Source organism: Oncorhynchus mykiss, chromosome 1, assembly GCF_013265735.2.
Source record: "Oncorhynchus mykiss isolate Arlee chromosome 1, USDA_OmykA_1.1, whole genome shotgun sequence".
Classification (NCBI taxonomy): domain Eukaryota; kingdom Metazoa; phylum Chordata; class Actinopteri; order Salmoniformes; family Salmonidae; genus Oncorhynchus; species Oncorhynchus mykiss.
The window spans coordinates 46,815,310-46,887,398 of NC_048565.1; the positions used below are offsets into that span (position 1 = coordinate 46,815,310).

The window sequence follows — 72,089 nt, forward strand, 5'->3', positions numbered from 1 at the left end:
AAATTTTTACAATTTTCTACATTGTAGGTACAGTAGTGAAGGCATCAAAACTATGAAATTACATACTCTCTTAACCAGCTTAATCTGGAATGCTTTTCTAGCAGTCTTGAAGGAGTTCTAACGTATGCTGAGTACTTGTTGGCTGCTTTTCCTTTTTATTAAATGTTTTACTGTCCCCAGCACTTGAGTAATGAGCATGCAGTTTAATCAGCTTCTTGATATGCCACACCTGTCAGGTGGATGGGTTATCTTGGCGAAGGAGAAATGGCATATTACATCATTATGCAGCAGCATACAATACATATTTGGACTCGCCTTGTTGTGCTTACTTGAACAGGATGGTAGCGCGGCGGACCTTCGTGGGCAAATTTTGTAATCAAAGTCTGGCATTCTCTGGATTTATGGTGCTATCAAGACAACTGAGAACTCTGGGGGGAGGTTGAATCATGATGACATCAGTGATTTCACAAGCCACAAGTAGCTCTAGAAAGAGGCCTGAGTTCCCGACTTACAATTCCCGAGATGGATGAGCATTCAAAACGTATTTTCCCAGTCGGAGCTAGTTTCCCCCCCGAGTTCCCAGTTGTCAGAATTCCCAGTTCAGAGTTAAGTTGTTTTGAGCGTGGGTCAAATCATCTTTATTTGACAGCATGGCCAATGTTGGATGTTTTTAATTTAAAGCTTGGAGAAGAGACCCTTAAACCCAGACTTGGGACCACACAGCCACTCCACTGAATAGCAGGCTAGTGATTGCTTTGCAATGCTTGGAGTTAGCCACTGATTCCTTCCATTCACTGAATTCACTGAATTTGTGATTTCCAACTTGTTGTGTAATGTTTTTATGTCCAATGACCGTTGAGTACCGATACGTTTTATCTATAATTTCTCTTCATATGACAAGGATTAAAAAGGATTTGCCAGTAGATTGTCGACTTGATTCATGATGTTGACTGCTAGCTAAGATTTTGAAAGTATGATGTTGACATGATCAGTCCAATCAAAGCTACTGTAGATATGTGATTTCATGTAATATTATCTGTGGCCAATGACCTTGAGACTTCTTGGATGGGCACTTCTAATGTAACTATATGGCAACACCCAAGGGGCTTGAATTTTCTAGCTCTCCCCACTGAGCCAATCACAGCGCAACGCTCCGTACACCACAGAAAGCATTTAGCTAGGCTGAAACACCTGCATTTTGGAGCTGCCTTACTCAAGAAAACAAAAAAGAGACCATGTTTATATTCCTTATATTAAGCAAGCCAGACTGCACAATTATTTTTATTTTTTATGTACCTATTGCCAGGGGCACACTCCAACACACTCAGACATAATTCACATTAAGCATTTGTGTTTAGTGAGCCCGCCAGATCAGAGGCAGTAGGGATGACCAGGGATGTTCTCTTAAGTGTGTGAATTGGACCAAAATGTAACTTTTGGAGGTCAGGGATAATGAATGAGTGAAAAGTACATTATTTTCTTTAGGAATGTAGTGGAGTAAAAATAGTCAAAAATATCTATAGTAAAGTACAGATACCCCCCAAAAAGGACTTAAGTAGTACTTTACAGTATTTTTACTTAAATAAACCAATACAATTGGCTAATAAAGAAGTTCACGTTTTGCACATATGTATTTTGTCTTCTATTATATTAAGAGTGTTGACAACTTCTTGTGATTGCCAGTCTCATATTTGACCAACTGTGTTTCAGGTGCATGTGTAACAGTTTGATTCTGTTTGTGTGAAATATTGTAAGTAACTCTTTATTGTCATATAAAAACATACATTTCCTCTATCGCATCATGTACAATACAGTTGAGTGACATTTTATGCTGCATTGAGAGGGTGAAAGTCTCCCAAATTTGTAATATTCGGCACATGATACTAGTTAACCTTTTTTGAAGTGATTTTTGTGGACCATCTCTACAGCAGTGATATAATGAGCACCTCGGAGGAGCATTCAAAATGGTGGAAGGGGCTCCGTAGCAAACCTCTCTTCACAAACTTGTATAATAAAAAAAAAACACCACCACCCTCAGACACAGTTACAACAGAGATACAGACCTCGAAAACAATGCATCAAAATGTATGGCTATCCTTTACATGTCTTTTTTACCTGACGTAATAATATCCCTCCTACCACTATGTACTGTATTTCAAATAGAAAGGCCACAATGACACCACGACCGGTGTGCTCTCGGATTTGGCTTTTAATCGGGCGTTGAGAGCTCTTGTGTTCGCACAGTTGGTAGTATTTCTTGAACAGGACACGAGAACTATGGTAGTGCATAAGCAGTGTCCCTCTGGATCCTATGTTCAACTACAAACAGGGTTTTTGTGGTAGGGATGAAGTTCCTACTTTATCAAACACCATATGGGAAAAAGGCATGCAGACCAAAGAAAACAAGAATCAATAGGGTAATGTTGATTTGCCTAGTGCGGTGCTGTTGGCTTGGCTTGATTTGGTGCGGCTTACACGGTACAGTCTCATTCATTTAGCTCGGTGTCTTATTCTCTCAGTAGCGGTAGCAGTACAGGATTTGGCTGTGGTCTAGAGCTGAAGTGGAGAGAGACCAGAGGTCACTCTAACCCTTTTCAACACTACTGTCACGACCCAAACCATACTGTGCTGCCACAGATACTTTTAACATTGACCTTTCCAACACTGTCCCAGCAGCTACTGTGTGGTAAATGTGTAACCAGGCAAGCGCAGTACAGCTCCGCCTGGCTCGGTAGTGTGAAAAGGGTCTCTTTGTGCTGTGGTCACTCGACCTGTGTGCCGCCGGCCTCGGTCTTCACAGCCTCCACCAGGAAGCTGAGCTCATTGCACAGGGTCTCGTGGCGGTAGGCCATGCGGATCTGAGCCACATTGGTCCGTCTAATGTCATTCCCGTCGGGCCCGTCCTGCAGGTAGTTGGCCCCCAGGAAGTGCTTCTTTTCCTGGCAGGAGAAAAGGGGGATACAGAATACGTGTCACTAAATGCGTGTCACTCCGGTGACACAGCACTGGGACACACTCAGGAGTTCCATGAGGAGGTGGTCGGGGATGGCTACTGAAATCACTTGTGAGGTGACGCCCCGGTGAGTTCTCCTAAGCTGTCGGCATGAGCTTATAGAGGATGAAAGCATCTGTCACTGTCAACAGGCACTACTCGTGCCGCAACGCTACAAATTTACCCAGCAGTTCTATTTACCAGGTATTCATTTACTGTACCTGATGAGACAGACCACTCTGCAGCACACTGTTCCTGGCGATTTCACATGTGTCACAGGTGCTTAGTTTCCACAGCTGGGCCGCGATGGCATATTCCTCCATCAAGGCCTCCTGCAGCATAGGACAAACAGACAGGGGGCTTCTTTGCTAACACGCTACTTTATTTCACGCACAGAAGACTAACCGTCAAACATTGATTTTACAATTGTTACTCTCTGGTAGGTGTGCAGCTGGGTTGTGTAGTTACAATTATTACGACGATGAGGTTCGTCTTGCCTTCTGGTAGGCTAGTTGTCATTTCTGCCACATTGCTTACACCAATCCAATCATTTCATATCTACAGAAGTGCCCAGTGGCTCTGACCTTGGTGTAGTGGAACTGCATGGGGTCGTCGGTGGACAGGGACACACACAGGCCCTTCTGGAGGAACTCCTTGAGAGGGTTCTTGGAGTACTCCAGGAACAGGCTGTTGTTGCTTAGAGGAGACATGGCGATGGGGACCTGGGCCAGGTAGTACAGGTACTGCAGCACAGGACTCTGAGGAGGGAGAGATGGAAAGATGTCAACACTCCCTTTGTCTTGGCTTTGAGCCATGGGTAGGGGGAAGGGTGGGGTTGTTTGGGCGGGTGTGACAGCTAGGAGGGGACTCAGGTGGGATCTGGGGAAAGGATGGTTGGGATGGGATGGGAGGGACAGCTGTATGGGGACCTGGGATCATGGGAGGAGGGAGACAAAGAGGTTCTTATGGTCTTCCACAACTTTCTACATTTTTCACAGATTGCCATGTTTAAATTGTACCATTTGCAACCTTAGAAAATGTTCCAAACTGTGCCATTGTATATTCTACTGCTGTTTCTCATGATTGGTATACACACAAAATGTAACACCAAGTTCCAGGGAAGCTTTCCCAATCTTCATTCTTTGATAGTGCAATTCTAGGTCTTTATTGTCTGATCCACCCTTAACATAACAGTGTGATAAAGACTTCAATAGATGTAACATGTCCAAGTTCAATCCGATTATTTCATGAGTTAGATAATCAATTTTGTCAAATACTCAATGTAGTCTATTCAAAGTTAGCAAAAACACTAAGATCTGTTTACAAAGGTAGACAGGTGGTTTTTACTGTATTCGTTTCCACTTAGCTAAAATAAGCTGCTGATTTGTCATGTATGTCAGCACGGTGCTTGTGAAGTGAACATGGTGGAGCTAAGTTGTGCAAATGAAAAGTGTCCTTTTGACACAAAGAAGCTGATGAAATGTGGAGTGATTCAGTTCTCAGTAAGTGGGCGCTCTTGACTTTTTTTTTTTTTTTTTTTTTTTTTACCCAAAAAAAGGTTTCTGTGGAAAGCAACCAAGGAGAGGAAATTTAGCAGTTTGAGATTTCAAATACACTATATATACACAAAAGTGTGTGGACACCCCTTCAAATTTGTGGATTCGGCTATTTCAGCCACACCCGTTGCTGACAGGTGTATAAAATTGAGCACACAGCCATGCAATCTCCATAGACAAACCATGGCAGTAGAATGGCCGTACTGAAGAGCTCCGTGACATTCAACTTGGCACCGTCATAGGATGCCACCTTTCCAACAAGTCATTTTGTCAAATTTCTGCCCTGCTAGAGCTGCCCCGGTCAACTGTAAGTGCTGTTATTTTGAAGTGGAAATGTCTAGGAGCAACAACGGCTCAGCCACGAAGTGGTATGCCACACAAGCTCTCAGAATCAGACAGCTGAAGTGTGTACTCGTAAAATCATCTGTCTTCAGTTGCAACACTCAATACTGAGTTCCAAACTGCCCCTGGAAGCAAGGTCAGCACAATAACTGTATGCCGGGCGGCCTCCCGGGTGGCGCAGTGGTTAAGGGCGCTGTACTGCAGCGCCAGCTGTGCCATCAGAGACTCTGGGTTCGCGCCCAGGCTCTGTTGTAACCGGCCGCGACGGGGAGGTCCGTGGGGCGACGCACAATTGGCCTAGCGTCGTCTGGGTTAGGGAGGTCTTGGCCGGTAGGGATGTCCTTGTCTCATCGCGCACCAGCGACTCCTGTGGCGGTCCGGGCGCAGTGCGCGCTAACCAAGGTTGCCAGGTGCATGGTGTTTCCTCCGACACATTGGTGCGGCTGACTTCCGGTTTTGATGCGCGCTGTGTTAAGAAGCAGTGCGGCTTGGTTGGGTTGTGTATCGGAGGACGCCTGACTTTCAACCTTCGTCTCTCCGGAGCCCGTACAGGAGTTGTAGCGATGAGACAAGATAGTAGCTACTAAAAGCAATTGGATACCACGAAATTGGGGAGAAAAAGGGGTTAAATTTCAAATGAAAAAAAACAACAAAAAACTGTATGCCGGGAGCTTCGTGAAATGGGTTTCCATGGCCGAGCAGCCGAACACAAGCCCAGATTACCATGCACAATGCCAAGCGTCGGCTGGAGTGGTGTAAAGCTCGCCGCCATTGGATTCCGGAGCAGTGGAAATTAGTTCTCTGGAGTGATGAATCACACTTTACCATCTGACAGTCCCACAGACTAATCTGGGTTTGGCGGATGCCAGGAGAACGCCACCTACCCCAATGCATAGTGCCAACTGTAAAGTTTGGTGGAGGAGGAATAATGGTCTGGGGCTGTTTTTCATTGTTCGGGCTAGGCCCCTTAGTTCCAGTGAAAGGAAATCTTAACGATACAGCATACAGTGACATTTAGACGATTCTTTGCTTCCAACTTTGTGGCAACAGTTTGAGGAAGGCTCTTTCCTGTTTCAGCATGACAATGACCCCGTGCACAAAGCGAAGTCCATACAGAAGTGGTTTGTCAAGATCGCCGTGGAAGAATTTGACTGGCCTGTACAGAGCCTTGACCTCAACCCCATCGGACACCTTTGGGGTGAATTGGAACGCCGACTGCGAGCCAGGCCTAATCACCCAAAATCAGTGCTCGACCTCACTAACGCTCTTGTGGACGAATGGAAGCAAGTCCCTGCAGCAAAGTTCCAACATCTAGTGGAAAGCCTTCCCAGAACAGTGGAGGGTGTTATCGCAGCGAAGGGGGTCCAACTCCATATTAATGCCCATGAGTTTGGAATGAGATATTCGACGAGCAGGTGTCCACATACTTTTGGTCGTGTAGATTAGACAGAAGGGAAACGCTTCCATTCCCATTGAAAGGTGATTTATGAGCTGTGTGGCTCAGCACAGCTTTAAAATATTATAATTCCTGTTACATGTAATTCTTTACTACCCAACCTTGGGCATGTCATAGGTAATGATTAGGGGTCAGTTGAGGTTTCGGACCTTCTTCAGGTTGAGACCGTGGGAGATGTTGTCGGCCGTGAGGAAGGCAGAGACCAGGTGGGTGATAGAGCCGGCCTCGCCACAGTGGGGCCGGAACTGGAAGGTGTTGAGGCCTCGTTCCCTGAGGGAAAACAAAGAATGACGCATTACATAAAGAAGAAGGAGACAAATGTCTGTAACAGTTGGACAAATAAAGTACAGTGGCAAGAAAAAGTATGTGAACCCTTTGGAATGACCTGTATTTCTGCACAAATTGGTCAAAACATTTGACCTGATCTTCATCTAAGTCACAACAATAGACAAACACAGTCTGCTTAAACGAATAACACAAACAATTATACATTTTCATGTCTTTATTGGACACACTGTGTAAACATTCACAATGGAGGGTGGAAAAGTATGATCCCTTGCGGATCAGACCTGCACATTCCTATTTCCAAAACTGTTTCAGTGCAGCAATATTCTTGGGATGTCTGGTGTGAACCGCTCTCTTGAGGTCATACCACAGCATCTCAATCGGGTTGAGGTCAGGACTCTGACTGGGCCACTCCAGAAGGCGTATTTTCTTCTGTTGAAGTCATTCTGTTGTTGATTTACCACTGTGTTTTGGGTCGCTGTCCTGTTGCATCTCCCAACTTCTGTTGAGCTTCAATTGGCGGACAGATAGCCTTACATTCTCCTGCAAAATGTCTTGATTGACTTGGGGATTAATATTTCCATCAATGATTGCAAGCTGTCCAGGCCCTGAGGCAGAAAAGCAGACCCTAACCATGATGCTCCCTTCACCATACTTTATAGTTGGGATGAGGTTTTGATGTTGATGTACTGTGCCTTTTTTTCTCCACACATAGTGTTGTGTGTTCCTTCCAAACAACTCAACTTTGGTTTCATTTGTCTACAGAATATTTTGCCAGTAGCGCTATGGAACATCCAGGTGCTCTTTTGCGAACTTCAGACGTGCAGCAATGTTGTTTTTTTTGGACAGAAGTGTCCTTTTGTGGTGTCCTCCCGTGACCACAATTCTTGTTTAGTGTTTTACGTATCATAGACTCGTCAACAGAGATGTTAGCATGTTCCTGAGATTTCTGCAAGTCCTTAGCTGAAACTAGGATTCTTCTTAACTGTCACGCCCTGATCTGTTTCACCTGTTCTTGTGCTTGTCTCCACCCCCCTTCAGATGTCACTGTTCTTCCCAATTATCCCCTGTGTATTTATATCTGTGTTCTCTGACTGTTTGTTGCCAGTTCGTCTTGTTATTTCAAGCTATCCAGCGTTTTTCCTGTCAGCGCCTATGTTTCCCAGCCTCTCTTTCCTCGTCCTCCTGGTTTTTTGACCTTTGCATGTCCTGACCCTGTACCCACCCACCTGACCTCTCTGCCTGACCCTGAGCCGGGCTGCCGTCCTGTACCGTTGCTCCACCTCTGGATTACTGAACTCTGCCTGTCCCTGACCCTGAGTCCACCTGCCATCCTGTGCATTTGCCTTACCGTGGATCTTCGACCCCTACCTGCCTTGACCTGCCTTGACCTGCCTTTGCTACAATAGACATTGTTACTTCGACAGTCTGCATATGGGTCTTAGCTTGATTCCTGATATTAATCTCATTAAGCATTCTGCGCTGTGTTCTTGCAGTCATCTTTGCAGGACGGCCACTCCTAGGGAGAGCAGCAACAGTGCTGAACTTTGTCCATTTATTGACAATTTGTCTTACCGTGGACTGATGAACATCAAGGCTTTTAGAGATACTTTTGTAACCCGTTTCAACTTCATACAAGTCAACAATTCTTAATCTTAGGTCTTCTGAGATCTCTTTTGTTCGAGGCATGGTTCACATCAGGCAATGCTTCTTGTGAATAGCAAACTCAAATTTTGAACCAACGTCTCCAATCCTGTCTCATTGATTGGACTCCAGGTTAATTGATTCCTGACCCCAATTAGCTTTTGGAGAAGCCCTTAGCCTAGGGGTTCACATACTTTTTCCAACCTACACTGTGAATGTTTAAATTATCTATTAAATATAGACAAGAAAAATAAAATAATTTGTGTATTATTACTTTAAGCACACTGTGTTTGTCTATTGTTGTGACTTAGATGAAGATCAGATCAAATTGTATGACCAATTTATGCAGAAATCCAGATAATTCCAAAAGGTTAACATACTTTTTCTTGCCACTGTATGTATTGTATATTGCGAGTCTACCTTTAATCATAGCAGTAGGCTACACATAGGAATAACATTAGTACAGTACATGTTTTCCTGACACCCTGGTCATGAGCAGTGACTTACTTCCTCAGGTTGTTGAGGACCATGATGTTGGCGTACATGTGGAAGAGGTAATAACTGTAGGGGGGGTTTTCGCCTGAGGTCCACTCCTCGGGTTTGGGGCTCTTGTAGGAGAACATGTGGTCACTGTGCTTGGACTCATCATCCACGCTGTCGAACCCGGTCACCTACAGGACAGGAGGTGACCTGAGCAGGTGCCATAGCTGAAGCACTGTAACCATTTTGGCACTAAATTGCTGCTACACATGATGCTTGACACCGGAGTGTGCTACACGATGGTGGTGGTAGAAGTCGTGAATTACTCTCATACAATGTAAAATGCTTTGAGACCCGAAGTACTACTGTATGAATGCAATCCAATACCAACATTTTATTATTAGGAGGAATATATATATATATATATATGTGTGTGTATGTGTATGTGTGTGTATGTATATACAGTTGAAGTCGGAAGTTTACATACATTAAGGTTGGAGTGCCTTTAAACAGCTTGGAAAATTCCAGAAAATGATGTCATGGCTTTTGAAGCTTCTGATAGGCTAATTGACATCATTTGAGTCAATTGGAGGTGTACCTGTGGATGTATATCAAGGCCTACCTTACAACTCAGTGCCTCTTTGCTTGACATCATGGGAAAATCAAAAGAAATCAGCCAAGACCTCAGAAAAAAAATTGTAGACCTCCACAAGTCTGGTTCAGCAATTTCCAAATGCCTGAAGGTACCACGTTCGTCTGTACATACAATAGTACGCAAGTATAAACACCATGGGACCACTCAGCCGTCATACCACTCAGGAAGGAGATGTGTTCTGTCTCTGAGAGATGAACGTACTTTGGTGTGAAAAGTACAAATCAATCCCAGAACAACAGCAAATGACCTTGTGAAGATGCTGGAGGAAACAGGCACAAAAGTATCTTTTGTCACAGTAAAGTGAGTCCTATATCGACATAACCTGAAATGCCACTCTGCAAGGAAGAAGCCACTGCTCCAAAACCGCCATATAAAAGCCAGACTATGGTTTGCAACTGCACATGGGGACAAAGATCGCACGTTTTGAGAGAAATGTCCTTTTTATCTGATGAAACAAAAATAGAACTGTTTGGCCATAATGACCATCGTTATGTTTGGAGGAAGAAGCGGGAGGCTTGCAAGCCGAAGAACACCATCCAAACCGTGAAGCACGGGGGTAGCAGCATCATGTTGTGGGGGTGCTTTGCTGCAGGAGGGACTGGTGCACTTCACAAAATAGATGGCATCATGAGGAGGAAAATTATGTGGATATACTGAAGCAACATCTCCAGACATCAGTCAGGAAGCTAAAGCTTGGTCGCAAATGGGTCTTTCAAATGGCCAATGACCCCAAGCATACTTCCAAAGTTGTGGTAATGGCTTAAGGACAGCAAAGTCAAGGTATTGGAGTGGCCATCACAAAGCCCTGACCTCAATCCTATAGAAAATGTGTGGGCAGTACTGAAAAAGCGTTTGTGAGTAAGGAGGCCTACAAACCTGACTAAGTTACACCAGTTCTGTCAGGAGGAATGGGCCAAAATTCACCCAACTTATTGTGGGAAGCTTGTTGAAGGCTACCCAAAATGTTTGACCCAGGTTAAACAATTTAAAGGCAATGCTACCAAATACTAATTGAGTGTATGTACACTACTGACCCACTGGGAATGTGATGGAAGAAATAAAAGCTGAAATAAATCATTCTCTACTATTATTCTGACATTTCACATTCTTAAAATAAAGTGGTGATCCTAACTGACCTAAGACAGGGAATTTTTACTAGGATTAAATGTCAGGAATTGTGAAAACCTGAGTTTAAATGTATTTGGCTAAGGTGTATGTAAACTTCCGACTTCAACTGTGTGTGTGTGTGTGTGTGTGTGTGTAGTTATTTCACCATTTCTGACTTGGAAATCAGTCTGATAAAGTTGAGCTACTACACTGTGTTTTGTAAATACTCACGTATTTCAAGAAAACGTGTATCTCCTTGTTCTTTTGTGGATTGACTGTAGCCTCGAACAGGGGGAGGAAAATATTCTCCAGCAGCTTGGCGAAGTTCTGTATTATCTTCTTCGACCTGAAAATGTCACTGCAAGACAAAATGTTACATTTGTGAAACGTATCTTTAGATAGACCGATGTAATTTGCTTGATCACTGTAAGACTGATTGATGGTGGATTCAGTTCAATTATTTGTTGATAAATAATAATGCTGACAACAGCCTTTCTTTGTTAAAGTAGCAGCACCATTCCTACTATCCTTTGTGTGACTTATACACTCATAGAAGAAAATGGTTCCAAAATGGTTTTTTCGGCTGTCCCCATAAGAGCACCCTTTTTGGTTCGATGTAGAACCCTCTGTGGAAAGGGTTTTTACAAGGAACCCAAAAAGGTTCTACCTGGAACCAAATGGGTTCTACCTGGAACCAAAATTGGTTCTTCAAAGGGTTCTCCTATGGGGACAGCCTTTTAGGCTCTGGGAATCAATTGCTTCTAAGTTAAATAACAACCAGTAAAAGGGACCATAACCTTGGTTGACAATGTAACGTCCTAAACTCAGCGAAAAAAGACACATCCCTTTTTCAGGACCCTGTCTTTCAAAGATAATTAGTAAAACCCCACATATCTTCATTGTAAAGGGTTTAAACACTGTTTCCCGTGCTTGTTCAATGAACCATCGACAATTAATGAACATGCATCTGTGGAACGGTCGTTAAGACACTAACAGCTTACAGACGGTAGGCAATTCAGGTCACAGTTATCAAAACGTAGGACACTAAAGAGGCCTTTCTACCGACTCTGAAAAACACCAAAAGAAAGATGCCAAGGGTCCCTGATCATTTGTGTGAATGTGCCTTAGGCATGCTGCAAGGAGGCATGAGGACTGCAGATGTGGCCAGGGCAATAAATGGCAATGTCCGTACTGTGAGACGCCTAAGACAGCGCTACAGGGAGACAGGAAGGACAGCTGATCATCCTCGCAGTGGCAGACCATGTGTAACAACACCTGCACAGGATCGGTATATCCGAACATCACACCTGCGGGACAGGTACAGGACGGCAACAACAACTGCCCGAGTTACACCAGGAAAGCACAATCCCTCCATCAGTGCTCAGACTATCCGCAATAGGCTGAAAGAGGCTGGACTGAGGGCTTGTAGGCTTGTTGTAAGGCAGGTCCTCACCAGACATCACCGGCAACGATGTCGCCTATGGGCACAAACCCACTGTCGCTCGACCAGACAGGACTGGCAAAAAGTGCTCTTCACTGACAGGTCGCAGTTTTGTTTCACCAGGGGTGATGGTCAGATACGCGTTTATCGTTGAAGGAATGAGCATTACACAGAGGCCTGTACTCTGGAGCGGGATCGATTTGGAAGTGGAGGTTTGTCATGGTCTGGGGCGGTGTGTCACAGCATCATCGGATTGAGCTTGTTGTCATTGCAGGCAATCTCAAAGCTGTGCATTACAGGGAAGACATCCTCCTCCCTTATGTGGTTCTCTTCCTGCAGGCTCATCCTGACATGACTCTCCAGCATGAACACTGACATTCCTGTCTTGCAGGAAATCACGCACAGCAATACTACTCGTTCTGTGCCTGATGTTCTGCAAGACAGGAATGTCAGTGTTCTGCCAAGGCCAGCGAAGAGCCCGGATCTCAATCCCATTGCGCATGCCTGGAACCTGTTGGATCAGAGGATGAGGGCTAGGGCCATTCCCCCCAGACATGTCTGGGAACTTGCAGGTGCCTTGGTGGAAGAGTGGGGTAACATTTCACAGCAAGAACTGGCAAATCTGGTGCAGTCCATGAGGAGGAGATGCACTGCAGTAATTAATGCAGCTGGTGGCCACACCAGATACTGACTGTTACTTTTGATTTTGACCCCCCTTTGTTCAGGGACACATTATTACATTTCTATTAGTCTGTGACTTTTTCAGTTTATGTCTCAGTTGTTGAATCTTATGTTCATACACATATATACACATGTTAAGTTTGCTGAAAATAGGATGTTTCTTTTTTTTGAGTTTCTTTTATTTTACTTTTGAATTTTTTTTATCTTCATTGCCATGGAACACTTACAACTAGTGCAGTTTTACAAAGACCATTGTGGTTGAAGCATTGTAGTACCACTAACCTGGAGATCAGCATTGAGAGCAAATTCCCTTATCTTCCCTTCTCCCTGTGGCACTTACTAGATCCTGGGCACTTGGATGATCCAGCGCATGTTGGGGGAGTGAACCTTGTGCTGGATGAACCATGAGGCCAGGCTCTCCCACTCATCAGGGGAGCGGCCGTAGATGGACATACGGGGCTCTGCGTGCTGGTACTTACTCTCCTCCAGCTCATGAGCCACTTCCTGTTATAGAGGAAGAGAAAAGCAATTGCAGTATGTTAGAGATTCCCATGATAGTGGAATTGTGATCTTGATCTTAAGTTGGCGCTATACCTTGATGATGCGTGCAAAGTATTCCCCTTTGATGTAGTTGTCTGTTTTCAGGTAAATCTCTCGGAGTTCGCTTGCTCCTACAGGGTTGTACTTGGAGTTGAACTTGTCAAAGCGGTGGAATGTTTGCCTTCCCTAAGAGAGTACACGTTTATCATGCATGACAGGTTTTTTTGTCAACAACAGCAGTTTAGCACCACTATCATTGATCCTCAAACACACTATTGGCAAGTTGCATGGAACCTACAGCAGAACTGCAATTGTTTAAAGACATACTTCTGAGTATTCATATATGCATTATAATGGTGTTAGGAACTGCTTATGAGCAGTTTAATCGTCATGCAGAATAGGTTATTAAATCCGTTAAAAATCTTGATGTAAACTGTAATAACCTAAATACTATCCAACAATATTATTTCAAGCATTGGAGTGTCTAAGAGTTTCTGGAACATTCTTACAGCGTGTACGTCCAGGGAGTCCACAGTGAGGTCATAGGGGTCCATGGCCAGGGTGTCAAACACCTGTTTCAAGGTGATCATCTGCCCCCCCTTCTCCAGCACCACGCGGTCTGCCTCGGTCTTGTAGGTGGTCTGGATGAACTTCAGCAGGTGCTTCTGGTTCATGCAAGCGGCTGCGTGGATGTGAGTGTCTACCTGTATTCGCGAGGAGGCATAAGCCGACATATTTTGTCAGCTTGTTCTAAAGCTCAGCTTGAGTCAGTGAGATGTCATTTATGACCATGTAATCATGGGAGTTTCAACCCTTGTATTTGCATTCCATCTTAAACTATATGCGTCACCAACCTTCCTGACGTTATAGAAGTCTCTGTGAGGCACACCTTTCAGCTCCTTCAGCTCAGCCATCTCATTCAGCATCTCGTGCAGATAGAACTTGGAGGCCACGAAGTTCAGTCGTCTGTAGCAGTAGGTTTTCCTGGAATGACAATGAGATGATATGAGAAACACCATAATAGAGGGGGTCATTGGGAATTGGGCAACAGTGTGAGGTGGTGGGGTGCTCACGTGGGCCCGTCTACGATCATGGCGAGGACATGACTCAGGTCAATGGCGAAGGTCTCCAAGTCGGGGTAGGGCAGGCTGTGGGGCTGCTGCTGCTTCAGGGCCTCTGCATCGTCGTACACGTACACTATGCCGTCCTTCATCTGTAGAGAGTAGTTCAGGTCGTCAGGGATGCCCTCCGTAGTGTACGGGTCCTCCCCCTCACGAGGGCAGGGGCACATATCTGCAGAGGACAGGATCAAATAAGTGACCAGAGGGAAGAGAGGAGAGAGATGATAGGTGAAAGGAAATGACAGAAGAAGAGGCTGAGAACGAGTGTCTCGAAGTGGAGTTACTTTTCTAAAGCTTGAGCTCAGAAATAATAAAGGAAAAGCTGTTTCTAAGACTCTTAGCCCCAAAGCTGGTACTGTATGTGGTTGATGCTGGATGTGTACATGTGATTCTCTACCTGGCAAGATCTCATCCTCCACGTTCCACTTCTGGTTCTCAGCACTGCGAAGGAACTGGGCGGTGGTCCTGGGGAAGCGATGGTAGGCCAGCCTGGAGTACTTCTCCCTGATGAACAGGGCCTTCATCAGTGTCTTGGCTGCCTGCTCATAGTCCTCCACTGTTATCTGGGAAGAATGCGTGTTGACAGGCCATTATAGGCAATACACTGTCATTAGAAATGGCAACTCCTAGAAGTATTGTTTCCAAGCTAGCTCTTGCCTTGGTGTAATTTTTTGGGGGTCATTGCATGAAGGATATGACATGATTTGTGATGTGACTCAAGGAGATTATATAAATATATTATGTTATGATGACGCTTACCCCTGCACAATAATCTCCGCTGATGGTGACCCTCTGGAACTCTGGGGAGTTCTCTGGGATACTGGGGCAGACAGGTGCGCCAGGGAAGAGCAGAGGAGTGACTACAGACATAGCCCACTCTGGATTGATGTTGAGGGAACTGGGGAACTGCTGAGATACCAACTGGGAACGCTTCATCTTAAAACTCTTCTTCCTGGAGAGATCAACATCATACAAGGTGATAAGTGGACATTCCGGACCCTAGTCTCCATTTAAAATCAATGTCATTCAATTCACTTTGGGAAAATAATCCTCACTGAAAGTGTCTACATTTGAAGTTCAGTTCATTTCAGTGACTTGAAATACTTTGAAATTGACTCCCAAAGTCCCTGACCTATTAGACCCATTAGTTTATATGTGCCCTCTGACCTCTTGGTGCTTTCCTCAGAGTACTGCTCGGCGATCTCCTTGAGCATCTCCATCTCCCGGTCCTGGTGCAGGCCGATGGGGCAGTCCTCAGGCACGGTGTACATGGACAGGGCATCCTTGGTGTCCTCCTCCTTCAGCACCGAGGCGTACACCTTCTCTGCCAGCAGACGCACCGACTCATCCACCTCGCTCAGCGAGATCTTGGGGAACTGACGCGGCATCTCTACTGAAACAGAGGAACACGGGTTTAAAACACATGGTGTAATTGTCCTTAGGATTTGAGTTATAAAATGATTTATACAGTACCAGTCAAAAGTTTGGACACACCTACTCATTCCAGAGTTGTTTCTTTATTTTTTTTACTATTTTCTACATGTAGAATAATAGTGAAGACATCAAAACTATGAAATAACACATATGGAATCATGTAGTGTCCAAAAAAGTGTTAAACAGATTCTTCAAAGTAGCCACCCTTTGCCTTGATGACAGCTTTGCACACTCTTTGGTATTATCTCAACCAGATTCATGAGGTAGTCACCTGGAATGCATTTCAATGAACAGGTGTGCCTTGTTAATTGGTGGAATTTATTTTCCTTCTTAATGCATTTGAGTCAATCAGTTGTATTGTGACAAGGTAGGGGTGGTATACAAAATATAACCTTATTTGGTAAAAGACCAAGTCCATATTATGGGAAGAACAGCTCAAATATGCAAAGAGAAACGACAGTCCATCACTACTTTAAGACGTGACGGTCAGGCAATCCTGAAAATGTCAAGAGCTTTGAAAGTATCTTCAACTGCAGTCGCGAACACCAGCAAGCGCTATGATGATGAGGACTGCCACGGGAAAGGAAGACCCAGAGTTATAAGTTCATTAGAGTTAACTGCAACTCAGAAATTGCAGCCCAAATAAATGCTTCACAGAGTTCAAGTAACAGACACGTCTCAACATCAACTGTTCAGAGGAGATTGCGTGAATCAGGCCTTCATTGTCGAATTGATGCAAAGAAACCACTACTACAGTGCCTTGCGAAAGTATTCGGCCCCCTTGAACTTTGCGACCTTTTGCCACATTTCAGGCTTCAAACATAAAGATATAAAACTGTATTTTTTGTGAAGAATCAACAACAAGTGGGACACAATCATGAAGTGGAACGACATTTATTGGATATTTCAAACTTTTTTAACAAATCAAAAACTGAAAAATTGGGCGTGCAAAATTATTCAGCCCCCTTAAGTTAATACTTTGTAGCGCCACCTTTTGCTGCGATTACAGCTGTAAGTCGCTTGGGGTATGTCTCTATCAGTTTTGCACATCGAGAGACTGAAATATTTTCCCATTCCTCCTTGCAAAACAGCTCAAGCTCAGTGAGGTTGGATGGAGAGCATTTGTGAACAGCAGTTTTCAGTTCTTTCCACAGATTCTCGATTGGATTCAGGTCTGGACTTTGACTTGGCCATTCTAACACCTGGATATGTTTATTTTTGAACCATTCCATTGTAGATTTTGCTTTATGTTTTGGATCATTGTCTTGTTGGAAGACAAATCTCCGTCCCAGTCTCAGGTCTTTTGCAGACTCCATCAGGTTTTCTTCCAGAATGGTCCTGTATTTGGCTCCATCCATCTTCCCATCAATTTTAACCATCTTCCCTGTCCCTGCTGAAGAAAAGCAGGCCCAAACCATGATGCTGCCACCACCATGTTTGACAGTGGGGATGGTGTGTTCAGCTGTGTTGCTTTTACGCCAAACATAACGTTTTGCATTGTTGCCAAAAAGTTAAATTTTGGTTTCATCTGACCAGAGCACCTTCTTCCACATGTTTGGTGTGTCTCCCAGGTGGCTTGTGGCAAACTTTAAACAACACTTTTTATGGATATCTTTAAGAAATGGCTTTCTTCTTGCCACTCTTCCATAACGGCCAGATTTGTGCAATACACGACTGTTGTCCTATGGACAGAGTCTCCCACCTCAGCTGTAGATCTCTGCAGTTCATCCAGAGTGATCATGGGCCTCTTGGCTGCATCTCTGATCAGTCTTCTCCTTGTATGAGCTGAAAGTTTAGAGGGACGGCCAGGTCTTGGTAGATTTGTAGTGGTCTGATACTCCTTCCATTTCAATATTATCGCTTGCACAGTGCTCCTTGGGATGTTTAAAGATTGGGAAATCTTTTTGTATCCAAATCCGGCTTTAAACTTCTTCACAACAGTATCTCGGACCTGCCTGGTGTGTTCCTTGTTCTTCATGATGCTCTCTGCGCTTTTAACGGACCTCTGAGACTATCACAGTGCAGGTGCATTTATACGGAGACTTGATTACACACAGGTGGATTGTATTTATCATCATTAGTCATTTAGGTCAACATTGGATCATTCAGAGATCCTCACTGAACTTCTGGAGAGAGTTTGCTGCACTGAAAGTAAAGGGGCTGAATAATTTTGCACGCCCAATTTTTCAGTTTTTGATTTGTTAAAAAAGTTTGAAATATCCAATAAATGTCGTTCCACTTCATGATTGTGTCCCACTTGTTGTTAATTCTTCACAAAAAAATACAGTTTTATATCTTTATGTTTGAAGCCTGAAATGTGGCAAAAGGTCGCAAAGTTCAAGGGGGCCGAATATTTTCGCAAGGCACTGTAAAGGACACCAATAAGAAGAGACTTGCTTGGGCCAAGAAATGGACATTGGACCAGTTTAAATATGTCCTTTGGTCTGATGAGTCCAAATTTGAGATGTTTTCTTCCAAGCGCTATGTTTTTGTGAGACGCAGAGTATGTGAACGGATTATCTCAACATGTGTGGTTCCCACCTTGAAAGATGGAGGGGGAGGTGTGATGATGTGGGGGGGCTTTGCTGGTGACACTGTCTGTGATTTATTTAGAATTCAAGGCACACTGAACCAGCATGGCTACCACAGCATTCTGCAGTGACACTCCATCCCATCTGGTTTGCGCTTAGTGGGACTACCGTTTGTTTTTCAACAGGACAATGACCCTACACACCTCCAGGCTGCGTAGGGGCTATTTGACCAAGGAGAGTGATGGTGTGCTGCATAAGATGACCTGGCCTCCACCTCAACCCAATTGAGATGGTTTGGGATGAGTTGGACCGAAGAGTGAAGGAAAAGCAGCCAACAACAGCTCAGCATATGTGGGAACTCCTTCAACACTGTTGGAAATGCATTCCAGGTGAATGAAGCTGGCTGAGAGAACGCCAAGAGTGTGCAAAGCTGTCATCGAGGCAAAGGGTGGCTACTTTGAAGAATATAAAATCTATTTTGATTTGTTTAACACTTTTTTGCTTACAACATGATTCCGTTTGTGTTGTTTCATAGTTTTGATGTCTTCACTATTATTCTACAAAAGTAAAAAATAAAGAAAAACCCTTGAATGAGTAGGTGTTCAAACTTTTGACTGGTTCTGTAAATGACTTGAATGAAGACTGTTGGTATGATTATTATATCATCTCTGACGAAATACTACTGCTGTTAGGGAAAATAAAACATTATCTTGGCAGAGGCAGTAAATACAAGCACAACACGCTGAATCTGAGAGCCCGGTGTAATGGGAACACGTGTTTGCAACACCTCGGCCTAAATCACTGCAGTACACATGTCCTTGAGTGTCCTTGTCCTCTATGTGCCTTCATTTGCTGTCAGAGTCGTAATCATGTTACAGTAAACAAAAGTGTTCACCAAAAAGGGCACGTTACAGAGACGGCATCACTGTTGACCTCCTGGATCAGAGCTCAGTCACTGAGCATGAAAAGGAAAACCGTTCACCCACCCAGCCTCTCTGTCTCCAATTGTCGGTCTCAGTGACTCTGTGCATTTTGTTGGTAAAGCATTTTCGACTGTGATGCAGACAAAATGGCCTTGATAATGTGTTGAGTATGCATATCAATCAACTATCCGTTCATGGGATAGTATGAGCTCATGGCTGATCATGTCAATATTGTTGCTGCACAGGATGCAAAAAAAATAATAATTAGTTTTTAAAATGAGTGACCATATTAGGCGACTGCCTTCCCCCTCCTCCCCCCCAAAAAAGTTGAAATGATGATAAATGATTCCTTTCTTGTTCTACAGAATTGCCCATAGGCTTGGTTCAGGGTAGATCTGGTTACTGTGGTGTTTGTTTCTGCCTGGCAGTTTCACAAAACCACTGTTATGCAACAAGCATGGTTTCGTTCACGTCTTTCAGTTCCATTGTCTGTTCCAGTGTTGTAGCAGAAAACCAACTCTATTCACATGAAATGAGACAGAATATTCCCAGTCAGACCAAGCGGACAGAGATAAGGAGGGGTTAACAATCTTGAGGTCCATTTCTACTGTAAAAGGCTAAGACAACCCAGAGTGTTTGTTGTTTTAGTATTCAGTTATTTGCAGACTATATTACTCTTGGTTCCCAGGACCTTTCTGCAATGTTTATTTGTGTAGCCCTCAAGCCTTACAATTACCGGGCTTCCATTTGCAACCAACTGATTCTGCTGATTCACGTAGCTCCGCCATTTTGGTGGGACACAGACCTTTGGTTGCTATCCAACTATCCAGTCTATGATGTTTGCTGTGTTCTTATTTTATTGACCATGTCTCCACGTGTGACTATTAATACTAGTGCCACTATTAGGGTAGCATCTGTGACTGAGTGGGTCAGTTGGCCAGTTCACCAGTCAGACGTCACGGATACAGTGTAGAGCAACAAGCCACTCTATCAAATGAGTGCTTCGCTGTTGACTCTCTTTCACCAAATGTTGACATGGAACTCAAGCCATCTAAGATCTTTCAACAACTCCAGTGCCCTAAAATAGGCCCACAATGCTTTGGAACATTTCCCCACTGGTTGGAACATTTCCAGCCTGTTCCTCATCCAGCGTCTCTAGGAAGGCCGCATTTCTGACGAGTCTTCCCAACACATGCCTACTGTTCCAACAGCTGGGCAGTCTCATCAACAGCTGGGCCGTCTCATCACATTAAATGTTATTTACCTCATGCACTGAATACAACGTGTGGAGACTTTACAGTGAAATACTTGTTTACGAACCTTTCCCAACGATGCTGAGTACAAGTACCAGATCAATGTGCAGAGATACTTGAGGTAGATACGGTGCATTTGGAAAGTATTCAGACCCCTTGACTTATTCCACATTTTGTTACATTACAGCCTTATTATACAATGTATTCAATTGTTTTTCCCCTCATCAATCTACACACAATACACCATAATGACAAAGCAAAAACAGGTTTCTAGAAATGTTTGCACATTTCTTACAAATAAAAAAACAGAAAACTCACATTTACATAAGTATTCAGACCCTTTACTCAGTACTTTGTTGAAGCACCTTTGGCGGTGATTACAGTCTCGAGTCTTCTTGGGTATCTCTACAAGCTTGGCACACCTGTATTTGGGGAGTTTCTTCCATTCTACTCTGCAGATCCTCTCAAGCTCTGTCAGGTAGGATGGGGAGCATCGCTGCATAGCTATTTTCAGGTCTCTCCGGAGATGTTTGATCGGGATCAAGTCCGGGCTCTGGCTGGGCCACTCATGGACATTCAGAGACTTGTCCCGAAGCCACTCCTGCGTTATCTTGGCTGTGTGCTTAGGGTCATTGTCCGGTTGGAAGGTGAACCTTCGCCCCATTCTGAGGTCTTGAGCACTCTGGAGCAGGTTTTCGTAAAGGATCTCTCTGTACTTTGCTCCGTTCATATTTCCCTCGTTCCTGACTAGTCTCCCAGTCCCTGCCGCTGAAACAAATCCCCACAGCATGATGCTGCCACCACCTTGCTTCACAGTAGGGATGGTGCTAGGTTTTCTCCAGACAAGACTTTTGGCATTCAGGCCAAAGAGTTCAAACTTGGTTTCATCAGATCAGAGATTCTTGTTTCCTTTAGGTGCCTTTTGGCAAACTCCAAGCTGTCTGTCTTGTGTCTTTTACTAAGTAGTAGCTTCCGTCTGGCCACTCTACCATAAAGGCCTGATTGGTGGGGTGCTACAGAGATGTGTTCTCCCATCTCCACAGAGGAACCCTGGAGCTCTGTCAGAGTGACCATCTGGTTCTTGGTCACCTCCCTGACCAAGGCCCTTCTTCCCTGATTGCTCAGCTTGGCTGAGTTTGGCTGGGCGGCCGAGTCTTGGTGGTTCCAAAATTCTTCCATTTAGGAATGATGGAGGCCACTGTGTTCTTGTAGAAACATCTCAAGGATGATCAATGGAAACAGGATGCACCTGAGCTCAATTTCGAATCTCATAGCAAAGGATCTGAATGCTTGTTTAAATAAGCTATTTCTGTTTTTTGTTTGTTTATACATTTACAAAAAATTCTATAAACCTGTTTTTGCATTGTCATTATGGGGTATTGTGTGTAGATTGATGAGGGGATTTAAATATATATATATATATATATATATATATATATATATATATATATATATATATATATATATTAGAATAAGCTGTAACGTAACAAAATGTGAAAAGAAGTCAATGGGGTCTGATTGACCTGCACCACACTGCTAAGTTTCTGACCTCCTCCTTAGAGTCAAAGTCAGTGGCGTCGGTGATCATGGAACCTCACCCGACCCATACGCTGTCTATGGCAGCCTGACGCATATACATACAACACAGTCAACAACAGTGTATATGGGGACAATAAACTGAGTAATTTACTGAGGGATTTAGTTGTTGACTTTGTGACCGTGTGGAAGGTCAGTGCCTCTATACACCATCACACACAATCCAAACACATGACATCATCAAACTGGCGACTCATCCTAACTTATTGTCATTTCCTCTGAAAATGCCCCTTTTTCAGCATTTGTCTATTGTCAACTTGCTGTGCTTCCTCACAGTATTTTCTTACACACAGGAAGTGCTCTATCCAGTAGATCCTGACCCTCAGAGTGCCCCAAGCCATAGAAATTCAATGACCCCTGCCATTCACACCACGCCCATTGTCATCATCACAACACAACGGGATGGTCAGTAGCTAGCTTTTTCTCTCACTCTTACCTTCTGCAGTGATCCGGGCCATGCCTGGCTCTTTGGCTCTGAGTGATGAGTCTGTATTCCCCAGTAGTGACTCTCTCTGTCTCTCTTGTGAATCTCTTTGTATCACTCTGTTGATCACTACTGTGACGCAGGAGGGGCTCCCTGTGGTGACTCTCTGTCTCTCTTGTGAATCTTTCTGTATCACTCTGTTGATCACTGCTGTGACGCAGGAGGGACTCCCTGTGGCGACTCTGTCTCTCTTGTGAATCTCTTTGTATCACTCTGTTGATCACTGCTGTGACGCAGGAGGGGCTCCCTGTGGTGACTCTCTCAGTCTCTCTTGTGAATCTCTTTGTATCACTCTGTTGATCACTACTGTGACACAGGAGGGACTCCCTGTGGTGTCTCTCTGTCTCTGTTTTGACAGCCTCTCTGTCTCTTCGGTGTGATACGGTTGCTTTATCTCTTTCTGTGTGTCTTTCTCAGGATTCGCTCAGTTGTTTATCAGCCCTGGTCTCTGTATGAGGCAGCAGCTGGTTGTTTCTGTGTCTTGAGTATCCTTTCCCTCTCTATTTTAGGAGGCTGGGAGCGTCATGGCGACCCGACCCGCTAATCCAAGTCGTGTATGTCACAACGGGCTCTCAGCGAGGCAGTGACTCAGCACTCACTGAGAGATAGGGTGACGGGGGAACCTAATGTCCTCCTGATCCCCCCTCCACCCACCATACACTGTAACAGTTGTAAGGAGAACAGGAGAGCAGAGTACTTCATTCTTGCTTGAATAGATCATTACTGGCAGGAGGCAACCCCTTTGCCTTTGATTTTCTAGTCATGTCTTTGAGGGAGGCAAGCAAGACGCTCTGCTAAACAGCAAAGGTTAAAAAAAAAAATGCTTGTCTGCACCAGCTGGCTCTACTTAAAGCCAGGCCTGGAACTGAGCCATTGCAGCCTGCCAGGAGCATAGCAACCACACCCTGCACTGTGGCGAACAGACAACTGAGCTTTACCAGGTTTCCATAATCCATAACAGGACCAAGAATACAAGTACCTGATAGATTAGAACGTGCTGTACACACTAGAGCTTATGGTAATTTATGGAACACTCTGTCCCTGAAACATTGCGGCACACTGAATGAAACACAGTGAAGGACACAATGTTGTAGTAAAATGCACACATCCCCAATCCCATGCTTTGATTGACCTTGACATAGGATACCAGGCATAGAGTACTGTAGAGTACATAGAGTACTGAATCCGTTTTGAAGGGAGTGGCCTCCTTTACCCTTACTATACGCTGGGTGTCAACAGTCACATGTGGCCCCTAAGCATTTACAGAAACAACAAGCATAATGTAATCCAATAGTAGTATGCTGACACACCAGGGTGAGAAATGCCTGCAGCTACTTGTGCGGTGCAATGATCACAATCACTGGTCCAGTGACAGGGAATGGAAAGTGTCAGGAACACGTCAGATTATAAACACAGTTCGAGGGCAGTAAAACAAATGTCGTTTGTCTCCAATGAAAACGTGCAAACCCCCCCCCCCCAAAAAAAAAAGTACGTAGAGACACAGGCCTGCTACTTACCCCAAAGTGTAACAAAGCTGAGAAGGTGGTAGATATATTGTCTTGGTGCCTTGTTTATTTGTTCGGTGTTGTCTCCTGATGCTCCAGAATCAGACGAGTGGAGTGAGTGTGTGGTGCTCTCAGCAGACTACTTCCACTTACTTATCTATTGAAAGGCTGAGCTGCGTCTCCCCGGCCGATCCTTTATTCGCATTGGAAACAATTGGAGGAAACCTGACTCCGCCTCGGAAAGCGTTGCTGCTGTACCTGCCCATCCCACAGAAACTTGTGTGTGTAAAGGTCCAATCCTATCCTGTCCCAGTCCCAAAACCACCACTTCCTCATCTCTCACTCCCACTCAGAGCCACACACAACCACAGCCGCTCTCCAGATTAGTGCTTGACTAATGATGGCATTGGAATTGTATTATATGAAGGACTGTGACATTTTGCAATATATTCAGTACACTGGTAATACGGCAATCCAGTTCTTTACTCGTACGAGAAGAAATCACACTTTTTGACAGTGACGCATAGAAACACACATAGGAACATGGGATTCGCATGGATTTATTTAGGCTTAGTGTCTGAGTGAGCTCTGCGGTTTTGAGCAAATCAGCTCCAGGGTGCCAGCATTGTGCCAACGAGGCCTACATTTAGGAAGGAATGAAAGATAAGACAACCAGCTCCCTTATCACTCACAGAAATTCAGCTTCAGGGGAAGTGTACCTACATACTTCATGCACTTCCATATGGAGTGTTGGTACAGAGGCCAGGCTCTATAATAATTGCTCGCCTAGTGATGAAAAAAAGCTACATTTAGATGTAGTAGTAGTAGCACTTCCAACCTGGCATTGGTCTCCACACTCTCATGCTATTTAACATGTAGTAATATCATTGAATAAGATTAAATAAGACACTAATGCTCTTTAACATGTAGTAACATCATTGAATAAGATGAAATAAGACACTCGTCCTCTTTAACATGTAGTAATATCATTAAATAAGATTAAATAAGACACATGCTTACAGCGCTGCACACAATTAGTGTATGAACTCTGTCAGTGTAAATTTGTGTTTTGGGTTATTGCACTGACCCTGCTGAATGCCAGTGCACATGCTCATACCTTGAACAGTACTTAACTCTTAAATGCTGGTAGAGAACAATGGAATGCCCCGGGCTGCGTTCTCACCTCGGCATTCAGACAGTGCTCTTTCTCTTTCATACTGTATGTGCCTGCAAATGCATCTAAATATTAATTAGCATACAGTGTGTGTGTGTGTGTGTGTGTGTGTGTGTGTGTGTGTGTGTGTGTGTGCGTGCGTGGTTAGGTTTGAAGCTTCTCTAACCTGCTTCTCTAACCCAGCAGTTATATTTCATCTGCAGCTGTCTGCTTCCCTTACATGTGCAAGTTGAGACAGGGCCTCTTCACTCAAGCGAAGAAATCTTTGGCCAAATATTACAACAAACAAGCCTACTGGCCAGAAAATGTTGTTCAGCATTCTCGCATTTCATAAACACTGTGTTGGGATAGACCCTCATTTCCAATGCTGTAGTACAAATAGTTCCACCTGAGAATTTGTCAGTGTTGCTATATATTGATAACGTGAAGAATTATGACACTAAGGTGTGAGTCAGATGTGCCTCCTTCGGATTAATACAAATTTGAATTGGAACTTCACTTCTATTAGTCCGGTCAGCACTTACCTCTTCTCTTTGGTCAACAAATCAACCAATCCAATGAAGAAATAAACATTCTACTAAAAGGGTATACTTCATAGCTCACAAGAAACCAACAACACACACCACAGATCATTTTCAACTGCAATAAAACTTTATAGAAACAGAATTCTTTGGAACATGGTGATGATAAATTAACATTTGCCTAACAGAATAACAAGTGGATTAATATTCATCTCTAGTTGATACTGAGGGACATATTCTATCATCACACCAGCGTACTAGATACTCTGGATACTCCTAAGGGGTTGAAGCAGTCCATCTTCAGGAAGAGTACACTGTTCGAGAAGCTCCACACCCAGGGATGAAAGTACTTTGACAGCTTGTGGCTCCTGTTGGGTCTCATAGGAAAAGTCTGTTCCAACAGTACTTCCGACAGTAGCTGCTGCTGCTCATGCAGAACAGCCTGGATCGGTGGGCACTGGATAATTTCTGTCACCTGCCCTTTGTGGTTTGGGGTTGAAAGGGCAGTGGAGGAACTAGGATGGCAGGCAGGGCACATGCTGGCTGATCCTCTCTGGTCCATGGGAGGCCATGAGGTATCAATAGGGCTCCTGATTGGCGCAGCGGTATAAGGCACTGGTCCCATAGGGTGGCTCACAATTGGCCCAGTGTTGTCCAGGTCAGGGTTTGGCCGGGGTAGGTCGTCATTGTAAATAATAATTTGTTATTAACTAACTTCACAATTTAAAAAAAGGTAAAAAATAAATAAAATGAAGGTGTGTGTGCGACCCCTTACAACTGGCTTTGCTCCATCTCTTCAGAAAGAGACTCTTCATCCACCTCCAAGATCGAGGGCAGTGATGGAGAGACACACACTGGGAAGAAAGGCCCAGACTTAAAGTTAACGTCCCAGTGAATGGGCTTCACTCTCTTCCTGCGCCCTCGTTGTCTATTCTCCCGCTCGGCCTTGGCACAGGAGGCGGGCATGTGCCCCCGCTTGATAGGAGGCTGTTCTGCCAGTGGGACCAAGGGGGTCAAGAGGGTATCAAAGGGGCACTTCTCACCCGCTTGCACGACTCTCATACTGGTCAATAAAGGGGAGTGGTCGGTGCGACCTGTGTGGCTGGGCGAAGTTCTGGTCAGGGGGTGACAGCCATCATCTCCGCAGACTAAAGGTGGACCACAGAGGAACAACCTCTCAGTGCTACTGAAGGACAGGGGCTCAGAGGGTAATATGATTTGTCTGTCACCCACTTGTTCTGGTAGCTGCTGGTCCAGCATAGCAGACCGGATCTGTAATAGCTGGATCTTCTTCGACACACGCCGTGATCTGGCGTTGGCAGGCCAGGCTGGCACTGGGGAGGCAGGTGTGGCAGGCACTCGGCTGGAAGGAACCGGAGATGCAGATGGAGTAGGCACCAGAAGGTCAGGCACATGGTTGACCATTGGGGTAGGCAATGGGATGGCCATCAGGGGAGGTGAGGCCTACACTGCAATGGTTGGCAGCACAGGGAAAGAATTGGTGCTCTCCCTCCTACCCATGGAGTTTATAAGCTCTAAGGTCTGGTTAGGGAACCTCAGAGTGCTGCCATCAGTATGTCTTGTTATCCTAGCTATCCCGGTCTTGGGTCGAGCCAGGCTTCTGCTGGCCTGGACCTCCGGCTGGAGGATATCCACAGGAGAACATGGCGGCTGCAAGAGGCTGCCGTCGGACAGAGACCGTCTGGCCTGAGCAGGAGGAGAGCGGGGCCTTTGGTCCTGGATGTTAGACCTCTTGAGAGGATTGGCCTGGATCCTCACCTCAGACTGGCTGCATGGAGTCCCAGATAAAGGAGCTACTGCCTTGGCTGCAGTGTAGCATAAAATGGGCCTCCTAGGGATGCTTCCTGGTGTCTGTGGTCTGCTGGATTTAACCTCTGGCTCCTTCTTGTGGCTGGAGGTAAATGTGCTCCCTCTGGTTTTGGTTTTAACCGGACCCAGACGCTTGCTACCCATCTGTCCCTCCATCTGCAGACGAGGCATGCGAGGCACCTTGAGGGTGTTTTTGTTACTTTGGGCATTAAGAGAGGTCACAGTGAGCATTGGGAGGCTGATGGGTGAAGTGGCCATTGGAAGCCTTCCCATGTCAGCCCTCTCTTTAATCACATCCATGTTGTGGAAGTGGGATCGGCTATTCTTTCTCCCTGGTGGCATTGGCTGTAGGACAATATCACTGGCACACCGGACACTGAGGATGTCTGTCAGGCTGTTCTCAGAACTGTTCTGACTGGTCTCTTGTGTCCTAGTCATGGACTTCCCTCTGTCTTTCATGGCTGTGAGAGTCACAGTGGAAGAGCAAACAACATGTTTGAGAATAAGAATATAGAATAAATTACATATATTACAATAGAATTTGATCAAAGTTGTAATAATTATAAACTAGTGTTTTTCCACTTTCAAAGGACATTCCAATTCCTGCCAAAATGTTCACAAATTAATAAAAATGAAAGATTCACAGACTAAGGCCTACCTTCAATTTGGACTTCCAGATAATTTGCACACGTAGGATTTGACTATACAGTTTCAACAATATATTCTTGAAAACAGAAACACAAGACCACAATACCTAGTTTAAAGAAATGTTTTTTTTGTCACAAATCACAAAACATAACAGTTTTTCTTACAGTTATTGATCAAATAAAGTTCTCATAAGATAAAGGTAGTGTATTTGAGATTATTTCATTAAATTATAGGTCCTACCTTAGTTCAGGAAGAGCATCAATGACCTGTCTATGGAATTTCTTATTTTAACAAAAGAATGCTTCATTATGACATCATGTACATTATGACATAGTAGCCGTCCACATAATAAACATTTGTCAAATCCACTTGAATAGGCATGAAATGTCAAATTAAGTACAATATGACTAATTCAACAATTTAATAAAAATAGTCGTTTGACAGTAATTATTCAATTTATTGGCTTTTATTTTCATTATAGTAGTGGTTTTGAATGTATTAAAATGAGAGTAGGCCTAGTGAGTTTAGTAGAACTCGATCGCTCATTGAACATCTGTGTGGAATGTTTGCAGCTGACGCCACACAGACGCCTTTGAAAAACATTCACGATTTTAGTTTAATATTCAACTTATCAGCATATATGCACGACAAATAAATTCCCAGTACTCAAATAAATCTGACTATCGCAATTATTTATTTATTAGAGCATCCTCTTAGAACGAGAATCACTGTGCTGTCAATGTTTTTGATTATGTCCAAGTAGGAACATATCTACAGGTATTTTGACTTCTATACTATAATAGTAGTAGTTGTGTGTGTTTTCCTGTCGTGCATTCGTTTTGAGTCAACGCTAAACCCACAATATTTTGGCTCCATTTGGTATTAGCACCGTCAATAGGGGAAGTGACATGCCTGATGCCTAAATTGATGTTGTCGACCAAACACATTTCAAATTCACTTTTGAAATACAATAAATAGCCTGTTAATTTGTCGACAAAACAAGTTCATAAATTATATGTTGGCTTCACGTCTCCAACTCAACCAAAAATGAAAGTTAAAGAATGGAATTAAGCCAGTGTCTTAGATTGAACTATCCAAGCAGTAAATATATCCTTTAAATGTTGATATTTAGAAGCGTTGTCAACTAAACACAATTCAATATTACTTTTGTAATACAGGTAATAGCCTAAAGTTAAGGCTCTCTTACAAACTAATGTAACAGTATTTATTCAACTTTAAAATAAGTAACAGATCCATGGCCACCGAGGTTACTGTAACTATACATGTATTCATATGTAAAGTTAATCATATAAAATGTGCATGTTCAAGATAGCATGCATACTGTAGGTTGTGGAGATCTGTTTAGATATTCACAATTGCTGTAGTCAATGTAGAATCTCGAACGGCACTGATCACTTGCACCATGTCATCTCAACTTCAAACCAGGTCATTTGGTTCTGCTTTTTGATGAAGCACAGTGTGGTTTAGTCGCCAGGGTTGTGGGTGCGATTCCCACGGGTGACCAGTGTGACCGTATGCTAAATGACTAAAATGTAAATACTTATTGGTGGAAAAGTACTCAACTGTCATACTTTTTTTTTACAATATATTTATTGGCATTTATTTTCTTTTTTCTTTTACAATTTAACAATCATCAGAATATGATACAGATAATGCCCCGTTATTCCTTCCACCTAAACAAAACACCATGCTACATGGGAGCACATCGTGCAAAACCCTTCCCTCCCCAACACAGGAACACCCTCCTCCCTCCCCTCTACCGGTATTAACTTCACTGATTAACAACAAAAAAAGAAACAGAATGACCTTCACATTCCATGCTAGAAAATAAATGATTCAACACAAAAACAAATAATAATAATAGATTCATGAAGAAAGTAGTAATGAGGCAGCTAAGGTGACGTCTCTAGAAACTACTGAAAGTCCCCCCAGACATCAGTAAATTCAAAGGGTTTATTACGTCAATTGTATGTTATTCTTTCAGATGGAATATAGGAAGATAGTTATTTTATCCACATCTGCTTGCTTGGCGTAATGTCACTCTTCCATATAATAGCTGTGCATTTATTGGCTGCAATGACTGCCAATTGAATGAATCTGGTTTTGCTACAAATATTAACTGGTAGAACAGAATCATCTCCAAGAAGAATAAGGGAAGGATCTAGTGGTACCGTCATGTTAGTGACCTGTGATAAGATCTGAATAATGTCTTTCCAATAATTGCTTAGTTCAGTGCAGGACAACAACATATACATAACTGTGCACACTCCCGTTTTACACCTTGGGCAAAATGTTAAATATTTAGAAGTGATCTTGTACAGTCTCTCTGGTGTAAAGTAGACCCTATGTAAAAAATGGAATTGCATCAACTTGTGCCTTGTGTTAAATGAAAGACGCTGAGCATCTAAAAAGAGCTTTCCCCATTTCTCATCCTCAAATATGAGACCAAGGTCATCATGCCACTTCATGCAAGCTTTCAGAGGTTCATCATTCCCCGACAGAGCTTGAAGCCTCGAGTACATGTAGGAAATGAAACCTTTTACCCCTTTCCTCTCCAGCCACAGTTTATCAGTTTTAGGTTTACTCATGGGCTGAATCCTACCTCCCTGCTGAGTGGTAAATATAATGCCTAACCTGTAGGTACTTGAAGAAAAGAGTTTGAGGTAACTTAAAATGAGATGCCAGTTGTTGAAAGGATAGTTGTTCACCTTCTCCATAGAGATTACCAAATGTTTTAATTCCTTTGTTGAACCAAGAAAATGTAATACCATCTCTCAGGGCTTTGAGTAAGATGTGGTTATTATAGAAAAGTGTTTGTTCATATATAGATCTCAGCTCTTCTGTTTGTTTACAGACTTCAATCCATATATTTAAAGTGTTTTTAATGAAAGGGTTGTTTATGAGACTTAGCAAAGCTTTAGGTGGGCTAATATAAGGTATAGATGCCAATGTAGCAGGGGTCAGACACTCCTCCTCTGTCTGTCTCCCAGAGGGTGAACTTGTTGTTGTATCTTGCCATATCCACACAGCCTTTAACTGAGATACCCAGTAATACAACTGGAACTCAGGTAGAGTGAGTCCTCCTTCTGAATATGGTTTGCATAAAGTTGTGTTTCACTCTGGAGGGTTTCCCTTTCCACAGAAATGAAGAAATCTTCCTATTAAGTTGTTAGAAAAATACTTTGGGAAAAGGAAAAGGCAAGGTTTGAAAAAGGTACAAGAATTTTGGTAATATATTCATCTTTACACAATTGACCCGCACAATAAGAGAAATTGGTAAATCCCGCCATCTATCCAATTCTTCCCCAACCTTTTTGAGAAGTGGAGTATAGTTCAGTTAATATGTCTTAATAGTTTCAGAAGGAATTTGCAATCCAAGATATGTTATTTTCTGTGGTTTCCAAGAAAAAGTTTGGTCTAAGATTGGGTTCTGCATAGCTGCCCTGTTAAAAGGCATAATTATATTCTGCGATTTAAAAAAAATATATATATATCCTGAAAAGGTTCCATATTCTTTCAGGATGTCAACTAATGTTTGGAGTGAAATTTCTTGTTTAGTGAGGTAAAGCAAAATGTCATCGGCATATAGCGAGACCAGATGTTCACGCCCACCTATACAAACACCATGGATGGATGAGATCTAAAAGCTTCTGCCAGTGGCTCTATAGCCAAAGAAAATAGGAGCAGACTAGTGGGACAACCCTGTCACATGATAGGGAGAACTGTGAGGAAATGTTTCCATTAGTCAGGATCTGAGCTACCGGACATTTGTACAGTAATCTAACCAGACCTACATACTTAGGTCCAATATTCATCCTCTGTAAAACTTCTAACAGGTAGTTCCATTCTATGCGGTCAAAAGCTTGTTCCGCATCTAATGAAGCCGCCACTACAGATTCTTGGTCATTCTCTACATAATGCATAATATTAAATCATCTTCTGATATTATCAGGAGATGAGCAGTTTCTTACAAAGCCTGTTTGGTCCATATCAACCAAGTCAGGTAGAACCTTATCCAGTCTAAGAGCAATGAGTTTCGTAAGAATCTTATATGAAGTGTTCAATAGAGATATTGGTCTATACGACACACAAAGCATAGGATCTTTCCCAGGTTTTAACAAAACTGTGATCAGTGTCTGGGAGCTTTTCTGTCTCTATGGCATAATTAAACTTACTGCAAAGAGGCTCAATTAGTTTGGGTAAAAAGGATCGATAGAATTCAATAGGGAATCCGTCTAACCCTGGTGATTTTCCCCCATCAGTGTTGAAAATTGATTCCCTAATTTCCTCTGATGTAATCTCTTTCTCCAAGTGCTCTCTATCCTCATCATTAAAGTTTGTAAATTGAGTTTGTTCAAAAACTCATGCATTGTGGCAGGGGCATCCCCTTCAGACTTGTACAATGTTTCATAAAACTCCCTGAAGACTGGATACATTTCCTCAGGACTGTGAACAACTGTGTTAATGGGTAGCTTAATAGAGCTAATAACTCTACTAGCATCCTCTCGTCTTATCTGGCAAGGAAGCAACTTTCCTGCTTTATCTCCATGTTCGTAGTGGTTTTGTTTTGTTCTCCTGAGAGCATTTTCCGCTTTATGGGTCGTCAGGGTGTTATATTCCAATCGCTTTGAGTCTAATTTTTGTAGAGTTGAGTCGTCAAATGTTACACTATGTTCATTTTCCAGATCTGTAATTTCATTCTCCAACGAATCTACTTGAGCCTTTATACATCTGACAAGCATCTGAACTAAAGGATATGATTTGCCCCCTCAGATATGCAAGGAGAGCTTCTCATAAAATTAGGGAAGAGGCAGAGTTGTTATTGGTGCTAAAAAATAAGTATATATGAGTGTTCAGAAATGTTACAAATGTGGGACTATTTAGTAAATATGTACCAAACCTCCATCTTCTTGAGGGTGGCTGTGCTCTACTGACGGGTACTGAAGCCAGCAGGGCAGAATGATCTGATATACATCTTGGTAAGTACTTACACCCAGTAGTTAATCTTCCCCTGGCTGCAGGAATAAGAAATAAGTCTCTTCTAGAGTAATTGTTATGGACAGGGGAGTAAAATGAGTATTCTTTAACCTTTTGGTTGTGAAATGTCCATAAGTCTACGAGTCCAAAGTGTTTCATTTCTGCTTTTAACATTTTAGCTTCCTGTGTGAGGTTGATACTATTAGAGGAAGATCTATCACTGGAAGGATCCAGTACCAAGTTAAAATCCCCTGACATTATCTCTGATGATGGGCATATTAACTTTAAAAAGATGTCTTGGTAAAATGTAGGATCATCATGGTTAGGACCATACACAATCACAATGGTAATGGGCTCAGTATTAATGAAACCTTGAATGATCACAAACCTTCCCCCTTTGTCTTTATTCTGAGATTGTATCTGAAAGGGGCAATGCTTATTAATGAGTATGGCCACCCCTCTTACCCGAGAGGTGAAAGATGAATAGTACACTTGGCCCACCCATTCTCTTCAGTTTGTCATGCTCAGAGTCAGTCAGGTGTGTCTCCTGAAGAAGAGCTATATCAACCTTATGCTGCTTTAGATCATTCAGAATGCGTTTGCGCTTGACTGGGCATTTAGTACCCCTAATGTTAAGTGTCATAAAAGTATAGTTATTAGGTGCAGACATCTTTAAAGAAAATAAGAAATATGGAAAAGGAAAAACAAAATTGCATTGAGTGTATACAACTTGTAACAACTAAAATTATGAATGATGTGCTAACAGTTCACTATCCACTGTTTCCAAGTTCAAAAGACAGTTCCTCGGGATGTAGTAGACGTGAACAAGTCAGGAAGTTCTTTCCTCATGTATGTTTCAGCCATCTTCACAGAGTCAAATGTGCGCTCACCATTCTTGGTTTCGATCCACAAAGTCGCTGGGTAGCTCAGGTCGTATGCCAAGCCAGCCTGACGTAGAAGTCTCTTCAGTGGGGAGAAAGCCATCCTCCTCTTGTGTAGTGTGGGAGAAAGATCCGGAAAGATCATGATTCTGGCATCTCCATACTTGAGCTCTCTCTTTGCTCGGGCAGCAGACAGGATGCGAACAGTGTTCTGGTGTAGAAATGTAATGACAAATGCCCTGGGGGCAACCTGGCCAGGCAGCTGCCTCCGTAGGGTGCGATGGGCCCTCTCGATCTCCAGTGGGTGCACGGGAGGGGGTAGATCCCGAATTTTGGGAATCCATTCCTGTAGAAAGCAGATTGTGTCTCTTCCCTCCACGGCCTCTGGGAAACCTTGAAGTCTCAAATTTGAGCGCCTTTGGAAATCTTCATAATAATACAATTTCTCCTCGAGTTTAGAGATCGCGTCTTCTAACTTCTTGTATTTTTGGTCCACTTCCTCATGGACGTCCAGGATGGCAGCCTGGTGGTCAGCATGGGCTTTTTCTAAGTTTGTCACTCGTCCCTTTGTGACTATCTGGTCTTCGTGGAGTTTATCGACCAGTACATCAATTTTGCTGAGGTGTTCAGAAAGTGTCTCTTGGATTTTTGTTATACCCTCGTCCATCTCCATTCTGAACCATGCTGGTGCTTCTTCCGAGCTAGCATTTGCCGAATCCGAAGAAGGGCTGTCAGAGAGGGGCATTTTGACATATTGGGCATATTTTGCTTTGGCGATACAATAGATGTTTTAACTTCCAACTCACTATTGACGATCAGGTAAACCATGTCAAATGCCTTAAAAAGGTTCAAAAGTTTGAGGACGCTACGCAGACACGTCTTGTTAGAGCTTAGCCATTTCCGGAAGTCTCAATTGTCATACTTGAGTAAAAGTAAAGTTACCTTGATTCAAATAAAAGTGAAAGTCAGCCAATAAGATACTACCTGAGAAAAATTCTAAAAGTATTTGGTTTTAAATATACTTAAGTATCAAAGGTAAAAGTATGAATTTAAAAGTCCTTAAATTAAGCAAATCAGATAGCCAGGGTCAAAACCAGACATCATTTAAAAACAAATAATTTGTGTTTAGTGATTAGTGAGTCCGCCAGATCAGAGGCAGTAGGGATGACCAGGGATGTTCTCTTGATAAGTGTGGGAATTGGACCATTTTCTGTCCTGCTAAGCATTCACAATGTAATGAGTACTTTTGGGGGTCAGGGAAAATGTATTGAGTAAAAAGTACATCATATTCTTTAGGAATGTTGTTAAGTAAATGTGAATGCTTAGCATATGTCAAAAACATAAATTGATTTAACTAGGCAAGTCAGTTAAGAACAAACTCCTATTTTCAATGATGGCCTAGGAGCAGTGCCTGTTCAGGGGCAGAATGACAGATTTGTACCTTGTCAGCTCAGGGATTTGAACTTGCAACATTTTGGTTACAAGTCCACCACTCTAACCACTAGGCTACCCTGCTGCCCCATAACTAATAAAGTACAGATACAGTACTTTAAATACTTTATATCAAAATAAAGAAAGTTGCACACTCCATATATAAACTCCCATATGTGTGTTATTTTCAGTGGTGTAAAGGACTTAAGCAGATTAAAAAACATGAGCTGGTGAACACCCAGAAAAATGTGTTTGTGTGGGGAAATAAATTATAAACTGTCAAAATAAAGTCGCTCACTCCGTATATAAACTCCCAGTAATTTATTGGGTATTTGCCAACGTTTCAGCATCACTGTGTCTTCTGCAGGGAAAGTTTCTAAAACCATCCTATGGAAGAGATACATAGATGATGTCTTTGTGCTCTTGGAAGGAAGTCAGCAGGAACTAAATGAATTCCAAACTCTACTAAACAAGAGCTCTGAATACCTCAAATTTCCCATGCAGACTGACGAGAGAAAAATAAACTACCTGGACTTATAGATCATCAAAGAGAATGACATTACACACAGACTTATACACAAAGCCCACAGACTGTAATATCTTGCTATGTGTGAATAGTATGCATCCCCTTCCCCTCAAGAATGGTCAACCATACAGTCAGTTATGCAGGATTAAACAAATCTGTGGCCACCAGACAGATTTTGACAGCAATGCTAAAAAAAATGACCGAAATTGAAAATGAGAGGCTACAAGGACAAAACTCTTGATGAGGCAATGATGTAAATATCTCATAAACCAAGAGAGGAATTACTTAATTCAACCTAAGAAGAAAAACAACGCAACCATCTTTTGCACTAAATACACTCATCTGTTCGTGTGGAAAAGCCGACAAAGGGAGCCTTACAGGATATCCTCTCTAAAAACATTGACCCCTAGTGGTCTGAATATTGACATTGATCTCAGGCCCTTCTTATGATCAATTCTTTCTTTTATGAACAAGTCTTATAAATGTATATGATCTTTCTACAGCTTATTAGTGTACACCTAATATGTTCCCCTTGTTGATGATGCTCATTATAGATTAAGGTTGAACCAAAAGATTACATGTAACAAATATGAAATTAAATACAAAACAATTAAATATGTGAAATTAAATTAAACAATAATGTATGTGGATGCTAATATGATGTACTATATTAAATGATGTTTCTATATGATAACAATAGCCTAATATATTTAATATGCCATAAACTATTTTTTTCACAGTTTCACTAATTCATTCTAATGAACTTAATCATTATGACACACCCCTCACTATTGTCATTGGATGCACTAATTGCACTGTTTGTCTACATAACCTGTTTCAAGTATTCATGACATTACCCTGAAGAAGGCACAGTGATGCTGAAACATTGGTAAATACCCAATACATTACTGGGAGTTTATATATGGAGTGTGCGACTTTCTTTATTTTGATATAAAGTATTTAAGTAAAAATACTTTAAAGTACTATATCTGTACTTTATTATTTATGTTTTTGACATATTTTACTTTTACTTAACATTTCTAAAGAATATGATGTACTTTTTACTCCATATATTTTCCCTGACACCCAAAAGTAGTCAATACATTTTGAATGATTAGCAGGACAGAAAATGGTCCAATTCCCACACTTATCAAGAGGACATCCCTGGTCATCCCTACTGCCTCTGATCTGGCGGACTCACTAATCACTAAACACAAATTCCTTGTTTTTAAATGATGTCTGAGTGTGACTCTGGCTATCTGATTTGCTTAATTTAAGGAATTTTAAATTCATACTTTTACTTTTGATACTTAAGTATATTTTAGCAACTACATTTACTTTTGATACTTAAGTATATTTTAGCAACTACTTTTACTTTTGATACTGAAGTATATTTAAAACCAAATACTTTTAGACTTTAACTCAGGTAGTTCTTTATTGGCTGACTTTCACTTTTTTTTGTCATTTTCTACTAGGGTAACTTTACTTTTACTCAAGTATGGCAATTGAGTACGTTTTCCATCACTGGTTATTTACATTTTGGTCATTTAGCATACGGTCACACTGGTCACCCGTGGGAATCGCACCCACAACCCTGGCGACTAAACCACACTGTGCTTCATAAAATAGCAAAACCAAATTACTTGGTTTGAAGTTGAGAATACATTAAAAGTGAATTTGAAATGTGTTTGGTCGACAACAGCAATTTAGGCATCAGACATGTCACTTCCCCCATTGGCTGACAGTGCTAATACCGAATGGGACCAAAATATTGTGGGATTAGCGTTGACTCAAAACGAATGCACGACAAGAAAACACACACAACTGCTACTATTTTAGTGTAGAAGTCAAAATACCTGTAGCTATGTTCCTACTTGGACATAATCAAAAACACTGACACCACAGGGATTCTCGTTCTAAGAGGATGCTATAATAAATAGATAATTGCGATTTTCAGATTTATTTGAGTACTGGGAATTTATTTGTCGTGCATATATGCTCATAAATTGAATATGAATGTCACGTTCTGACCCTAGTTCCTGTGTTATTTGTTTGTCTTAGTTGGTCAGGACGTGAGTTGGGTGGGCATTCTATGTTTTGTGTTTCTAGGTTGGTTTTCTGTGTTCGGCCTAGTATGGTTCTCAATCAGAGGCAGGTGTCGATAGTTGTCTCTGATTGAGAATCATACTTAGGTAGCCTGGGTTTCACTGTTGTTTTGTGGGTGATGGTTTCCGTGTCTGTTCACCACACGGTACTGTTTCGGTTTTGTTCACGTTTATTGTTTTGTATTCATTGAGTGTTCAGTTTGTTTTATTAAACGATATGGACACTTAGCACGCTGCGCGTTGGTCCTCCGATCCTTCTCGCTACTCATCCTCAGAAGAGGAGGAGGAAAACCTTTACAATGAAACTAAAATCGTGAATGTTTTTCAACGGTGTCGAACGTTCCACACAGATGTTCAATGAGCGATCGAGTTCTACTAAACTCACTAGGCCTACTCTCATTTTAATAAATTCAAAACCACTACTGTAATGAAAATAAAAGCCAATAAACTGAATAATTACTGTCAAAGTATTGTTTTTATTCAATTGTTGAATTGAATTAGGCCTAATATAACTGCTGGGTTACACAGTAACCAGGTCTCTCTTGCCAAAATAACCCACTTATGCAAGAAAGACCTGGATAGTGCCACATTACACAATGCTTATATAAATCTTCCATTTATACAAATAAAAATGACCCCTTTATCTGGAATAGATGTAGTGTTGCCTTACATTTGTGAAATGTGAATGACATTTGCTTAGCCTTCAAACTGTGCTTAGTTTAATATACCGTTGGTTGGACTGCGAGGCAGAGACTGTATCGTTTTTCTTTTGATCTGACACAGTACATTGGGTTTTTCACAGTCCATCATAATAAATACTTTTTGGCAACTTATGTATTGTTGTCTAAGGTTCATTCCGAAACGCATTCTCTCCACCAAAGCCCAAAGCTTACTAGCATTATAAAGATATCCATCAAGTTTAAGAGGTGTCACCACATTTTTGTAGAGATGTATATGGGGGGCAGTGCAAAGACTCATATTGCAGTGTAAGATCAGTCATGCATCGTACCCAGTTTCTCTCTAGAAACATGATGAGAAGCTATGACTTAGCAGAGCAGTATGGCTGCATCAATTGTTCTAGAACTGGTTCAAGAAAGAAGGTTAGGTTAGTTAGGCTACATGTGATCGTGCGTCACCATAACTGAAACATGGCCTTCTTTCTTTCACGGTTTCACGTCATGGTGCAAGTATTTGCATAAACTGGGAAACATTTGCATACATTTCAATTTCTCTGGCCGGCAGTGAAGGGGTTAATCAGCTGTGTGCTCTCAGTATACGCTCACTAGCAGAATCTGTCTGCCACAGCTTCTGCGCTTATCTTCTATCACAGCGCTGAAAACCAGAGGTGTTTCCAGAGGACAACAACACAGAGCTGGTTAGAGAAGCTTCAAACCAAACCACGTACGCACACACACACACACAGATCTTGGAGCAGTTGACCTCCACATTAGCCACTAATATCTGACATCAGTATAGTTTATAAAAGTGTATCTGTTTGTCTCTGTCTTTCAGTTTCTGTTTAGACTACATCAAAGATAGAGAAGCTGTGCAGCCACACCATGTTCAATCATGTTACCTAATTAGCTAGCTAGCTAGCTGACAATCTGTTTGACCTGTAGCATATAAACATTTGTTGACGCAGAAAGAAAGGGGATTTAAAAATGATTGATTGAAATTCCCCCTGCCACATTCTGACTGGGTTAACAACTTAATATTAAGTTAATATGGACCCATTGTCTTAGACTTGAAATCTTGGACCGGGATTCAAACACAGGGACTTGTGACTCGACTCAAACATTGACGACTTTGACTCAATTCAGAGTTAGCCACAGGGTGTTGTGAATTGACTCAGACTTATGCTTTAGTGACTCGACTACAACACTGCTGCCATGACATGGCTACTACTACTGCTACAACTAACACTTCAAGTTTTTATACTACTTCTATATTGCATGATCTTTAAAAAAAAATCCATTCATTTCCCTGTAATCTGCTGAGATTGTGATAGTTTTCAGGTTTTGGAGGGAGTTTTCACTGGATTTACTAGAAATGTGAAATTGACCTGGCAAACCTGTCTTTGCCTGAGCATGATCACAACAAAAGTAGCTGTGCAGCACGTTTTTTAAGGAAGAGGAGGATGGTTGCAGACGTTCGCATTCATGCAAGAAGGTAAGTTATAAACTAAACTGTTAACCAATATGTTAACTAAAATGGTATGTGGTGTATTGGCAAGCAATGCATGTACCCATTGTCTTTATTTGTAATTAATGTTAGCTCATGTCTCATGTCTATGTCTTTCGGTGGAATCCAACATGCATTGACAATGTCAGAAAGCCGCATTGTATCAGATATACTACATCAAGAGATTGAAATTGGTAGGCTCATCCAAACAATTCATTAATGTGCAATTATTACTTTGCATGTTTTTACCTTATACTTATTTACTGCTTGCTAATGATTAGCGTGCTAACTAGCGGTTAGCGTGCTAGCTAACGGTTAGCGTGCTAGTTTAGCATAATTGGTCAAAATGTCTTTGATTCAGAATACATGATTGTGGTTAACCCAATGTTACATGCATTGCACAATAATATTGCCATTGTAACTTGAATTGGTTTACAAGCTAGCTAGAAAAGCCAGTTCCTTTTCATCTGTTTTGTCAAGTCATAAGCATGCATGTGTGCCGAAATATTTAAATAAATCCCCTCATTTAATTATTTTATTTAAGTTTTGGCAGTTTTTTTAGCACCCTTTCTTACCCAAAGAGAAATAAGTTGCTAGTTATTTTGGCTTTGCACTTAAAAGAGTGAAACACAACAACAGGAATTATTATTGTGGAAAGTGTAAAATTTGGTAGGACTGCCAATTCACATGCCTTCCTTTAGCCATATCACTCATACTGTTTCTTGTTTAGTTCATCCATAAAAGCAGATGCGCTTTAGTTGCATCCAGGAACTTGTATAATGTGCTTATGTTATGCTTATACTTGCTTTTTTTTACCTTGAAAGTGGTCTTAAAAAAGGAAATTGTAATATATGTTTGTAAGACCTCTATCAGTCAATGATAACAGTTATTTGTGTCCCCCAGCCCAACTTGTCTTCCTTTACGCAGGCACTGCAGAGGCTAAGAAGACGCATGGAAACTCTATAAGAAACATAATTCAACGTGTAGGCCAGATTTGAAAAGGAAATAATAAATCCTGAAGCTCAGGTTTGTCAGTTGTTTAGAATTAGGATACTGGGGATTGTTGAATCATATTCCATTGCCTAAGTGGCACATGACTAATTTAATATTATTGTATCCTTAGATGTCAGACACCGAGGCTGCCAGTACCGTATACGTAAGTTAGTGTCATTCAACACCAGCACATACTGTAAGTTCTTGTGAATCTGCTTTGTAAATCAAAGACAGGCAAGTCTGCACTTTCATCCCAAATTCTTTGTATTATAACAAAATGTAAAGTAGAGGAGCACAGAGCCATAACTAATCAAAATGTCAAAATACTTTGTGTTATCTCTCTAGTTATCTAAGATGCTTTTTTCTGCAATACAGTTGGATACAAGACTGATGACTCAATAACTAGTATTGACAACCTTGAAGATGTTATGTCCCAGGGCCATCAGGTTCATCAGAGGAAGGCAATTTCTCTGAAAAAAATCTGACCGGTATGCCTATCTATACCTTACATACACATGGACCTATTCTTATCTGATATGTCAGTGCAGTTTCACTCTGTAGTCAAATAAAATGTTATTGGTCACATGCACATGGTTAGCAGATGTTTATACGAGTGTAGCGAAATGCATATCTCCCTCACTAGCTTTAAGCACCAGCTGTCCGAGCAGCTCATAGATCACTGCACCTGTACATAGCCCTCCTGTAATCAGCCCATCCAACTACCTCATCCCCATACTGTTATCTATTTAATTTATTTTGCTCCTTTGACACTCCAGTATCTCTACTTGTACACTCATCTTCTGCACATCTATCACTCCACTGTTTAATTGCTATATTGTAATTATTTCGCGACTATGGCCTATTTATTGCCGTACCTCCGTTATCTTACCTCATTTGCACACATTATATAGACGTTTTCTATTGTATTATTGACTGCATGTTTGTTTATTCCATGTGTAACTCTGTGTTGTTGTTTGTGTTGCACTGCTTTGCTTTATCTTGGCCATGTCACAGTTGTAATTGAGAACTTGTTCTCAGCTAGCCTACCTGGTTAAATAAAGGTGAAATAAAAAATAAAAAAATACACACAAGTGTAAAGGAATGAATATGTACATGTAAGTATATGGATGAGGGAGATACAGAACATGGTATAGAGTACAGTATATACATATGAGATGAGTAATGTAGGGTATGTAAACAGTTTAGAAAGTAGCATTGTTAAAAGTGACATTTATTAAAACATTTAATTATTAAAGTGCCTAGAGATTTTGAGTCAGTATGTAAGCAGCAGCCACTCAATGTTAGTGATTGCTGTTTAACAGTCTGATGGCCTTGGGATAGAAGCTTTTTTTTTCAGTCGTTTAGCTCAGTTACATTAGCTTTCTTGGGAACAGGAACAATGGTGGCACTCTTGGAGCATGTGGGTACAGCAGACTTGGATAGGGATTGATTGAATATGTCCGTAAACACACCAGCCAGCTGGTTTGCGCATGCTCTGAGGACACGGCTAGGGATGCCGTCTGGACCGGCAGCCTTGCGAGGGTTAACTAGTTTAAATGTTTTACTCACGTTGGCTGCGGTGAAAAAGAGCCCGCAGGTTTTGGTTTGGTCAGTGTATTGTCCTCAAAGCGAGCAAAGAAGTTGTTTAGTTTGTCTGGGAGCAAGACGTCAGTGTCCACGACGGTGCTGGTTTTCTTTTTATAATCCATGATTGACTGTAGACCCTGCCACATACAGTGGGGAGAACAAGTATTTGATACACTGCCGATTTTGCAGGTTTTCCTACTTACAAAGCATGTAGAGGTCTGTACATTTTTATCATAGGTACACTTCAACTGTGAGAGACGGAATCTAAAACAAAAATACAGAAAATCACATTGTATGATTTTTAAGTCATTCATTTGCATTTTATTGCATGACATAAGTATTTGATACATCAGAAAAGCAGAACTTAATATTTGGTACAGAAACCTTTGTTTGCAATTACAGAGATCATACGTTTCCTGTAGTTCTTGACCAGGTTTGCACACACTGCAGCAGGGATTTTGGCCCACTCCTCCATACAGAACTTCTCCAGGTCCTTCAGGTTTCGGGGCTGTCGCGGACTTTCAATATGGACTTTCAGCTCCCTCCAAAGATGTTCTATTGAGTTCGGGTCTGGAGACTGGCTAGGCCACTCCAGGACCTTAAGATGCTTCTTACGGAGCCACTCCTTAGTTGCCCTGGCTGTGTGTTTCGGGTCGTTGTCATGCTGGAAGACCCAGCCACGACCCATCTTCAATGCTCTTACTGAGGGAAGGAGGTTGTTGGCCAAGATCTCGTGATACATGGCCCCATCCATCCTCCCCTCAATACGGTGCAGTCGTCCTGTCCCCTTTGCAGAAAAGCATCCCCAAAGAATGATGTTTCCACCTCCATGCTTCACGGTTGGGATGGTGTTCTTGGGGTTGTACTCATCCTTCTTCTTCCTCCAAACAATGCAATCTTGAAGTGTGGAATCAGATTGGTCGGACCAGCATTGAACAGACCTGAGCACGGGCGTTTTGTTTTAGTTTCTGTCTATAGGCTGGGAGCAACAAAATCGAGTCGTGGTCAGATTTGCGACTCGTTAATCATAAGACATACACCCCCGCCCTTCTTCTTTCCAGAGAGATGTTTGTTTCTGTCAGCGTGATGCGTAAAGAAACCGGGTGGCAGTACCGAGTCTGATAACGTATCCCAAGTGAGCCATGTTTCCGTGAAACAGAGAATGTTACAATGAGAATGTTACAATCTCTGATGTCTCTCTGGAAGACAACCCTTGCTTGAATTTCGTCTACCTTGTGGTCAAGAGACTGGACATTGTCGAGTAGTATACTCGAGAGCGGTGAGCGATGTGCCCGTCTACGGAGCCTGACCAAAAGACCGCTCCGCCTTCCCCTTCTGGGGCGCCATTGTTTTTGGTCGCCTTCAGGAATCCGATCCATTGTCCTGGGTGGTGGTCCAAACAGAGGATCCACTTTGGGAAAGCCATATTCCTGGTCGTAATGTTGGTATGTTGACGTTGCTCTTATATCCAATAGTTCTTCCCGGCTGTATGTAATAAGACTTAAGATTTCCTGGGGAACAGTGTTAGAAATAATACATAAAAAAAACAAAATACTGCATAGTTTCCTAAGAACGCGAATCGAGGCGACCATCTCTGTCAGTTAGTGTATTTCCAACCATGCCAGCACAGAACGGTTCCGTTTGGATTGTACAGTGGTGTGAAAAAGGTTAGGATCCACCCTGATGGAGTCTGCCTTCATTTCAGCATGGTATTGCGCGTTCCCCTCTCACTACATGGCTGTATCTGTAGGGTTTGTGTGGCTGTAGCCGTCCCTCTCATACCATATTCAATAGGCTTGAATGGCACAGCTGTTATAAACCTGCATTTTTAGTTGCTCCAACAGTTATCGCTTATGGATTGGTTCATAGGTTGGATTGGGTGAAACTGACATGATTCCCACTGATGTTTTCCAGGAGAGATGTCAGCGATTCGGGCCAATGACCAAGGGAAAGCTGGGACAAAAGAGAGGTTCACACGGTAAACATGTTTACTACTGTCTTCAGTCAGTGCATTTTCACTCTGGCAAAAAATGCTGACTCTAATTTGTTGTGCATTGATTTAACTTGCTGCAATTTGATTTTGTTTTTGTCTTTTACAAACTATTATGTCTGAAGAAATGGATGCTGCGGCCACTGATTGCGCATCAGAGAATGACTCTGAGAAAGAGGAGTCATCTGAAGAATCCTATGAAGAAAATTTGACCGGTATGCCTATACCTTACATACACATGGACCTATTCTTAATTACAATGTCCTTTTCAACATGTTTTCCAGGAGAAATGTCAGCGATTCGGGCCAAACAACCAATAACCAAGGGAAGACTGGGACAAAAGAGAGGCTCACACGGTAAGCATGTTTCCTACTGCCTTCAGGCAGTGCATTTTCACTCTGTAGTGTCAACTTATGGGCCATACTGTGCTGGTCCAGATCAATCCTGTCTTTATCAGTTAGTGTATTTCCAACCATGCCAGCACAGAACGGTTCAGTTTGGATTGGACACAAGTCAAGACGTTAGATCTGGAACTAGTGTGTCAGGATAGATGATAACACAGAAGGATTACCACACTTTACATTGTTTCTCTTGAGGGAGGGAACTTGATTTAATAGGTATTGCTTTTATTAGAAGGTTTACATTGCAAACAGATTGTTGGGCTTAGATTCCATACAGATTGAGTCTGCCTTGATGTCAGCATTGCACATTCTCCTCTCACATCCTTATCTATGTAGTTATTTAGTTGCGATTGTTAGTTTAATTTCAACACTCTCTGCAGATACAGCTGTAACCTTGTAGAGTTAATACAGAGAGATGTTCAAGTACTGTATTGTAGTCAACCTTTACTTAATGTAGTCATTCATAATGCCATCTCTTTACAAAGGTGACAAAGGAACAAAAAGGTATTGGTCAACAATAGAGGTGGATGCAGTTGAAGATTCCTTGATGAACTTTATCCGAATGGGGAAAAATGCCTGGAAAACGCATTCATTGCTGCTTCTCCCCAAGCGCTAGTAAACAGGGACTGGAGAGCAGTACAGTTCTATGTACACAACAGAATAGTTGCAGATCAGAGAAAATAAGTGTATGAGATGCTTCTGGCTCTCTTGGTGTACTTCTGAGGATTTAATGGGACTTACTTGACTTAAGCTCATAGGCAGATGACGAATGTCCTCTATCTCACTGTTCAGGGGAAGTTTTTCCTGGTGGATGGTTCACTTTTGGAGTGACTAAGGTCTCAAGAATACAAAGCCTGCTGACTTTGAATGTTACAGAAAAATTAATAAAATTCTAAGCTGTTAATCTGTTAGTTGGATATATTGAATCCATTACTAAAATGGTTGTTCCAGTTTAAATACTTTAATGAAGAACTACACTACAGCCGTTGAGTTGCTTTCCGTGTTGCATCATTCTGGCATTCTACATGGATATTTTCAGTCATAAAATAGAAATAATATTGAATTTAAAATGGTTAATTATTTTAAGCTTCCATTAGGTACAATTTAGGCAGTTTGATAGCTTTTATAGATTTCATAGGAGGCATTCTCTCGATGGCTGATGGCAATGCATTGCAATGCATTGAGTGGCTGCTGCCAACATAGAGACTCAATCTCTAGCCACTTTAATAATGAATATTTTGATGTAATAAATGTATCACTAGTCACTTAAACAATGCCACTTTATATAATGTTAGATACCCTACATTTCTGTCATTTAAATAGTTGAGGCTGTGTGTTAGTTTAGATGGTGTTCAAGGTACAAAGTGTTCAACCTCCTTTCGTTACAGACCTTTAGTGCCCCCCTGTGGAATATCACGTGTCGTTACATGGGGATCAACATTTGTTTTTGAGGGTTGCAACAAAACAACATGGATAATGTTAGAATAAAATCATGCTGAGGAAGTTTTATTCAAATGACGAAGGATGAGACACGACGTGTCGTACAGTGTCAGGCTTCAGATCAAAAGAAAAACGATACAGTCACTGCCTCGCAGTCCAAACAACAGTATTTTAAACGAAGCACAGTTGGAAGGCTAAGCAAATGTCATTCATATTTCACAAATGTAAGGCAACACTACATCTATTCCAGATGAAGGGTTGGTTTTTATTCGTATAAAAGGAATAATTTATATAAGCGTTGCGTTATGTGGCACTATCCAGGTCTTTCTTGCAAAAGTGGGTTATTTTGGCAAGAGAGACCTGGTTACCGCTGAACCCAGCAGTTATATTTCATCTGCAGCTGTCTGCTTCCTTTACATGTGCAAGTTGAGACACGGCCTTTTCGCGTCAGATGTGCCTCCTTCAGATTAATACAAATTTGAATCGGAACTTCACTTATATTAGTCCGGTCAGCACTTACCTCTTCTCCTTGGTCAACAAATCAACCAATCCAATGAAGAAATAAACATTCTACTAAAAGGGAATACTTCATAGCTCACAAGAAACCAACAACACACACCACAGATCATTTTCAACTGCAATACAACTTTATAGAAACAGAATTCTTTGGAACATGGTGATGATAAATTAACATTTGCCTAACTAGAATAACAAGTGGATTAATATTAATCTCTAGTTGATACTGAGGGACATATTCTATCATCACATCAGCGTACTAGATACTCTGGATACTCCTAAGGGGTTGAAGCAGTCCATCTTCAGGAAGAGGCTCACAATTGTCCCAGTGTCGTCCGGTTTAGGGTTTGGCCGGGGTAGGTTGTCATTGTAAATAAGAATTTGTTCTTAACTATCTTCACAATTTAAATAAAGGTAAAAAATTAATTAAATTAAGATGTGTGTGTGCGACCCCTTACAACTGTCTTTGCTCCATCTCTTCAGAAAGAGACTTCATCCACCTCCAAGATCGAGGGCAGTGATGGAGAGACACACACTGGGAAGAAAGGCCCAGACTTAAAGTTAACGTCCCAGTGAATGGGCTTCACTCTCTTCCTGCGCCCTCGTTGTCTATTCTCCCGCTCGGCCTTGGCACGGGAGGCGGGCATGTGCCCCCGCTTGATAGGAGGCTGTTCTGCCAGTGGGACCAAGGGGGTCAAGAGGGTATCAAAGGGGCACTTTTCGCCCGCCTGCACGGCTGTCCTACTGGTCAGTAAAGGGGAGTGGTCGGTGCGACCTGTGTGGCTGGGCGTAGGTCTGGTCAGGGGGTGACAGCCATCATCTCCACAGACTGAAGGTGGACCACAGAGGAACATCCTCTCAGTGCTACTGAAGGACAGGGGCTCAGAGGGTAATATGATTTGTTTGTCACCCAGTTGTTCTGGTAGCTGCTGGTCCAGCATAGCAGACCGGATCTGTAAGAGCTGGATCCTCTTCGACACACTCCGTGATCTGGCGTTGGCAGGTGGGGCAGGCACTCGGCTGGAAGGAACCGGAGAAGCAGATGGAGCAGGCACCAGAAGGTCAGGTACATAGCTGACCATTGGGGTAGGCATTGGGATGGCCATCTGGGCAGGAGAGGCTGACACTGCAATGGTTGGCAGCACATGGAAGGAATTGGTGCTCCCCCTCCCATCCATGGAGTTTATAAGATCTAAGGTCTGGTTAGGGAACCTCAGGGTGCTGCCATCAGTATGTCTTGTTATCCTAGCTATCCCGGTCTTGGGTCGAGCCAGGCTTCTGCTGGCCTGGACCTCCGGCTGGAGGACATCCACAGGAGAACATGGCGGCTGCAAGAGGCTGCCGTCGGACAGAGACCGTCTGGCCTGAGCAGGAGGAGAGCGGGGCCTTTGGTCCTGGATGTTAGACCTCTGGAGAGGATTGGCCTGGATCCTGACCTCAGACTGGCTGCATGGAGTCCCAGATAAAGAAGCTACTGCCTTGGTTGCAGTGGAGCATATTTTGGGGCTCCTAGGGATGCTTCCTGATGTCTGTGGTCTGCTCGATTTAACATCTGGCTCCTTCTTGTGGCTGGAGGTAAATGTGCTCACTCTGGTTTTGGTTTTAACAGGACCCAGACGCTTGCTACCCATCTGTCCCTCCAGCTGCAGACGAGGCATGCGAGGCACCTTGAGGGTGTTTTTGTTCCTTTGGACAGTGAGAGAGGTCACAGTGAGCATCAAATCAAATCAAATGTTATTTGTCACATACACATGGTTAGCAGATGTTAATGCGAGTGTAGCGAAATGCTTGTGCTTCTAGTTCCGACAATGCAGTAATAACCAACAAGTAATCTAACTAACAATTCCAAAACTACTGTCTTATACACAGTGTAAGGGGATAAAGAATATGTACATAAGGATATATGAATGAGTGATGGTACAGAGCAGCATAGGCAGGATACAGTAGATGGTATCGAGTACAGTATATACATGAGGTAAGTATGTAAACAAAGTGGCATAGTTAAAGTGGCTAGTGATACATGTATTACATAAGGATTCAGTCGATGATATAGAGTACAGTATATACGTATGCATATGAGATGAATAATGTAGGGTAAGTAACACTATATAAGGTAGCATTGTTTAAAGTGGCTAGTGATATATTTACATCATTTCCCATCAATTCCCATTATTAAAGTGGCTGGAGTTGTGTCAGTGTCAGTGTGTTGGCAGCAGCCACTCAATGTTAGTGGTGGCTGTTTAACAGTCTGATGGCCTTGAGATAGAAGCTGTTTTTCAGTCTCTCGGTCCCAGCTTTGATGCACCTGTACTGACCTCGCCTTCTGGATGATAGCGGGGTGAACAGGCAGTGGCTCGGGTGGTTGATGTCCTTGATGATCTTTATGGCCTTCCTGTAACATCGGGTGGTGTAGGTGTCCTGGAGGGCTGGTAGTTTGCCCCCGGTGATGCGTTGTGCAGACCTCACTACCCTCTGGAGAGCCTTACGGTTGTGGGCGGAGCAGTTGCCGTACCAGTCGGTGATACAGCCCGCCAGGATGCTCTCGATTGTGCATCTGTAGAAGTTTGTGAGTGCTTTTGGTGACAAACCAAATTTCTTCAGCCTCCTGAGGTTGAAGAGGCGCTGCTGCGCCTTCTTCACGATGCTGTCTGTGTGAGTGGACCAATTCAGTTTGTCTGTGATGTGTATGCCGAGGAACTTAACACTTGCTACCCTCTCCACTACTGTTCCATCGATGTGGATAGGGGGGTGTTCCCTCTGCTGTTTCCTGAAGTCCACAATCATCTCCTTAGTTTTGTTGACGTTGAGTGTGAGGTTATTTTCCTGACACCACACTCCGAGGGCCCTCACCTCCTCCCTGTAGGCCGTCTCGTCGTTGTTGGTAATCAAGCCTACCACTGTTGTGTCGTCTGCAAACTTGATGATTGAGTTGGAGGCGTGCGTGGCCACGCAGTCGTGGGTGAACAGGGAGTACAGGAGAGGGCTCAGAACGCACCCTTGTGGGGCCCCAGTGTTGAGGATCAGCGGGGTGGAGATTTTGTTGCCTACCCTCACCACCTGGGGGCGGCCCGTCAGGAAGTCCAGTACCCAGTTGCACAGGGCGGGGTCGAGACCCAGGGTCTCGAGCTTGATGACGAGCTTGGAGGGTACTATGGTGTTGAATGCCGAGCTGTAGTCGATGAACAGCATTCTCACATAGGTATTCCTCTTGTCCAGATGGGTTAGGGCAGTGTGCAGTGTGGTTGAGATTGCATCGTCTGTGGACCTATTTGGGCGGTAAGCAAATTGGAGTGGGTCTAGGGTGTCGGGTAGGGTGGAGGTGATATGGTCCTTGACTAGTCTCTCAAAGCACTTCATGATGACGGAAGTGAGTGCTACGGGGCGGTAGTCGTTTAGCTCAGTTACCTTAGCTTTCTTGGGAACAGGAACAATGGTGGCCCTCTTGAAGCATGTGGGAACAGCAGACTGGTATAGGGATTGATTGATTGAATATGTCCGTAAACACACCGGCCAGCTGGTCTGCGCATGCTCTGAGGGCGCGGCTGGGGATGCTGTCTGGGCCTGCAGCCTTGCGAGGGTTAACACGTTTAAATGTCTTACTCACCTCGGCTGCAGTGAAGGAGAGTCCGCATGTTTTCGTTGCAGGCCGTGTCAGTGGCACTGTATTGTCCTCAAAGCGGGCAAAAAAGTTATTTAGTCTGCCTGGGAGCAGGACATCCTGGTCTGTGACTGGGCTGGATTTCTTCTTGTAGTCCGTGATTGACTGTAGACCCTGCCACATGCCTCTTGTGTCTGAGCCGTTGAATTGAGATTCTACTTTGTCTCTGTACTGACGCTTAGCTTGTTTGATAGCCTTGCGGAGGGAATAGCTGCACTGTTTGTATTCGGTCATGTTACCAGCCACCTTGCCCTGATTAAAAGCAGTGGTTCGCGCTTTCAGTTTCACGCGAATGCTGCCATCAATCCACGGTTTCTGGTTAGGGAATGTTTTAATCGTTGCTATGGGAACGACATCTTCAACGCACGTTCTAATGAACTCGCACACCGAATCAGCGTATTCGTCAATATTGTTATCTGACGCAATACGAAACATTGCCCAGTCCACGTGATGGAAGCAGTCTAGGAGTGTGGAGTCAGCTTGGTCGGACCAGCGTTGGACAGACCTCAGCGTGGGAGCCTCTTGTTTTAGTTTCTGTCTGTAGGCAGGGATCAACAAAATGGAGTCGTGGTCAGCTTTTCCGAAAGGAGGGCGGGGCAGGGCCTTATATGCGTCGCGGAAGTTAGAGTAACAATGATCCAAGGTTTTTCCACCCCTGGTTGCGCAATCGATATGCTGATAAAATTTTGGGAGTCTTGTTTTCAGATTAGCCTTGTTAAAATCCCCAGCAACAATGAATGCAGCCTCCGGATAAATGGATTCCAGTTTGCAAAGAGTCAAATAAAGTTCGTTCAGAGCCATCGATGTGTCTGCTTGGGGGGGGGATATATACGGCTGTGATTATAATCGAAGAGAATTCTCTTGGTAGATAATGCGGTCTACATTTGATTGTGAGGAATTCTAAATCAGGTGAACAGAAGGATTTGAGTTCCTGTATGTTTCTTTCATCACACCATGTCTCGTTAGTCATAAGGCATACGCCCCCGCCACTCTTCTTACCAGAAAGATGTTTGTTTCTGTCGGCGCGATGCGTGGAGAAACCCGCTGGCTGCACCGCCCCCGATAGCGTCTCTCCAGTGAGCCATGTTTCCGTGAAGCAAAGAACGTTAGTCTCTGATGTCCCTCTGGAATGCTACCCTTGCTCGGATTTCATCAACCTTGTTGTCAAGAGACTGGACATTGGCGAGAAGGATGCTAGGGAGTGGTGCACGATGTGCCCGTCTCCGGAGTCTGACCAGAAGACCGCCTCGTTTCCCTCTTTTTCTGAGTCGTTTTTTTGGGTCGCTGCATGGGATCCACTCCGTTGTCCTGGGTGAAAGGCAGAACACAGGATCCGCATTGCGAAAAACATATTCTTGGTCGTACTGATGGTGAGTTGACGCTGATCTTATATTCAGTAGTTCTTCTCGACTGTATGTAATGAAACCTAAGATGACCTGGGGTACTAATGTACGAAATATCACGTAAAAAAACAAAACACTGCATAGTTTCCTAGGAACGCGAAGCGAGGCGGCCATCTCTGTCGGCGCCGGAAGTGGTGGAGCATTGGGAGCCTGGTGGGTGGAGTGGCCATTGGAAGCCTTCCCATGTCAGCCCTCTCTTTAATCACATCCATGTTGTGGAAGTGGGACCGGCGGCATTGGCTGTAGGACAAAATCACTGGCACACCGGACACTGAGGATGAGGACATTCCAATTCCTGCCAAAATGTTCACAAATTCATAAAAATGAAAGATTCACAGGCTAAGGCCTACCTTCAATTTGGACTTCCAGATAATTTGCACACGTAGGATTTGACTATACAGTTTCAACAATATATTCTTGAAAACAGAAACACAAGACCACAATACCTAGTTTAATTTTTTTTTTTTTGTCACAAATCACAAAACATAAGTTTTTCTTACAGTTATTGATCAAATAAAGTTGTCATAAGATAAAAGTAGTGTATGAGATTTTTTCATTAAATTATAGGTTCTACCACAGATATGGAAGAGCATCAATGACCTGTCTATGAAATGTCATATTTTAACAAAATAATGCTCATTGTGACATCATGTACATTATGACATAGCAGCCGTCCATAAAAGTTTGTTAAAACCACTTGAATAGGCATGAAATGTCCAATTAAATACAATAGGCCTAATTCAACAATTGAATAAAAACAATACTTTGACAGTAATTATTCAGTTTATTGGCTTTTGTTTTCATTACAGTAGTGGTTTTGAATTAATTAAAATGAGAGTAGGCCTAGCGAGTTTAGTATAACTCGATCGCTCATTGAACATCTGTGTGGAATGTTTGCAGCTGACGCCACACAGACGCCTTTGAAAAACATTCACGATTTTAGTTTCATATTCAATTTATCAGCAATAATGCACGGCAAATACATTCCCAGTACTCAAATAAATCTGACAATTCCAATGATCTATTTATTATAGCATCCTCTTAGAATGAGAATCACTGTGGTGTCAATGTGTTTGATTATGTCCAAGTAGGAACATAGCTACAGGTATTTTAACTTCTATACTAAAATAGTAGCAGTTGTGTGTGTTTTCTTGTCGTGCAATTGTTTTGAGTCAACGCTAATCCCACAATATTTTGGTCCCATTCGGTATTAGCACCGTCAGCCAATGGGGGAAGTGACATGCCTGATGCCTAAATTGATGTTGTCGACCAAACACATTTTAATTTCACTTTTGAAATACAATAAATAGCCTGTTAATTTGTCGACAAAACAAGTTCATAAATTATATGTTGGCTTCACGTCTCCAACTCAACCAAAAATGAAAGTGAAAGAATGGAATTAAGCCAGTGTCTTAGATTGAACTATCCAAGCAGTAAATATATATTTTAAAATGTTGAAATTTGGAAGCGTTGTCAACTAAACACAAGTCAATATTACTTTTGTAATACAGTAAATAGCTATTTTATAAACTAATCTAACAGTATTTATTCAACCTTAAAATAAGTAACAGATCCATGGCCACATTTTGAGGCTACTGTAACTATACATGTATTCGTATGTAATGTTCATCATATAAAGCGTGCATGTTCAAGACAGCATGCCTACTGTAGGTTGTGGCAGATCTGTGGAGATATTCACAATTGATGTTGTCTAAGTAGAATCTCGAACGACATTGATGACTTGCACCATGTACTTTTAATATATTTTCCACTTCAAAACAGGTTATTTGGTTCTGCTATTTGATGAAGCACAGTGTGGTTTAGTCGCCAGGGTTGTGGGTGCGATTCCCACGGGTGACCAGGGTGACCAGTGTGACCGTATGCTAAATGACTCAAATGTAAATAACCAGTGATGGAAAAATAACTCAATTGTCATACTTGAGTAAAAGTAAAGTTACCTTAGTAGAAAATGACTCAAATAAAAGTGAAAGTCAGCCAATAAAATACTACCTGAGTAAAAGTCTATAAGTATTTGGTTTTAAATATACTTCAGTATCAAAAGTAAAAGTATGAATTTAAAATTCCTTAAATTAAGCAAATCAGATAGCCAGAGTCACACCCAGACATCATTTAAAAACAAAGAATTTGTGTTTAGTGATTTGTGAGTCCGCCAGATCAGAGGCAGTAGGGATGACCAGGGATGTTCTCTTGATAAGTGTGGGAATTGGACCATTTTCGGTCCTGCTAAGCATTCAAAATGTAATGAGTACTTTTAGGTGTCAGGGAAAATATATGGAGTAAAAAGTACATCATATTCTTTAGAAATGTTAAGTAAAAGTAAAATATGTCAAAAACATAAATAATAAAGTACAGATACAGTACTTTAAAGTATTTTTACTTAAATACTTTATATCAAAATAAAGAAAGTTGCACCCTCCATCTATAAACTCCCAGTAATGTATTGGGTATTTACCAATGTTTTAGCATCACTATGCCTTCTTCAGGGTAATGTCATGAAAACTTGAACCAGGTTATGTAGACAAACATTGCAATTTGTGCCATAATGATTAAGTTAATTAGAATTAATTAGTGAAAATGTTTTTAAAAAACAATCGTTGATGGCATATTAAATATATTAGGCTATTGTTATCGTATAGAAACATCATTGAATATAGTACATCATATTAGCATCCACATACATTATTGTTTAATTCAATTTCACATATTTAATTGTTTCGTATTTCATTTCATATTTGTTACATGTAAACTTTTGGTTCAACCTTAATCTATAATGAGCATCATCAACAGGGGGAACATATTAGGTGTACACTAATAAGCTGTAGAAAGATTATTTCAATTTATAAGACTTGTTCATAAAAGAAGGAATTGTTCATAAGGGCCTGAGATTAAAGTCAATATTCAGACCACTAGGGGTCAATGTTTTTAGAGAGGATATCCTGTAAGGCTCCCTTTGTCGGCTTTTCCACATGAACAGATGATGAGATAGATTACTCCCGGGGTCTTGCATGAGATGATTACCCCTAACAGGGATGTTTCGACCTGTATGTGGGTGTCTGAAGAAGGATGTTTTTATAATGCTATTGCACTGTGCGCATGATCCACATTTGTAGTTCCCATTTGGGATAGGTGTCAAGAGTGTCTGAGTGAGCTCAGGGGGCATGTCAGATCTCACCAAGCTGTCTCCAATATTGTGACCACGCTTATAGACCACCAGCGGGGATTCCTTGAAGAGGTGTGCAATTATTTTTTTTGTCTGATTGCAGAATATGCCAGTCCTTTTTCAGGATTGCTTTCATTTTCTCCGAACCCTTGGTGTATTTAGTGCAAAAGATGGTTGCGTTGTTTTTCTTCTTTGGTTGAGTTTTAAGTAATTCCTCTGTTGGTTTTTGAGATATTTTCATCATTGCAGCATCAAGAGTTTTGTCCTTGTAGCTTCTCATTTTGAATTGATCTGTCATTTTTTTTAGCATTGCTGTCAAAATCTGTCTGGTGGCCACAGATTTGTTTAATCCTGCATAACTGGTTGACCATTCTTGAGGGGAAGGGGGTGCATACTATTCACACATAGCAAGGCATTGCGGTCTGTGGGCTTTGTATATAAGTCTGTGTGTACTGCATCATTATATTTGATGATCCATAAGTCCAGGTAGTGTATTTTTCTCTCATCAGTCTGCATGGGGATTTTGAGGTATTCAGAGCTCTCGTTTAGTAGAGTTTGGAATTCAATTAGTTCCTGCTGACTTCCTTCCCAGAGCACAAATACATCATCTATGTATCTCTTCCATAGGATGGTTTTAGAAACTTTCCCTGCAGAAGGCACAGTGATGCAGAAACGTGGGCAAATACCCAATAAATTACTGGGAGTTTATATACGGAGTGAGCGACTTTCTTTATTTTGATAGTTTATCGTTTATTTCCCCACACAAACACATTTTTCTGGGTGTGCGCCAGCTCATGTTTTTTAATCTGCTTAAGTACTTTACACCACTGTATATAACACACATATGGGAGGTTTTATATGGAGTGTGCGACTTTCTTTATTTTGATATAAAGTATTTAAGTAAAAATACTTTAAAGTACTGTATCTGTACTTTACTATTTATGTTATTGACATATTTTACTTTTACTTAACATTTCTAAAGAATATGATGTACTTTTTACTCCATACATTTCCCTGACACCCAAAAGTACTTATTACATGTTGAATGCTTAGCAGGACAGAAAATGGTCCAATTCCCACACTTATCAAGAGAACATCCCTGGTCATCCCTACTGCCTCTAATCTGGTGTACTCGCTAATCACTTCCACTATATTTAAAACCAAATACTTTTAGACTTTTACTCAGGTAGTATCTTATTGGCTGACTTTCACTTTTATTTGAATCATTTTCTACTAAGGTAACTTTACTTTTACTCAAGTATGACAATTGAGACTTCCGGAAATGGCTAAGCTCTAACAAGACGTGTCTGCGTAGCGTCCTCAAACTTTCAAACCTTTTTAAGGCATTTGACATGGTTTACCTTTTCGTCAATAGTGAGTTGGAAGTTAAAACATCTATTGTATCGTCAAATTAAAATATGCCCAATATGTCAAAGCCTCTTCGGATTCGGCAGATGCTAGCTCGGAAGAAGCACAAGCATGGTTCAGAATGGAGATAGATGGACAAGGGTATAACAAAAATCCAAGAGACACTTTCTGAACACCTCAGCAAAATTGATGTACTGGTCGATAAACTCCACGAAGACCAGATAGTCACAAAGGGACGAGTGACAAAGTTAGAAAAAGCCCATGCTGACCACCAGGCTGCCATCCTGGACGTCCGCGAGGAAGTGGACCTAAAATACAAGAAGTGAGAATTTGAGACTTCAAGGTTTCCCAGAGGCCGTGGAGGGAAGAGACGCGATCTGCTTTCTACAGGAATGGATTCCCCAAATTCTGGATCTACCCCCTCCCGCGCACCCACTGGAGATCGAGAGGGCCCATCGCACCCTACGGAGGCGGCTGCCTGGCCAGGTCGCACCCAGGGCATTTGTCATTACATTTCTACACTACCAGAACAAGGTTCGCATCCTCTCTGCTGCCCGAGCAAAGGGAGAGCTCAAGTATGGAGATGCCAGAATCATGAGCTTTCCGGATCTTTCTCCCACACTACACAAGAGGAGGATGGCTTTCTCCCCACTGAAGAGACTTCTACGTCAGGCTGGCTTGGCATACGACCTGAGCTACCCAGCGACTTTGTGGATCGAAACCAAGAATGGTGAGCGCACATTTGACTCTGTGAAGATGGCTGAAACATACATGAGGAAAGAACTTCCTGACTTGTTCACGTCTACTACATCCCGAGGAACTGTCTTTTGAACTTGGAAACAGTCGATAGTGAACTGTTAGCACATGATGAAACAACAAAATTACTCGTATGATCAACTGGCTGGCTGGCTGGCTGGCTGGCTAGATGGCTAGCGTGATAATGACTAGCGAGGTAAAGTTAGATCATAGCTAATGTTGGCTGTGCTACTTAGCCAGCTCGCTAAGTTTACAAGGGTGTAGCTATAGCTCCTATACGTCCACACTATGCCAGGTAGTTACATTTTCTCTGTATACTTTTGTTTTATGCAGAGAGGTCCAGTCGGGTTTGGTTAAATAGTTATGTGGCTTTTGACTGTGTTTCAAGCCTAACTATGTTTATTTTACTTCAGGGAATTTTAGCTACTATTACGTTTGCTGGCTTGTTTATTGTGAGAGATATATGCTAGCGTTACTGATACCGAGACCGGGATAAGCTACTCGCTGGCTGCCTATTTGCCAACTAGCTGAAAGCTTTACACTTGTGTATGTGCATACGTGTGTGTGTGTGTGTGTATATATATATATATAATATTTTTTGGGGGACAGTGAACTCAGGAGGATGGTGATTGTTTAAGTACTTGTCCCTATTTTATGAGAGATGATTGTTATCGTCTGTTAAAGGTTTTCATTTATACATCACAGCTTGATGTCTTTTTTCCTGACCTGCTGGGGTGCATTTGTGGTCATCGCTTTTGTCGCCTCGCAGCACAGGTCTCAGGGCGCATTGGGGAATGCCGATTGGTTGACATTTGGGTGTGCTTGTAGGCTCTGTTGGTGACAATGAACGCACACAAGGTTTTTGTTGTTGTTGTTGAGACACGCTCAAGTTGGGCTAAATAATCCGGTCATTATTGTTGTAATCAAATTGTATTTTGTTACTTGACTAACAATATGTTTATGCTACAAGGAACAGTCAATGTAGTTCCAATTCCATATACATATAATTTAGAATTAACCTAATTAGAGCGATGCTATGCATAGTAGGTACATCTAGTTTAAAGACTAGCATCTAAGGATATGGGTACTTTCACTCCCTCAGTTGGGGAAGGGGTTGGGTAGGTTTGTGGTAGGGTCAGAGTATTAGCTCACGAGATGTTTACTACTTTAAATTTTCAAGTTGTATACACTCAATGCAATTTTGTTTCTTTCCTTTTCCCTATTTCTTATTTTCTTTAAAGATGTCTGCACCTAATAACTATACTTTTATGACATTTAACATTAGGGGTACTAAATGCCCAGTCAAGCGCAAACGCATTCTGTATTATCTAAAGCAACATAAGGTTGATATAGCTCTTCTTCAGGAGACACACCTGACTGACTCTGAGCATGATAAACTGAAGAGAATGGGTGGGCCAAGTGTACTATTCATCTTTCACCTCTCGGGCAAGAGGGGTGGCCATACTCATTAATAAGCATTGCCCCTTTCAGATACAATCTCAGAATAAAGACAAAGGGGGAAGGTTTGTGATCATTCAAGGTTTCATTAATATTGAGCCCACTACCATTGTGATTGTGAATGGTCCTAACCATGATGATCCTACATTTTACAAAGACATCTTTTTAAAGTTAATATGCCCATCATCAGAGATAATAATGGCAGGGGATTTTAACTTGGTACTGGACCCTTCCAGTGATAGATCTTCCTCTAATAGTATCAACCTCACACAGGAAGCTAAAATGTTAAAAGCAGAAATTAAACACTTTGGACTCGTAGACTTATGGAGATTTCACAACCAAAGGGTTAAAGAATACTCATTTTACTCCCCTGTCCATAACAATTACTCTAGAAGAGACTTATTTCTTATTCCTGCAGCCAGGGGAAGTTTAATTACTGGGTGTAAGTACTTACCATGATGTATATCAGATCATTCTGCCCTGCTGGCTTCAGTACCCGTCAGTAGAGCACAGCCACCCCCAAGAAGATGGAGGTTTGGTACATATTTACTAAATAGTCCCACATTTGTAACATTTCTGAACACTCTTATATACTTATTTTTTAGCACCAATAACAACTCTGCCTCTTCCCTAATTTTATGAGAAGCTCTCCTTGCATATCTGAGGGGGCAAATCATATCCTTTAGTTCAGATGCTTGTCAGATGTATAAGGCTCAAGTAGATTCGTTGGAGAATGAAATTACAGATCTGGAAAATGAACATACTGTAACATTTGACGACTTAACTCTACAAAAATTAGACTCAAAGCGATTGGAATATAACACCCTGACGACCCATGAAGTGGAAAATGCTCTCAGGAGAACAAAACAAAACCACTACGAACATGGACATAAAGCAGGAAAGTTGCTTCCTTGGCAGATAAGACGAGAGGATGCTAGTAGAGTTATTAGCTCTATTAAGCTACCCATTAACACAGTTGTTCACAGTCCTGAGGAAATGTATCCAGTCTTCAGGGAGTTTTATGAAACATTGTACAAGTCATGAGTTTTTGAACAAACTCAATTTACAAACTTTAATGATGAGGATAGAGAGCACATGGAGAAAGAGATTACATCAGAGGAAATTAGGGAATCCATTTTCAACACTGCTGGGGGACAATCACCAGGGTTAGACGGATTCCCTATTGAATTCTATCGATCCTTTTTATCCAAACTAATTGAGCCTCTTTACAGTATGTTTAATTATGCCATAGAGACAGAAAAGCTCCCAGACACTGATCACAGTTTTGTTAAAACCTGGGAAAGATCCTATGCTTTGTGGGTCGTATAGACCAATATCTCTATTGAACACTTCATATAAGATTCTTGTGAAACTCATTGCTCTTAGACTGGATAAGGTTCTACCTGACTTGGTTGATATGGACCAAACAGGCTTTGTAAGAAACCGCTCATCTCCTGATAATATCAGAAGATTATTTAATATTATGCATTATGTAGAGAATGACCGGAAAAAGCTTTTGACCGCATAGAATGGAACTATCTGTTTGGAGTTTTACAGAGGAAGAATATTGGACCTAAGTATGTAGGTCTGATTAGATTAGCAAAACCAGATTCATTAAATTGGCAGAGCTATTATATGGAAGAGTGACACTCCGCCAAGCAAGCAGATGTGGCTAAAATAACTATCTTCCTATATTCCATCTGATAGAATAACATACAATTGACGTAATAAACCCTTTGAATTTACTGATGTCTGGGGGGACTTTCAGTAGTTTCTAGAGACGTCACCTTAGCTGCCTCATTACTACTTTCTTCATGAATCTATTATTATTATTTGTTTTTGTGTTGAATCATTTATTTTCTAGCATGGAATGTGAAGGTCATTCTGTTTCTTTTTTTGTTGTTAATCAGTGAAGTTAATACCGGTAGAGGGGAGGGAGGGGGGAGTTCCTGTGTTGGGGAGGGAAGGGAATAACGGGGCATTATCTGTATCATATTCTGATGATTGTTAAATTGTAACAAAAAAAGAAAGCCAATAAATATATTGTAAAAAAAAAAGTATGACAATTGAGTACTTTTTCCACCACTGGTTATTTACATTTTAGTCATTTAGCATACGGTCACACTGGTCACCCGTGGGAATCGCACCCACAACCCTGGCGACTAAACCACACTGCTTCATCAAACAGCAGAACCAAATGACCTGGTTTGAAGTTGAGATGACATGGTGCAAGTGATCAGTGCCGTTCGAGATTCTACATTGACTACAGCAATTGTGAATATCTCCACAGATCTCCACAACCTACAGTATAGTATGCATGCTATCTCTACATTTTATATGATTAACTTTACATATGAATACATGTATAGTTACAGTAACCTCAAAATGTGGCCATGAATCTGTTACTTATGTTAAGGTTGAATAAATACTGTTACATTAGTTTGTAAGAGAGCCTTAACTTTAGGCTATTACCTGTATTACAAAAGTAATATTGAATTGTGTTTAGTTGACAACATCAATTTAGGCTTCAGGCATGTCACTTCCCCTATTGGCTGATGGTGCTAATACTGAATGGGACCAAAAAATTGTGGGTTTAGCTTTGACTCAAAACGAATGCACAACAAGAAAACACACACAACTACTACTATTATAGTATAGAAGTCAAAATACCAGTAGCTATGTTCCTACTTGGACATAATCAAAAACATTGACACCACAGTGATTCTCATTCTAAGAGGATGCTCTAATAAATAAACAATTGCGATTGTCAGGTTTATTTGAGTACTGGGAATTTATTTGCCGTGCATTATTGCTGATAAGTTGAATATGAAACTTAAAATCGTGAATGTTTTTCAAAGGCGTCCGTGGCGTCAGCTGCGAACGTTCCACACAGATGTTCAATGAGCGTTTGAGTTCTAGGAAACTCACTATGTCTACTCTCATTTTAATACATTCAAATCCACTACTGTAATGAAAATAAAAGCCAATAAACTGAATATTTACTGTCAAAGTACTATCTTATTCAAATGTTGAATTAGGTCTATTTTATTTAATTTTACATTTCATGCCCATTCAAGTGGTTTTGACAAACTTTTATTATGTGGACGGCTACTATGTCATAATGTACATGATGTCATAATGAAGCATTCTTTTGTTAAATGAAGACATACCATAGACAGGTCATTGATGCTATTCCTGAACTGAGGTAGGACCTATAATTTAATGAAATAATCTCAAATACACTACTTTTATCTTATGAGAACTTTATTTTATCAATAACTGTAAGAAAAACAGTTATGTTTTGTGATTTGAGACAAAAAAAAGTATTTATTTAAACTAGGTATTGTGGTCTTAATATATTCTTGAAACTGTACAGTCAAATCCTACGTGAGCAAATTATCTGGAAGTCCAAATTGAAGGTAGGCCTTAGTCTGTGAATCTTTCATTTTTATGAATTTGTGAACATTTTGGCAGGAATTGGAATGTCCTTTGAAAGTGGAAAAACACTAGTTCATAAAAACAACTTTGATCAAATTCTATTGTAATATATGTAATTTAGTCTATATTCTTATTCTCAAACATGTTGTTTGCTCTTCCACTGTGACTCTCACAGCCATGAAAGACAGAGGGAAGTCCAGGACTAGGACACAAGAGACCAGTCAGAACAGTTCTGAGAACAGCCTGACAGACATCCTCAGTGTCCGGTGTGCCAGTGATATTGTCCTACAGCCAATGCCACCAGGGAGAAAGAATAGCCGATCCCACTTCCACAACATGGATGTGATTAAAGAGAGGGCTGACATGGGAAGGCTTCCATTGGCCACTCCACCCATCAGGCTCCCAATGCTCACTGTGACCTCTCTCAATGCCCAAAGGAACAAAAACACCCTCAAGGTGCCTCGCATGCCTCGTCTGCAGCTGGAGGGACAGATGGGTAGCAAGCCTCTGGGTCCGGTTAAAACCAAAACCGGAGGGAGCACATTGATCTCCAGCCACAAGAAGGAGCCAGAGGTTAAATCCAGCAGACCACAGATACCAGGAAGCATCCCTAGGAGACCCAATTTATGCTCCACTGCAGCCAAGGCAGTAGCTCCTTTATCTGGGACTCCATGCAGCCAGTCTGAGGTCAGGATCCAGGCCAATCCTCTCAAGAGGTCTAACATCCAGGACCAAAGGCCCCGCTCTCCTCCTGCTCAGGCCAGACGGTCTCTGCCTGACGGAAGCCTCTTGCAACCGCCATGTTCTCCTGTGGATGTCCTCCAGCCGGAGGTCCAGGCCAGCAGAAGCCTGGCTCGACCCAAGACCGGGATAGCTAGGATAACAAGACATACTGATGGCAGCACTCTGAGGTTCCCTAACCAGACCTTAGAGATTATAAATTACATGGGTAGGAGGGAGAGCACCAATTCTTTCCCTGTGCTGCCAACCATTGCAGTGTCAGCCTCACCTCCCCTGATGGCCATCCCATTGCCTACCCCAATGGTCAGCTATGTACCTGACCTTCTGGTGCCTACTCCATCTGCATCTCCGGTTCCTTCCAGCCGAGTGCCTGCCCCACCTGCCTCCCCAGTGCCAGCCCGGCCTGCCAACACCAGATCACGGCGTGTGTCGAAGAAGATCCAGCTATTACAGATCCAGTCTGCTATGCTGGACCAGCAGCTTCCAGAACAACTGGGTGACAAACAAATCATATTACCCTCTGAGCCCCTGTCCTTCAGTAGCACTGAGAGGATGTTCAATACAATACATAAGTTGCCAAAAAGTATTTATTATGATGGACTGTGAAAAACCCAATGTACTGTGTGAGAGCAGATATGACATTTTCTGTCATTTAAATAGTTGAGGCTGTGTGTAAGTTTAGATGGTGTTCAAGGTACAAATCTTTCAACCTCCTTTCGTTACAGACCTTTAGTGCCCCCTTGAGGAATATCACCTGTCGTTATATGGGGATCAACATTTGTTTGTGATGGTTGCAAAAACAACATGGGTAATGTTAGAATAAAATCATGCTGAGGAAGCTTTATTCAAATGATGTAGGATGAGACACAAAGTGTCGTACAGTGTCAGGCTTCAGATCAAAAGAAAAACGATACAGTCACTGCCTCGCAGTCCAACCAACGGTATTTTAAACTAAGCACAGTTTGAAGGCTAAGCAAATGTCATTCACATTTCACAATGTGATTTTTATTATTATTATTTATTATTATTTATTATTATTATTTTTATTTGTATAAATGGAAGATTTATATAAGCATTGTGTTATGTGGCACTATCCAGGTCTTTCTTGCATAAGTGGGTTCTTTTGGCAAGAGAGACCTGGTTACTGTGTAACCCAGCAGTTATATTAAATCTGCAGCTGTCTGCTTCCCTTACATGTGCAAGTTGAGACAGGGTCTCGACTCAAGCGAAGAAACCTTTGGCCAAATATTACGACAAACAAGCCTATTGGTCAGAAAATGTTCTTCAGCATTCTCGCACTTCATAAACACTGTGTTTGGATAGATCCTCATTTCCAATGCTGTAGTACAAATAGTTACACCTTAGAATTTGTCAGTGTTGCTATACATTGAAAACGTGAAGAATTATGACACTAAGGTGTGAGTCAGATGTGCCACCTTCGGATTAATACAAATTTGAATCACTTCACTTATATTAGTCCGGTCAGCACTTACCTCTTCTCCTTGGTCAACAAATCAACAAGTCCAATGAAGAAATAAACATTCTACTAAAAGGGTATACTTCATAGCTCACAAGAAACCAACAACACACACCACAGATCATTTTCAACTGCAATAAAACTTTATAGACACAGAATTATTTGGAACATGGTGATGATAAATTAACATTTGCCTAACTAGAATAACAAGTGGATTAATATTAATCTCTAGTTGATACTGAGGGACATATTATATCATCACTCCAGCGTACTAGATACTCTGGATACTCCTAAGGGGTTGAAGCAGTCCATCTTCAGGAAGAGAACACTGTTCGAGAAGCTCCACACCCCAGGGATGAAAGTACTTTGACAGCGTGTGGCTCCTGTTGGGTCTCATAGGAAAAGTCTGTTCCAACAGTACTTCCGACAGTAGCTGCTGCTGCTCATGCACAACTACCTGGATCGGTGGGCGCTGGTTCATTTCTGTCACCTGCCCTTTGTGGTTCGGGGTTGATAGGGCAGTGGAGGTACTAGGATGGCAGGCAGGGCAGACGCTGGGATGATGCTGGCTGATCCTCTCTGGCGATGGGAGGCCATGAGGTCTCAATAGGGCTCCTGATTGGCGCAGCGGTATAAGGCACTGGTCCCATAGGGTGCCTCACAATTGGCCCAGTGTCGTCCGGGTTAGGGTTTGGCCGGGGTAGGTCGTCATTGTAAAGAAGAATGTGTTCTTAACTAACTACACAATTTAAATAAAGGTAAAAAAAAATAAAGATATGTTTGTGTGTGTGTGTGTGTGTGTGTGTGTGTGTGTGTGTGTGTGTGTGTGTGTGTGTGTGTGTGTGTGTGTGTGTGTGTGTGTGTGTGTGTGTGTGTGTGTGTGTGTGTGTGTGTGTGTGTGACCCCTTACAACTGGCTTTGCTCCATCTCTTCAGAAAGAGACTCTTCATCCACCTCCAAGATCGAGGACAGTGATGGAGAGACACACACTGGGAAGAAAGGCCCAGACTTAAAGTTAACGTCCCAGTGAATGGGCTTCACTCTCTTCCTGCGCCCTCGTTGGCTATTCTCCCATTCACGCTTGGCCTTGGCACGGGAGGCGGGCATGTGCCCCCGCTTGATAGGAGGCTGTTCTGCCAGTGGGACCAAGGGGGTCAAGGGGATTTCAAAGGGGCACTTCTCACCCGCCTGCACAGCTCTCCTACTGGTCAATAAGGGGGAGTGTTCGGTGTGACCTGTGTGGCTGGGCGTAGGTCTGGGCAGGGGGTGACAGCCATCATCTCCGCCTACGTTAGCTGGGTGGCAGACTAAAGGTGGACCACAGAGGAACAACCTCTCAGTGCTACTGAATGACAGGGGCTCAGAGGGTAATATGATTTGTTTGTCACCCACTTGTTCTGGTAGCTGCTGGTCCAGCATAGCAGACCGGATCTGTAAGAGCTGGATCCTCTTCGACACACTCCGTGATCTGGTGTTGGCAGGCCGGGCTGGCACTGGGGAGGCAGGTGGGGCAGGCACTCGGCTGGAAGGAACCGGAGAAGCAGATGGAGTAGGCACCAGAAGGTTAGGTACATAGCTGACCATTGGGGTAGGCAATGGGATGGCCATCTGGGCAGGTGAGGCTGACACTGCAATTGTTGGCAGCACAGGGAAAGAATTGGTGCTCTCCATCCTACCCATGGAGTTTATAAGCTCTAAAGTCTGGTTAGGGAACCTCAGAGTGCTGCCATCAGTATTTCTTGTTATCCTAGCTATCCCGGTCTTGGGTCGAGCCAGGCTTCTGCTTGCCTGTTTCTCCGGCTGGAGGACATCCACAGGAGAACATGGCGGTTGCAAGAGGCTGCCGTCGGACAGAGACCGTCTGGCCTGACCAGGAGGAGAGCAGGGCCTTTGTTCCTGGATGTTAGACCTCTTGAGAGGATTGGCCTGGATCCTGACCTAAGACTGTCTGCATGGAGTCCAAGATAAAGGAGCTACTGCCTTGGCTGCAGTGGAGCATAAATTGGGCATCCTAGGGATGCTTCCTGATGTCTGTGGTCTGCTGGATTTAACCTCTGGCTCCTTCTTGTGGCTGGAGGTAAATGTGCTCCCTCCGGTTTTGGATTTAACCGGACCCAGACGCTTGCTACCCATCTGTCCCTCCAGCTGCAGACGAGGCATGCGAGGCACCTTGAGGGTGTTGTTGTTCCTTTGGGCATTGAGAGAGGTCACAGTGAGCATTGGGAGGCTGATGGGTGAAGTGGCCATTGGAAGCCTTCCCATGTCAGCCCTCTCTTTAGTCACATCCATGTTGTGGAAGTGGGATCGGCTATTCTTTCTCCCTGGTGGCATTGGCTGTAGGACAATATCACTGGCACACCGGACACTGAGGAAGTCTGTCAGGCTGTTCTCAGAACTGTTCTGACTGGTCTCTTGTGTCCTAGTCCTGGACTTCCCCCTGTCTTTCATGGCTGTGAGAGTCACAGTGGAGGAGCAAACAACATGTTTGAGAATAAGAATATAGAATAAATTACATATATTACAATAGAATTTTATCAAAGTTGTTATTATAAGCTAGCGTTTCTCCACTTTCAAAGGACATTCCAATTCCTGCCAAAATGTTCACGAATTCTTAAAAATGAAAGATTCACAGACTAAGGCCTACCTTCAATTTGGACTTCCTGATAATTTGCACACGTAGGATTTGACTATACAGTTTCAACAATATATTCTTGAAAACAGAAACAAGACCACAATACCTAGTTTAAATAAATATTTTTGTCACAAATCACAAAACAGTTTGTTAGTTATTGATCAAATGAAGTTATCATAAAATAAAAGTAGTGTATTTGAGATTATTTCATTAAATTATAGGTCCTACCTCAGATATGGAAGAGCATCAATGACCTGTCTATGGAATGTCAAATTTTAACAAAAGAAAGCTTCATTATGACATCATGTACATTATGATATAGCAGCCGTCCACATCATAAAAGTTTGTCAAAACCACTTGAATAGGAATGAAATGTCGAATTAAATACAATAGGCCTAATTCAACAATTGAATAAAAACAATACGTTGACAGTAATTATTCAGTTTATTGGCTTTTATTTTCATTACAGTAGTGGTTTTGAATTTATTAAAATGAGAGTAGGCCTAGTGAGTTTAGTTGAACTCGATCGCTCATTGAACATCTGTGTGGAACGTTCGCAGCTGACGCCACACAAAAACATTCACGATTTTAGTTTCATTGTAAAGGTTTTCCTCCTCCTCTTCTGAGGATGAGTAGCGAGAAGGATCGGAGGACCAACGCGCAGCGTGCTAAGTGTCCATATCGTTTAATAAAACAAACTGAACACTCAATGAATACAAAACAATAAACGTGAACAAAACCGAAACAGTACCGTGTGGCGAACAGACACGGAAACAATCACCCACAAAACAACAGTGTTTTGTATTTCATTTCATATTTGTTACATGTAATCTTTTGGTTCAACCTTAATCTATAATGAGCATCATCAACAGGGGGAACATATTAGGTGTACACTAATAAGCTGTAGAAAGATTATATACATTTATAAGACTTGTTCATAAAATAAGGAATTGTTCATAAGAAGGGCCTGAGATTAAAGTCAATATTCAGACCACTAGGGGTCAATGTTTTTAGAGAGGATATCCTGTAAGGCTCCCTTTGTCGGCTTTTCCACATGAACAGATGATGAGATAGATTACTCCCGGGGTCTTGCATGAGATGATTACCCCTAACAGGGATGTTTCGACCTGTATGTGGGTGTCTGAAGGAGGATGTTTTTATAATGCTATTGCACTGTGCGCATGATCCACATTTGTAGTTCCCATTTGGGATAGGTGTCAAGAGTGTCTGAGTGAGCTCAGGGGGCATGTCAGATCTCACCAAGCTATCTCCAATATTGTGACCACGCTTATAGACCACCAGCGGGCTTTTTTTTTTGTCTGATTGCAGAATATGCCAGTCCTTTTTCAGGATTGCTTTCATTTTCTCCGAACCCTTGGTGTATTTAGTGCAAAAGATGGTTGCGTTGTTTTTCTTCTTTGGTTGAGTTTTAAGTAATTCCTCTCTTGGTTTATGAGATATTTTCATCATTGCAGCATCAAGAGTTTTGTCCTTGTAGCTTCTCATTTTGAATTGATCTGTCATTTTTTTTAGCATTGTTTTCAAAATCTGTCTGGTGGCCACAGATTTGTTTAATCCTGCATAACTGACTGTATAGTTGACCATTCTTGAGGGGAAGGGGATGCATACTATTCACACATAGCAAGATATTACAGTCTGTGGGCTTTGTGTATAAGTCTGTGTGTAATGTAATTCTCTTTGATGATCTATAAGTCCAGGTAGTTTATTTTTCTCTCGTCAGTCTGCATGGGAAATTTGAGGTATTCAGAGCTCCTGTTTAGTAGAGTTTGGAATTCATTTAGTTCCTGCTGACTTCCTTCCCAGAGCACAAATACATCATCTATGTATCTCTTCTATAGGATGGTTTTAGAAACTTTCCCTGCAGAAGACACAGTGATGCAGAAACGTGGGCAAATACCCAATAAATTACTGGGAGCTTATATACGGAGTGAGCGACTTTATTTTGACAGTTTATAATTTATTTCCCCACACAAACACATTTTTCTGGGTGTGCGCCAGCTCATATTTTTTAATCTGCTTAAGTTCTTTACACCACTGAAAATAACACACATATGGGAGTTTATATATGGAGTGTGCAACTTTCTTTATTTTGATATAAAGTATTTAAGTAAAAATATTTTAAAGTACTGTATCTGCACATTATTAGTTATGGGGCAGCAGGGTAGCCTAGTGGTTAGAGTGGTGGACTTGTCACCGAAAGGTTGCAAGTTCAAATCCCTGAGCTGACAAGGTACAAATCTGTCATTCTGCCCCTGAACAGGCAGTTAACCCACTGCTCCTAGGCCATCATTGAAAATAGGAGTTTGTTCTTAACTGACTTGCCTAGTTAAATAAATGTATGTTTTTGACATATTTTACATTTACTTAACAACATTCCTAAAGAATATGATGTACTTTTTACTCAATAAATTTTCCCTGACCCCCAAAAGTACTCATTACATTGTGAATGCTTAGCAGGACAGAAAATGGTCAAATTCCCACACTTATCAAGAGAACATCCCTGGTCATCCCTACTGCCTCTGATCTGGCGGACTCACTAATCACTAAACACAAATTATTTGTTTTTAAATGATGTCTGAGTGTGACCCTGGCTATCTGATTTGCTTAATTTAAGGACTTTGAAATTCATACTTTTAATTTTGATACTTTGACTACTCAGGTAGTATCTTATTGGCTGACTTTCACTTTTATTTGAATCATTTTCTACTAAGGTAACTTTACTTTTACTCAAGTATGACAATTGAGACTTCCGGAAATGGCTAAGCTCTAACAAGACGTGTCTGCGTAGCGTCCTCAAACTTTCGAACCTGTTTAAGGCATTTGACATGGTTTACCTGTTCGTCAATAGTGAGTTGGAAGTTAAAACATCTATTGTATCGCCAAAGCAAAAGATGCCCAATATGTCAAAGCCTCAGACGAGGCATGTAAAAATGCCCCTCTCTGACAGCCCTTCTTCGGATTCAGCAGATGCTAGCTCGGAAGAAGCACCAGCATGGTTCAGAATGGAGATAGATGGACGAGGGTATAACAAAAATCCAAGAGACACTTCCTGAACACCTCAGCAAAATTGATGTACTGGTCGATAAACTCCACGAAGAACAGATAGTCACAAAGGGACGAGTGACAAAGTTAGAAAAAGCCCATGCTGACCACCAGGCTGCCATCCTGGACGTCCACGAGGAAGTGGACCAAAAATACAAGAAGTTAGAAGACTCTAAACTCGAGGAGAAATTTGATTATTATGAAGATTTCCAAAAGCGCTCAAATTTGAGACTTCAAGGTTCCCCAGAGGCCGTGGAGGGAAGAGACGCAATCTGCTTTCTACAAGAATGGATTCCCAAAATTCTGGATCTACCCCCTCCCGTGCACCCACTGGAGATCGAGAGGGTCCATCGCACCCTACGGAGGCTGCTGCCTGGCCAGGTTGCACCCAGGGCATTTGTCATTACATTTCTACACCAGAACGAACACTGTTTGCATCCTGTCTGCTAACCGAGCAAAGGGAGAGCTCAAGTATGGAGATGCCAGAATCATGATCTTTCCGGATCTTTCTCCCACACTACACAAGAGGAGGATGGCTTTCTCCCCACTGAAGAGACTTCTACGTCAGGCTGGCTTGGCATACGACCTGAGCTACCCAGCGACTTTGTGGATCGAAACCAAGAATGGTGAGCGCACATTTGACTCTGTGAAGATGGCTGAAACATACATGAGGAAAGAACTTCCTGACTTGTTCACGTCTACTACATCCCGAGGAACTGTCTTTTGAACTTGGAAACAGTGGATAGTGAACTGTTAGCACATGATGAAACAACAAAATTACTCGTATGATCAACTGGCTGAATGGCTGGCTAGATGGCTAGCGTGATAATGACTAGCGAGGTAAAGTTAGATCATAGCTAATGTTGGCTGTGCTACTTAGCCAGCTCGCTAAGTTTACAAGGGTGTAGCTATAGCTCCTATACGTCCACACTATGCCATGTAGTTACATTTTCTCTGTATACTTTTGTTTTATGCAGAGAGGTCCAGTCGGGTTTGGTTAAATAGTTATGTGGCTTTTGACTGTGTTTCAAGCCTAACTATGTTTATATTACTTCAGGGAATATTAGCTACTATTACGTTTGCTGGCTTGTTTATTGTGAGAGATATATGCTAGCGTTACTGATACCGAGACCGGGATAAGCTACTCGCTGGCTGCCTATTTGCCAACTAGCTGAAAGCTTTACACTTGTGTACGTGTGTGTGTGTGTTTGTGTTTGTATACATATATCTATATATATATATATAATATTTTTGGGGGGTCGGTGAACTCAGGAGGATGGTTATTGTTTAACTACTTGTCACTATTTTATATTTGAGAGATCGTCAGTTAAAGGTTTTCATTTATACATCACAGGTTGATGTCTTTTTCCTGACCTGCTGGGGTGCGTTTGTGGTCATCGCTTTTGTTGCCTCGCGGCACAGGTCTCAGGGCACATTGGGGAATGCCGATTGGTTGACATTTGGGTGTGTGTGTACGCTCTGTTGGTGACTATGAACGCACACAAGGTTTTTGTTGTTGTTGTTGAGACATGCTCAAGTGGGGCGAAATAGTCCGGTCATTATTGTTGTAATCAAATTGTATTTTGTTACTTGACTAACAATATTTTTATGCTACAAGGAACAGTCAATGTACTTCTACTTCCATATACATATAATTTAGAATGAA

General features: G+C 42.2%; 1 protein-coding gene and 1 long non-coding RNA gene across 9 annotated transcripts; one reads left to right on the top strand and one right to left on the bottom strand.

The window, feature by feature from the left end:
- Positions 1-1,746: 1,746 nt before the first annotated feature.
- On the bottom strand, positions 1,747-24,244 carry LOC110524028 (AMP deaminase 3). Of its 4 annotated transcripts, none has more exons than XM_036978815.1 (15): positions 24,039-24,244; positions 15,468-15,693; positions 15,060-15,252; positions 14,698-14,863; positions 14,253-14,472; positions 14,034-14,163; positions 13,689-13,883; positions 13,234-13,365; positions 12,980-13,143; positions 10,749-10,875; positions 8,783-8,946; positions 6,496-6,616; positions 3,577-3,750; positions 3,214-3,324; positions 1,747-2,939 (listed from the first exon to the last, which is right to left on the bottom strand). In XM_036978815.1, the coding sequence occupies exons 2-15, from the start codon at positions 15,686-15,688 to the stop codon at positions 2,763-2,765; spliced, it is 2,295 nt and encodes a 764-aa protein (XP_036834710.1). In that variant the 5' UTR covers positions 15,689-15,693; positions 24,039-24,244; the 3' UTR covers positions 1,747-2,762. The 4 variants fall into 4 exon arrangements, with proteins under 4 accessions (XP_036834710.1, XP_036834699.1, XP_021458998.1 ...); XM_036978804.1 differs by having other exon boundaries at positions 15,468-15,690; positions 24,039-24,243; XM_021603323.2 differs by lacking the exon at positions 24,039-24,244 and adding an exon at positions 22,474-23,248.
- A 14,676-nt stretch (positions 24,245-38,920) lies between these two features.
- On the top strand, positions 38,921-46,156 carry LOC110524042. Of its 5 annotated transcripts, none has more exons than XR_005051903.1 (8): positions 38,921-40,309; positions 41,225-41,347; positions 41,445-41,510; positions 41,690-41,802; positions 44,816-44,870; positions 45,017-45,106; positions 45,176-45,247; positions 45,778-46,156. It is a non-coding gene; the product is annotated as an uncharacterized LOC110524042 (long non-coding RNA). The 5 variants fall into 5 exon arrangements; XR_005051902.1 differs by having other exon boundaries at positions 41,249-41,347; positions 44,816-44,879; XR_005051900.1 differs by having other exon boundaries at positions 41,249-41,347.
- The last annotated feature ends 25,933 nt before the right edge of the window (positions 46,157-72,089 follow it).

Excerpts from the sequence above, each read along its gene's own strand:
- LOC110524028 (XM_021603323.2), bottom strand. The coding sequence starts at position 22,495 with ATGGCCCGGATCACTGCAGAAG. Across the intron at positions 14,864-15,059 it reads GCGGAGATTATTGTGCAGGG|ATAACAGTGGAGGACTATGA; the intron begins GTAAGCGTCATC and ends CATTCTTCCCAG. Across the intron at positions 10,876-12,979 it reads ATCCAAGTGCCCAGGATCTA|TGACATTTTCAGGTCGAAGA; the intron begins GTAAGTGCCACA and ends TTTGTCTTGCAG.